The sequence below is a fragment of the Eleutherodactylus coqui genome, chromosome 13 (assembly GCF_035609145.1).
Source record: "Eleutherodactylus coqui strain aEleCoq1 chromosome 13, aEleCoq1.hap1, whole genome shotgun sequence".
Lineage (NCBI taxonomy): Eukaryota > Metazoa > Chordata > Amphibia > Anura > Eleutherodactylidae > Eleutherodactylus > Eleutherodactylus coqui.
The window spans coordinates 4,389,403-4,461,491 of NC_089849.1; the positions used below are offsets into that span (position 1 = coordinate 4,389,403).

The 72,089-nt window shown below is 51.5% G+C and overlaps 1 protein-coding gene across 1 annotated transcript; it reads left to right on the forward strand.

Annotated features, from left to right (window-relative positions):
- The first annotated feature begins 28,605 nt into the window (after positions 1 to 28,605).
- On the forward strand, positions 28,606 to 54,710 carry LOC136588306 (uncharacterized). Its single transcript, XM_066587413.1, has 2 exons — positions 28,606 to 28,915; positions 52,015 to 54,710. The coding sequence occupies exons 1-2, from the start codon at positions 28,606 to 28,608 to the stop codon at positions 54,708 to 54,710; spliced, it is 3,006 nt and encodes a 1,001-aa protein (XP_066443510.1).
- Positions 54,711 to 72,089: the final 17,379 nt, after the last annotated feature.

Here is a 72,089-nt window from a genome sequence, read left to right on the forward strand (position 1 = left end):
TGCCTGTTGCTGAAAGGAAGAATGGAGGAACTACAACTCCCAGAGTGGCTAAGGTGGGCGGAGCTACAAGCACCAAAGTCAGGAGAAATGTTGAGAAGCCAGAGACACTGAATCTGCTGCACTGCATAACCAGCCACCCACCGGAGGTGCCATGGACTTGCCCTCTGGGCATAAAGCAAAGAATAAGGGAAAAAATAATATGGGTCCTGGTCCAGCAGCTAATGGGGAGATGAGTAAGGCAATGGATGTGGCTTTTGGTACCCCTGTTGCCCTTGTGCCTGCTGCCCCTGTTCCTGCAAGGACCCTGGGAACTCCAGGTATCCCTGGCTCCCCGGTTAGTATGCTATCTTGTGTACAGGTGGGTGGGGCTTCAGAGGGTAGTCAGGGGGTGGGTCAGGATCCAGTCGCCCCTCCAGTGGCGACAACATCTGGTAGAAGTTATGCCAGTGTCGCCGCTGGAGGAAGGGGAGAGACATCCTACTTGTCTTTGGGCTCTGGGGACGGCATTTTGCGGCAGCACCTCCTGGATGCCTTGAGGAGGGGGGAGAGCTCGATGAATGTAGGGGGCAGAGTAGTGGATTTGTCTCTATGGATAGAGAGACATGGACTCTGTGCCTTCCGAGAACAAAGGGGGGAGACCGTCTGGTCCCTGCCAACAACCGGGCAGGACATTGGCCGTAGGAGAGGCGATGATCCATGCCCCTCAAGGAGTAAGGTGGTAGAGCTTCTGCTGAGGATGGGGTTCAGGGGTAAGGTGGTGGAGCTTCTGCTGAAGATGGGGTTCAGGGCGAATGACATCTATGCCCTGATCCATCCTTACGGCACGTCTGAGTTCAACATCAGCTTTGTTCACCCAGAGGGCCTCGAGCTCTTTTGGGGGAACTACGAGTTGATGAAGGACGAGCCCGGCTGGCGCGGTTCGCTGCACAAGTGGTAACCTGCCAGACTGGAGTCCAGAGAGTGACCGTTTTGACTCGTAATGAGTCCCTCTCTTGTTACGATATCCTGACATGGCTCAGTCGGTACGGTGAGGTGGTAGACATGCCCAATAAGAACCGGGACGAACATGGCATCTGGTCCGGAGCCTGGACGTTTATGGTGAAACTAAAGCATTCAGGGAACTCGGTGGCCCACATACCATCCGTGGCCTTCCTTGGTCGGGATCGTATCTTGGCCTTTTACCAGGTGCAACCAAAGCTTTGTCACAAGTACGGCGACCCCACACATTTGAGTGTGGCCTGTAATGTCATCAAGTGCGCTCTGTGTGGCGAGGTAGGTCATCTTGCGCAGAGATTAGGTGTCACCTGTGTGGTGACCTCGGTCACCCATTCAGTCGCTGTCCACACTCTTTTGCCAATGCGGTTGTCGCCCCAGCGGAGGAGAGCCATGAGGTTGCCTCTGCGGGAGAGGGGACCAGCTGAGGCGAGGGAGCCCATGAGCCAAGGAGGAATAAGCATGCTGGAGCTGCCAAGCTGAGGCACCAAGAAAAGCGCAGAAGGGGCAGGTAGCTGGTGGAAACTCAGGTGGCAGGTGGGTCAATGCTGGCCCCTGCTCCGGATCAAATCATGTAGCTGAGGCTCCAGGGGACAGGGAATTAAGTCTGATATGGCGAATTTTGCAACCTCAGCCGCGTTGAAGCCGACATTTTGTTTTTGCAAGAGACCAGCCTGCCCAATTTGGCAGCTGTGCATAAGGCAAGGAGGGAATGGAGGTCTGGTCCATCTTATTGGTATCTCGCGGCCGAGCCATATAGCGGAGTGGCGGTCCTTTTTACCGCAGCAGTTGAATGCCGACTGGTTATCGACTTAAAAATAGGGAGGTGCTTGATCCTGGATGTTCTCATGAAGGGACAGGAGCTTCGGCTAATCAACATCTACGGTCCCCAAACCAAGCGGGACCGCAAGGATCTTTTTATGAGGATCAAGCCGTACCTTTTTACCAGTCGGCAGGTGATCTTTGGGGGTGACTTTAACGCAGTCACGAGGACCTGTGACAGGGGACGCTCCCTAGGTAAGCTGACTTATGATAGCGTCGCGCTTAATAGCATAGCTAGCGAAGCTTGCCTGGTGAATGTCCACATCCAGCACACCCCAGGCTACGCGGGGTTCACCTATTATAGAGGCGAGTGCAGGTCTAGAATAGATAGGTTTTATTTAAAGGAGGAAGCCATCTCTTCACCAGTTTCTGTTGTTGAGGTGGAGTTCTCCGACAACTGTCTGATTTTGTTTTCCCTGAATGTTGCAGAGACCCCCCGGATGGGTAGAGGCTTATGGAGGCTGAATTCATCACTCCTAGAGGAAGCAGAGCTAAGACAGTCCTTTGTGAATTTTCTGCAGAGCCAGGTACCATTACTGGATCTTTGTAGCAGTAAGTCAGAGTGGTGGGAGATGTTCAAGATCAGGGTGGTGAGGTTCTTCCACCAGCTCTCTAGCCTCAGGAGCCTGAGTAAGTACCGTCTTTATCAGGGCCTGAGGAGGAAACTCGAACATCTTGTCTCGACTGGAGGTAGCCGAGAGGATATCTCCAGAGTGAAGTCTTTGCTCAAAGGGTGCCAGTATAATAGGCATGCATCTTTGGTTTTGGAGAGGGATTTTGGGAAGTACCACTCACCCGACCCTTACAGAAACTGCAAGATGTCAGTGAATTGTAAAGTTGTCACTGGACTGATCGACGGTACGGGATCTCTGAACAGGTCCAGATCAGGGATTCTGGAAGTCGTCAGATCCTTCTACTCGCACCTTTTGAGAAAGAGGGATCAAGATCGAGATGTGATGTCGGCTTTCCTGGCTGAAGCTGTTTCTGAGCCAGGGTATGACATCTCCCTTAATGTTTTGGCAGAGGAGATCGACATAGAGGAAGTTAAACTGGCGATTGATGGGCTTGCGCTCAAAAAATTGCCAGGACCGGATGGATTAACATCTGAGTACTATAAAACCTTTAAGGACCTCTTGAGTCCCCTCTTGACTGAGGTATTCAATGAGTGTCTTTCCTCGGGCACTCTACCTAGGTCAATGAGGAGGTCAGCTCTAATCCTTCTGTCAAAGGGTAAAGACTCGAGCCGTATTGAGAACTGGCGTCCCATAGCGCTTCTCAATACGGACAGGAAGGTTCTGGCAAAAGTGCTGTTTAATCGGCTGGTCAAGTTTCCACCCCGGCTCCTCTCGGGGGCCCAACGTTGCTCTGTTCCAGGTCGTAGCACCTTTAGCGCTGTTCTTGGTGTCTGGGAGGCGGTGGAGCAGGGTAGGGCTGGTCACTGGGAGGGGTACCTGCTGTCCTTGGATCAGGCCAACGCGTTTGATCGGGTTAACCATGAGTACCTCTGGTCTGTTCTTCTGAGGTATGGCCTGCTGGTGGGGTTTGTTAATTGGCTCAGGACATTGTAAGCGGGGGCTGAGACTTTCCCACTGGTGAACGGTTGGGTCGGCCGCCTATTTGAGGTTCCAGTGCCCCAGGACTCGGCTAAAGTTCTCGGCATTGAATTTGGTCAGGGAGATTACCCCATGCAAAATTGGGTGGTTAGGCTCGATGGTGCCACTCAGAAGGTGGCCCAGTGGAAGGGTTGGTCTTTGACCCTTCAGGAAAGGGTTAATCTGATCAAAATATACTTGCTCCCTGTATTTATCTACCTGGGCAGCGTATACATTTTGCCAGAGCCTCTCTGGACCCGGGTCTACAACCTGTTTTTCCTAATGTTGTGGGAGAATAGGTTGAACCTAATTAGGAGAGATGTCACATACTGAACGAGGAGACTAGGGGGGTTAGCTATGGTCAACCCCGTGGTGTTTCTCATAAACACCTTTGTTAAGATCAATATAGGCAACCTCTGGCAAGAGAGGGCTCCTCCGTGGGTATTCTTGTGTTGGGGATGGCTTCGGCCTTTCTTCCAGGAATGGGAGACAGGAGGGAGAGTGAAGGATCTTCGCATGCCGCACGGGCATCTTCTGGCTTGCGCTACCGTGGTTCTGAAGATGATACGTCGGTGGGGTCTGGGGATGTGGGAGATCAGAACTCTGTCGAGGAAACTTCTCGATAAGAGGGTTCTGTTGACCCATTTCCAGAAGCCCCTGGCGCTCAAGGACTGCCCAAGTCGGGACCTGGTGGAAGGTTACGTTTATTGAATTCTGACAGGATCCCCTTGAAGTTTTGGGACTTGATTTGGCGCTGTTTCCACGGGAGACTGTATGTAAGGGGCAACTTGAAGAGCAGGCCACTGGTGGATAGGGGTTGCCCCCGTCAGGAGTGCAGCAACGTGGTGGAAAACGTGGAGCATTTCCTGCTTCAGTGTCCCTTTAATACAGAGGTATACAATCGGGTGGGAGCCTCCATTGGTTGGCCCAGGTTGGCACACTTCTCGTATGCGGAATGGGTCTATGGGGCATTCAGGGACCTTGGTGGCAGGGACCGGTGCACTTTATTCTTAGTCAGCCTAGTGGTCAGGTTTCACATTTGGAATGCACGGTGTCTAGTTTCGACGGAAGAGAAAATCCTCCCCACCGATGAGGTGAATAGGAACATCCTGGGTGACCTGGTGAAGGTGCGCTCTCTGGATTATGAGAGGTTGGGCACGACTAAGGCCTCTCTCCTATGGAGAGGGTTTGTCTTTCGTTAGGGACAGTCTTCTTATTGTTAGGGTCTTTGTAGGGACAGAATAGGGAGAGGTAGGGACAGTTTTCTCTGAGGGTAAGTTTTAGGGAAGGAGTAGGGACATTGTAGGGACAGATTAACTATAGGGATAGTGTTTCTCTATTTGGTCGGTGCCCGGCTTATCATATCCAGTCCTGGTGGAGGGCTGTGTGTGGCACTAGTAGAGTTTTTGTTTTCGGTCACAGATCAGGTATGTACGGCTGCAGGTAACTGAACCTTAGGCTTTTGGGTATTAATATGTAGTGTTGGGTTGTAGTTGTGTAGTATAAGAGATGTTATATGTTATGTTATGTTTTGTTTTGTATATAGGGCTAGGGGTTATAGATAGGTTGGGTGGAGGTTTATTGGGGGGAGGGGGGGGGATTTATGCCTTAGCCGTAGCTTGACACGTCCCGGACAATGAACACTGGGCACGGACTGTTGGTGCGGGCGTGGCCCTCAGTCTGCGGCGGGCAGGGCTTGTAATACAGTGCAGCTTGGCTCGTCCTGGACATAGACATTGAGCACGGACTTGGGATGCAGGCGTGGCTCCCAGGCTGCACCGTAGGGGGTTGTGTTGGCTGTGTGGTGGTTTGGTCTAGTTATAGGGTAAGTTTGGGATTATGTGAGGTTTTATTCTCTAGGTTGTGGGCATCACAAAAAAAAAAAAAGACAATAAATTTAAAAAAAGGGTATTGGGTTGTTCTTATTATTATTATTATTTTTGTTATTGTTGTTTGCATTATTGTTATTATATCATTGTTTCGGCATGGATTTTCAGTTATTAGTCAAGTTTTCTTTCTTCTTTTTGGGATTTCAGGCTGGATCCTGTGAGTTAGGGATGTTTTCTCACATGTGGGTTTATTGTTATATGTAGTATGTAGTGTATATGTAAATAAGATCTACAAGATGTAACTCAGGATCAGTACAGGATAACTAATGTAAGTACACAGTGACTCCACCAGCAGAATAGTGAGTGCAGCTCTGGGGTATAATACAGGATGTAACTCTGGATCAGTACAGGATAACTAATGTAAGTACACAGTGACTCCACCAGCAGAATAGTGAGTGCAGCTCTGGAGTATTATACAGGATGTAACTCAGGAGCAGTACAGGACAAGTAATGTATGTACACAGGGACTCCACCAGCAGAATAGTGAGTGCATCTCTGGAGAAGGTTGGGTGTGTGAGAGCTCTGCAGGATCCAGGGTGTGGTCACCAGTGAGAGGAATCTTACCCAGCCAAGGCTACAGGTGCTGGGCTTGCTCCAGCCATGGATTCCCGGACCTCCTCCCTCCGGCTTCGGTCGGGGGGAGGGAGGACTGCACCCCAGGAGGGGAGAACACCTGGTCAGAGTGGCAGCAATGTCACCCTGACTCCCCTGGAGGAGCCCAAGAGGACTCGCAGCCAGAGTAAGAGAGTAGAGGATCATGCTGAAAAACAAAATATGCAGGCAAGTTGGGCCGATCGCAAGGAGGGCGAGTCGGTGACTGATGTGGCAACCCATATTGCCAAATACATGAAAGACTTTGGACATGTCGGGAGGCAGCTGACTAAATATAGGCAGGAGCTGCGCATTGCCCGCTATGATGCGGAGAGGGCCAGATCCCGTACCAGAAAACTGGCCATATCACGGCAGATTGAAGCCTGTGAGGACGCTATAGACTTTTATGAGGAGAAGAGGGAAAGGATTCTGGAAAGAAGTGGGCCTTTCAAAGAAAAACTGCTAAATGATCAGAGGTTTAGCAAAATGGCATTGGTGAGCAGCGGTGGCATTAAAGAGCGCTCTGCCAGGCACTCAAGCAGCAGCACGGGCGAATCTGACGGTGCTCAGGATGGGCGAGCTGCGTGCTCTGGTGAGCAGCAATCTTCGCTGCCAGGTGGGACTACTGGGCCCAGCATCCCAGCTGAACAGGTGAGCCTGCCCCTCACGTCGGGTGAATCTGACCTGGAGGACACTGATGATAGCTGCAGCAGCAGTGGAGAGGGGGCGCTGATAATGCGTCAGATTCAGCTGCAAGAGTCCCCAGAGAGGCTGCAGTCCTTCCATTTTGGGAATGATTTGCCCCCGGAGACCTCAAGCAAGAAGAAGAGGAAAAAGGAAAAAAAATATATACAAGAAAAATTTGTTTATGTCACCAAGCACTCTGGTTTGGCCGCAAAGTCAGACCAGGGTGGTAACCCTGAGCTCCTAGTCCCGGGCTCTGCAGTGGGGCCGGTGCAGGGGACTGGGGAAGAGAGGGTTAATGCGGCCCAAAACTCCAAGTCCGCTTGTGCCAGTAGTGGGAATGGAGGAATAAAGGAGGTAGAAAAGAGTGTCGGGAAAGCAAAGGGTCGCGGCCAGTCCAGAGGTGCTGGTGCTGTCGGTCATGTCCCAGTGGGAGGGGGGCGTGATCCGGCGCCAGGTCCCACCTGTGGTGGCCAGGCTGTCCTGCCTGTGTCCCTAAAGCGCCTTTCAGGTGCAGAGGGGGCGCAGTGGGTGGTGGCCGGGTCTACCGATCCTCCCACCCATGGTAAATATGCTCCTGTTCCTGGAAGGGAAGTTGAAGGAACTACAACTCCCAGAGTGGCTAAGGTGGGCGGAGCTACAGCAACTAAAGTAAAGAAAAATGTAAAAAGGCCAGACACTGAATCCGCTGAAGTGCATCTCCAACCACCCACTGGAGGTGCCATGGACTTGCCCTCTGGGCAAAAAGGGAAAAAAGAGGGTAAAAATAATAAGGGTCCTGGTCCAGCAGCTAATGGAGAGGCGATTAAGGTAATGGATGTGGCTGTTGGTACCCCTGCTGCCCCTGTCCCTGTTGCCCCTGTTCCTGCAAGGACCCTGGGAACTCCAGGTGTCCCTGGTTCCCCAGTTAGTATGCCATCTTGTGTACAGGTGGGTGGGGCTTCGGAGGGTAGTCAGGGGGTGGGTCAGGATCCAGTCGCCCCTCCAGCGGCGACAACATCTGGTAGAAGTTATGCCAGTGTCGCCGCTGGAGGGAGGGGGGATGCGTCCTCCTCGTCTTTGGGCTCTGGGGACGGCGTTTTGCAACAGCGCCTCCTGGAGGCCTTGAGGAGAGGGGAGAGCTCGATGAATGTAGGGGGCAGAGTTGTGGATTTGTCTCTCTGGGTGGAGAGACATGGTCTTGGTGCCTTCCGAGAACAAAGGGGGGAGACCGTCTGGTCCTGGCCGACAACCGGGCAGGACATTGGCCGTAGGAATGTGGCTCGTCTTCAGTGGAGAGGCAATGACGCGTGCCCATCCAGGAGTAAGGTGGTGGAGCTTCTGCTGAAGATGGGTTTCAGGGCAAATGACATCTATGCCCTGATCCATCCTTATGGCACGTCTGAGTTCGACATCAGCTTTGCTCGCCCAGAGGGCCTGGAGCTCTTCTGGGGGAATTATGAGCTGATGAAGGACGAGCCCGGCTGGCGCGGTTTCGCTGCACAAGTGGTAACCCGCCAGACTGGAGTCAAGAGAGTGACCGTTTTGACTCGTAACGAGTCCCTCTCTTGTTACGATATCATGACTTGGATAAGTCGGTACGGAGAGGTGGTGGATATGCCCAATAAGAACCGGGACGAACACGGCATCTGGTCCGGAGCCTGGACGTTTATGGTAAAACTTAAGCGTTCAGGGAATTCGGTGGCCCACATACCATCCGCGGCCTTCCTTGGCAGGGATCGTATCTTGGCCTTCTACCAGGGGCAGCCGAAGCTCTGTCACAAGTGCGGCGACCCCACACATTTGAGTGCAGCCTGTAACGTCATCAAGTGCGCTCTGTGTGGCGAGGTAGGTCATCTTGCGGCATCTTGTGCAGAGATTAGGTGTCACCTGTGTGGTGACCTCGGTCACCCATTCAGTCGCTGTCCGCGCTCTTTCGCCAATGCGGTCAGGGCCCCAGCGGAGGAGAGCCGCGAGGTTGCTTCTGCAGGGGAGGGGACCAGCAGAGGCGATGGAGCCCAGGAGCTAATGAAGAACAAACATGCTGGGGCAGCCAAGCTAAGGCGCCAAGAGAAGCGCGGAAGGGGCAGGGAGCTGGTGGAAACCCAGGTGGCAGGTGGGTCAATGCTGGCCCCTGCTCCAGACGCAAATCATGTGGCTGAGGCTCCAGGGGACAGGGAGCTGGATGAGGAGGTCAGGAGGATCCAAAGGGAGGAGGCTGCCACTTATTCAGATTCTTCCCACTATGAAAGTGTGGGTGAGGGCAAGGATGAGTGGCAAAAGAAAAAGCGCAAGCAGGGCTCCAAGAAAATGAAAAAAAGGGAAGGGAAATCTTCCCCTGCAACGGGCCAGGTGCAGGAAGGCAATCCAAACTCTCCTCTTGTTGGGCTCTCCAACAGGTACCAAGCTCTCTCGTCCTCGGAGGAGGCAGAGGTATCCAGGACAAGCGTGGGGCCTACAGGGGGTGCTGAGCCTTCCTCTTGTGGGGGTTTGGTGACCTCCAGGGGGAGGGCTGGCCCAGAGCCCAGTGGCAAGAAGGACGAGGTTGAGGAGCCCCTTGCCATGGACCTTTCAGTGTCCAAGAAACGTGGCAAGGGGTCATCCTCAGACCCTGATGAGAAGGGGGGTGGGAAGAAGAAAGCCATCTAACTCGATCACCAATGATGGCGGCACCCACTCCGTTGACGCTGGCATCCGTTAATGTTGCCAGCATTAAATCTGATATGGCTAGATTTGCGGCCTTTGATTTTCTCGGCCGCGTTGAAGCCGACATTTTGTTTTTGCAAGAGACCAGGCTGCCAAATCTGGCAGCTGTGCATAAGGCAAGGAGGGAATGGAGGTCTGGTCCATCTTACTGGTCTCTTGCGGCCGAGCCATATAGCGGAGTGGCGGTACTTTTTACCGCAGCGGTTGAATGCTGACGGGTTATCGAGTTAGAAATAGGGAGGTGCCTGATCCTGGATGTTCTCATGAAGGGACAAGAGCTTCGGCTAATCAACATCTACGGTCCCCAAACCAAGCGGGACCGCAAGGATCTTTTTATGAGGATCAAGCCGTACCTTTTTACCAGTCGGCAGGTGATCTTTGGGGGTGACTTTAACGCAGTCACGAGGACCCGTGACAGGGGAGGCTCCCTAGGCAAGCTGACTTATGATAGCGTCGCGCTTAATAGCATAGCTAGCGAAGCTCGCCTGGTGGATGTCCACATCCGGCACACCCCAGGCCACGCGGGTTTCACCTATTATAGAGGCGAGTGCAGGTCTAGAATAGATAGGTTTTATTTGAAGGAGGAAGCCATCTCTTCACCAGTTTCTGTTGTTGAGGTGGAATTCTCCGACCACTGTCTGATTTTGTTTTCCCTGAATGTTGCAGAGACCCCCCGGATGGGTAGAGGCTTATGGAGGCTGAATTCATCACTCCTGGAGGAAGCAGAGATAAGACAGTCCTTTGAGGATTTTCTGCAGAGCCAGGTACCATTACTGGATCTTTGTAGCAGTAAGTCAGAGTGGTGGGAGATGTTCAAGATCAGGGCGGCGAGGTTCTTCCGCCAGCTCTCTAGCCTCAGGAGCCTGAGTAAGTACCGTCTTTATCAGGGCCTGAGGAGGAAACTCGAACATCTCGTCTCGACTGGAGGTAGCCGCGAGGAGATCTCCAGAGTGAAGTCTTTGCTCAAAGGGTGCCAGTATAATAGGCACGCATCTTTGGTTTTTGAGAGGGACTTCGGGAAGTACCACTCACCTGACCCTTACAGAAACTGCAAGATGTCAGTGAATCGTAAAGTTGTCACTGGACTGATCGACGGTACGGGATCTCTGAACAGGTCCAGATCAGGGATTCTGGAAGTCATCAGATCCTTCTACTCGCACCTTTTGAGAAAGAGGGATCTAGATCGAGATGTGATGTCGGCTTTCCTGGCTGAAGCTGTTCCTGAGCCAGGGGATGACATCTCCCTTAATGTTTTGACAGAGGAGATCAACATAGAGGAAGTTAAACTGGCGATTGATGGGCTTGCGCTCAAAAAATCGCCAGGACCGGATGGCTTAACATCTGAGTACTATAAGACCTTTAAGGACCTCTTGAGTCCCCTCTTGACTGAGGTTTTCAATGAGTGTCTTTCCTCGGACACTCTCCCAAAGTCAATGAGGAGGTCGGCTTTGATCTTTCTGTCAAAGGGTAAAGACTCGAGCCGTATTGAGAACTGGCGTCCCATAGCACTTCTCAACACGGACAGGAAGGTTCTGGCAAAAGTGCTGTTTAATCGGCTGGTCAAGTTTGCACCCCGGCTCCTCTCGGGCTCCCAGCATTGCTCTGTTCCAGGCCGTAGCACCTTTAGTGCTGTTCTAGGTGTCCGGGAGGCAGTGGAGCAGGGTAGGGCTGGTCACTGGGAGGGGTACCTGCTGTCCTTGGATCAGGCCAAAGCGTTTGATCGGGTTAATCACGAGTACCTCTGGTCTGTTCTTCTGAGGTATGGCCTGCCAGTGGGGTTTGTCAATTGGCTCAAGACATTGTACGCGGGGGCTGAGACTTTCCCGCTAGTGAACAGTTGGGTCGGCCACCCATTTGAGGTTGGGTCTGGCGTCCGTCAGGGTTGTCCTCTGAGCCCCTTGCTGTACGTGTTTGCCATTGATCCTTTCCTTAGGATGATTGATGGTGGGCCTATGGCGGGGGTCGGGATGGATCGGGCGGTGCCGGAAGCCACCCTCAGGGTGGCAGCGTACGCTGATGACGTCACCGTCTTTGTGTCCTCAAGGGGGGAGGCAGAGTACGTGATGGCAGAGGTGGATCGCTACTCGGAAGCATCCGGGTCCGGCATCAACTGGGATAAGTGCGAAAGTCTCTGGTTAGGAAGGGGAGATCCTACATTTAGTCTCCCGGACACCCTTCCAGTGCCCCAGGACTCGGCTAAAGTTCTCAGCATCAAATTTGGCCAGGGAGACTACCCCATGCAAAATTGGGTGGTCAGGCTCGATGGTGCCACTCAGAAGGTGGCCCAGTGGAAGGGTTGGTCTTTGACCCTTCGGGAAAGGGTTAACCTGATCAAAACATACCTGCTCCCTTTATTCATCTACCTGGGCAGCGTATGCATTTTGCCAGAGCCTCTCTGGACCCGGGTCTACAACCTGTTCTTCCTAATGTTGTGGGGGAACAGGTTGAACCTTATTAGGAGAGATGTCACATATCGCACGAGGAGACTAGGGGGGTTATCTATGGTCAACCCCGTGGTGTTTCTCGTAAACACCTTTGTTAAGATCAATATAGGCAACCTCTGGCAAGAGAGGGCTCCTCCGTGGGTATTCTCCTGTTGGGGATGGCTTCGGCCTTTCTTCCAGGAATGGGAGACAGGAGGGCGAGTGAAGGATCTTCGCACGCCGCACGGGCATCTTCCGGCTTACGCTACCGTGGTTCTGAAGATGATACGTCGGTGGGGTCTGGGGATGTGGGAGATCAGAACTCTGTCGAGGAAACTCCTCGATAAGAGGGTTCTGTTGACCCATTTCCAGAAGCCCCTGGCGCTCAAGGACTGCCCAAGTCGGGACCTGGAGGGAGGGTTACGTTTATTGAATTCTGACAGGATCCCCTTAAAGTTTTGGGACTTGACTTGGCGCTGTTTCCACGGGAGACTGTATGTAAGGGGCAACTTGAAGAGCAGGCCACTGGTGGATAGGGGTTGCCCCCGCCAGGAGTGCAGCGACGTACTGGAAAGCATGGAGCATTTCCTGCTTCAGTGTCCCTTTAATACAGAGGTGTACAAACGGGTGGGAGCCTCCATTGGTTGGCCCAGGTTGGCACGCCTCTCGTATGCGGAATGGGTCTATGGGGCATTTGGGGACCTTGGTCGCAGGGACCGGTGCACTTTATTCTTAGTCAGCCTAGTGGTTAGGTTTCACATTTGGAACGCACGGTGTCTAGTTTCGACGGAAGAGAAAATCCTCCCCGTGGATGAGGTGAATAGAAAAATCCTGGGTGACCTGGTGAAGGTGCGCTCTCTGGATTATGAGAGGTTGGGCACGACTAAGGCCTCTCTCCTATGGAGAGGGTTTGTATTTCGTTAGGGACAGTCTTCTTATTGATAGGGTCTTTGTAGGGACAGAATAGGGAGAGGTAGGGACAGTTTCTCTGAGGGTAAGTTTTAGGGAAGGAGTAGGGACATTGTAGGGACAGATTAACTATAGGGATAGTGTTTCTCTATTTGGTCGGTGCCCGGCTTATCATATCCAGTCCTGGTGGAGGGCTGTGTGTGACACTAGTAGAGTTTTTGTTTTCGGTCAAAGATCAGGTATGTACGGCTGCAGGTAACTGAACCTTAGGCTTTCGGGTACTAATATGTAGTGTTGGGTTGTAGTTGTGTAGTATAAGAGATGTTATATGTTATGTTATGTTTTGTTTTGTATATAGGGTTAGGGGTTATAGATAGGTTGGGTGGGGGTTTATTGGGGGGAGGGGGGGGGATTTATGCCTCAGCCGTAGCTTGACACGTCCCGGACAATGAACACTGGGCACGGACTGTTGGTGCGGGCGTGGCCCTCAGGCTGCGGCGGGCAGGGTGTGTGTATGCGGTGCAGCTCGGCTCGTCCTGGACATAGACATTGAGCACGGACTTGGGATGCAGGCGTGGCTCCCAGGCTGCACCGTAGGGGGTTGTTTGGGGTGTGTGGTGGTTTGGTCTGGATATAGGGTTAGTTTAGGATTATGTAAGGTTTTATTTTTTAGGTGGTGGGCATAAAAAATTTAAATATTTATTAAAAAAAAAAAAAAAAAAAAAAAAAGGTATTGGGTTGTTCTTATTGTTACTACTTTTGTTATTTGCATTATTGTTATTATATAATTACTTTGGTTATTAGTCGTTTTCTTTCTTCTTTTTTTGGGATTTCAGGCTGGATTCTGTGAGTTAGGGATGTTTTCTTACATGTGGGTTTAATGTTATATGTAGTATGTAGTGTATATGTATTGGTGAGGATGAGTGAGTGTAGTTTTGGAGTGCAGGTTGGTGTAGTGTGCGGTGTGTATTATTTGGACCAGATGGACCTTTTGCTTTTGTCCCCTTTGTCCTGCAGTAAGGCAAAGTACGGATAACGCAAGTGATGATTTGTTTTGGTTTTATGTTTGTCTTATGCCAAGTGAGCGAGATTTATGTTCTGTTTATTGTTATGTTTTTCACTTTTATAATAAAAAGATCTACAGGATGTAACTCAGGGTCAGTACAGGATAAGTAATGTATGTACACAGTGACTCCACCAGCAGAATAGTGAGTGCAGCTCTGGGGTATAACACAGGATGTAACTCAGGAGCAGTACAGGATAAGTAATGTATGTACACAGTGACTCCACCAGCAGAATAGTGAGTGCAGCTCTGGGGTATAATACAGCATGTAACTCAGGATCAGAATAGGATAAGTAATGTATGTACACAGCGACTCCACCAGCAGAATAGTGAGTACAGCTCTGGGGTATAATACAAGATGTAAATCATTATCAGTACAGGATAAGTAATGTATGTACACAGTGACTCCACCAGCAGAATAGTGAGTGCAGCTTCTGGAGTTGGGTGTGTGCTGGTTAAGCTCTGCAACTTCCAGGGTGTAGTCTGAGAAGGAAGGTTTGCTGAGCTTGGATCCCAGAGAAGGTGCACTTTTCTGGGCTTTGTTGGATATGGAGTCCCGCACCTCCTCTCCCCGGGGCCACTCGGGGGGAGGGAGGGAAGTGAAGGCATTGCTGGCATCAGCAATGCCGAAAGAAAGTTTGCCACTGGTGCCGGAGAAGCCAGCAGCACGCAGGAAAACAGGAGCTTCTGCTGGAGGTAAGAAGAGACTTGGACCTGGTCGTGGCTGCAGCAGCGTGGCACCATTTGTCAGCACGGCGGCTTCTGATAGCGCAGGGAGTGAGATTGTGACCCGCAACCAGACCCGCAGGAGAGCAGGTGAGCCGCAGACCCTGGCAAGTATGGGTAAGTGGAGCGAAAGAAAGAAGGAGGAATCAGTGATTGAGCTGGCCTCCAGGCTGGCTAAGAGTATTAATGACTATAACTTTGCTGGAAAAATGTTGGTCATGCAAAAGGGAAAGGTGCGCGATGCCAAGCTGATCATGGAGCAAAATGCTTCTAAGGACAGAAAGGCAGAAGCCAGAAGGGCAATAAAGAAATGCAAGGACTGCATTAGAATGTGGGAAGCGGTGAGGGAGAAAATACTGGAGGAGAGCGGTCCCTTTAAGGAAAAAATAATAAATGATGACCGGTTTGCAAAGATGGCGGCAAGGTGCAGTGGCCAGGAGCAAAGCGAGTCAAGCAATGATGAAGCCTCAGATGAGGAATTGTTTGAGGATGTGCAGGAGACCCTGGAGGAGCAGCCCGTATGCTCACAAGAGCTAGTACCAACACCCAGTGGCACTACAAGTTCCAGAGAGCTGTTGCCTGAGGAAATTGGACTGCCATCTACCTCAGGGGAATCAGAGGTGGAGGGAAACGCAGGAAGGCTACAAGTGCAGAAGACCCCACAGCCAGAAGCCTCTCTGCATATTGGGGGCTTCATGTTTGGCAATGAGATGCCGGAGGAGGATGTAGAGATAAAGAAAAAGAAAAAGAAACCTGTTAAGCTGCAGGAAAAGCTTGTGTTTGTCAAAAATCCCGTGAGGACTGATCTGGCTGCAAAGTCGGATCAGAGTTCTGACCCCAAAAACCCCCCTGGCTCGGACTCTGTGGTCGGCCTGGAGCAGGGAGTTGGGGAGAAAAGGGCCCAGCTGGTCAGACCCCCTGTCCCTGTGTTAGTTGGTAACAGGAGCAAGGAGGTCAGTAAGAAAGGCGCAGTAAAGGCCAGTACAGATGCAGGTCGCGGTAACAGCAAGGAGGGTGGCAGCGGTGCCACTAATGCAGCACGTGCTGCCTGTGATGCGGAGGGGGCTGCGGACCTAAAATCAGGGGTCTCCCATAATCTGGGAGTAAGTCAGGCCGGATCCCGCGCCTCCAGTGATGCGGAGGCAAAAAAGAAAAAAGGAAAAAGTAAAAACACAAGCAAAAGTCCGGAGGCTTTACCATCTACCTCCGGAGAGGCCAGGACCCATGGACCACATGATCCGAGGATAAAAGTGGTAGATCCGGGTATGGATGTGCGAGAGCGTGTGGTGGATGTGAGGGACAACGCCGAGAGTAAACAATTCTCTGCAGGTTCTGGGCCTTCGGGCACCTCGGGCCCCCCTGGCAGCCGGGGATCTGGAGGCCCAGGGGATAAGGTGGATAGGCCGGGGGGGTCACAGGTTCCAGTCGCCCCTCCGGCGGCGACAACAACTGTCAGGAGTTATGCCAGTGTCGCCGCTGGAGGGGTCCTCCTTGTCTCCAGGCTCTAGGGAGGGCGCTTTGCAACAGCGTCTCCTGGAGGCTTTACGGAAGGGGGAGAGTACAATCACAGTTGGAGGAAGAGAGGTGGATCTATCTCTCTGGAAAGAGAGACATGGCTTGGGTGCCTTCCGAGAGCAAAGGGGGGAGACCGTATGGTCCCTACCGACACCCGGGCAGGACGCAGGTCGTAGGAATGTGGTCCGTCTTCGTTGGAGAGGCAATGATACGTGCCCTCCGAGGGCAAGGGTAGTGGAGCTTCTGCTGAAGATGGGCTTCAGGGCAGTTGACATCTTTGCCCTGATCCATCCTTACGGCACGTCTGAGTTTGACATCAGCTTCGTTCGCCCAGAGGGCTTAGAAATCTTCTGGGGGAATTACGAGCTGGTGAAAAACGAGCCCGGCTGGCGAGACTTTGCCATCCAGGTGGTGTCTCGCCAGAACGGTATCAAGAAGGTGACCGTTTTGACTCGTAACGAGTCCCTTTCTTGCTTTGACATCATGACGTGGCTCAGTAGGTACGGAGAGGTGACGGAGATGCCCAAAAAGAACAGGGATGAGCACGGCATATGGTCCGGGGCCTGGACGTTCATGGTCCAGCTGAAACGTTCAGGTAACTCAGTGGCACACATACCTTCTGCAGCCTTCCTCGGCAGGGATCGTATCTTGGCCTTTTACCAGGGGCAGCCGAAGCTCTGCCACAAGTGCGGCGACCCCTCACACTTGAGCGCCGCTTGTAAGACCTTGAAGTGCGCTCTGTGTGGGGGTCTGGGTCATCTAGCCGCCTCCTGTGCGGAGATTAGGTGTAACCTGTGTGGTGACCTCGGTCACCCATTTAGTCGCTGTCCGCGCTCCTTTGCCAATGCGGTCTCAGCATCTACGGATGGGGGTCATGATGTGGCCTCCGGGGGTGAGGGGACCAGCAGAGGTGGAGGAGCTCAGGAGCCAGGGAAGAACCGGCAAAAGACGCCTGCGGAGCAGAGGCGTCAGGAGAAACGCAGACGGAGCAGGGAGCTGACAGGAGCACCCACAGCAGGTGGGTCGATGGTGGCCCCTGTTCCAGAAGCAAATCTCGCGGCTGAGGCTTTGAGGGACAGCGATTTAGATGAGGAGGACAGGAGGATCCAGAGGGAGGAGACCAACTCTGCAGATTCCTCTCACTGCGAAAGTGTGGATGAGGAAGGCAAGAGGTGGCTAGAGAAACGGCGTAAGCTAGGTGCCACGAGGAGGAAACGAAGGGGGGATTCAAGATCTTCTCCCACCCCGGGCCAAGTACTGGAAGGAAAAGCCTGCTCACCTCCAGTTGGACTCTCCAATGGGTTCCATGCCCTCCGAGACATCTCTTCCTCCTCTTCTGAGGGGGAGGCGGAGGGCAGGGTTCCTAGGGCAAAGGAAGGGTCAACAGGGGGCGCTGAGTCTCCACCTCGTGAAGGCATAGTTCCTTCCGGGGTGGAGGCTACTCTGGAACCTGGAAACAAGGACGACGGGGTCAGGGGATCCCCTGCTATGGACACATCTGTGTCCAAAAAAAGAAGCAAGGGGCTTTCCTCTGACCCCGAGGAAGCGGGTGTGAGGAAGAAAGCCGTCTAATTTAATCACTCATGATGGCGGCACCCACTCCGCTGACTCTGGCATCAATTAACGTTGCCAGCATTAAGTCTGATACGGCTAGATTTGCGGCCTTTGATTTTCTCGGCCGCGTTGAAGCCGACATTTTATTTTTGCAGGAGACCAGGCTGTCTGATTTGGCAGCCATACATAAGGCAAAAAGGGAGTGGAGGTCAGGCCCTTCCTACTGGTCTCTTGCGGCCGAGCCGTATAGTGGAGTGGCGGTACTTTTTACCGCAGCGGTTGAATGCCGACGAGTTATTGAATTAGAAATGGGAAGGTGCCTGATCTTAGATGTCCTCATGAAGGGACAAGAATTAAGACTTGTCAACATCTATGGTCCCCAGTCAAAAAAGGACAGGAAGAGTCTCTTTATGAGGATCAAGCCCTACCTTTTTACCAGCCGCCAAGTTGTCTTTGGAGGTGACTTTAATGCAGTCACAAGAGCCCGCGATAGGGGAGGCTCTGGAGACAGGCGGTTGACTTTTGACAGCGTCGCACTTAATAGTATAGCTAGCGAGGCTCGCCTGGTGGATGTCCACATCCGGCACACCCCAGGCCACGAGGGGTTCACCTATTATAGAGGTCAGAGCAGGTCTAGAATAGACAGGTTTTATTTGAAGGAGGAAGCCATCTCTTCACCAGTGTCCGTTGTTGAGGTGGAATTCTCCGATCACTGTCTAATATTGTTTTCTCTGAATGTTGCAGAGACCCCCCGGATGGGCAGAGGTTTTTGGAGACTGAATTCATCACTCCTGGAGGAAGCAGAGATAAGACAGTCCTTTGAGGATTTTCTGCAGAGCCAGGTACCATTACTGGATCTCTGTAGCAGTAAGTCAGAGTGGTGGGAGATGTTCAAGAGGAGGGCGGCAAGGTTCTTCCGAGAGCTCTCCAACCTCAGATGCCTGGACAGGTACCGCCTGTACAACGGCCTGAGGAGGAAACTCGAACATCTCGTTTCGACTGGAGGTAGCCGCGAGGAGATCTCCAGAGTGAAATCTTTGCTCAAGAAGTGCCAGTACGATAGACATGCATCCTTGGTTTTTGAGAGGGATTTCGGGAAGTACCGCTCGCCCGACCCTTACAGAAACTGTAGGATGTCAGTGAATAGTAAAGTGGTCACTGGACTGATCGATAGTACAGGATCCCTGAATCGATCCAGATCAGGGATTCTGGAGGTCGTCAGATCCTACTACTCGCAACTCTTGGGAAAGAGGGATCTAGATTCGGAAGTGATGTCGGCTTTCCTGGCTGAAACTGTCCCTGAGCCGGGGGTAGACACCTCTCTTGATGTTTTGACAGGAGAGATCAGAATAGAGGAAGTTAAACTGGCGATTGATGGGCTCCGGCTCAAAAAATCACCAGGACCGGATGGACTAACATCCGAGTATTATAAGACCTTCAAGGACCTCTTGAGTCCCCTCTTGACGGAGGTATTAAATGAGTGTCTTTCCTCGGGCACTCTGCCAAAGTCAATGAGGAGGTCAGCTTTGATCCTTCTGTCAAAGGGTAAAGACTCGAGCTATATTGAGAACTGGCGTCCCATAGCACTTCTCAATACGGACAGGAAGGTTCTGGCAAAAGTGCTGTTTAATCGGTTGGTCAAGTTTGCACCCCGGCTCCTCTCGGGGGCCCAGCATTGCTCTGTTCCAGGCCGTAGCACCTTTAGCGCTGTTCTTGGTGTCCGGGAGGCAGTGGAGCAGGGTAGGGTTGGTCACTGGGAGGGGTACTTGCTGTCCTTGGATCAGGCCAAAGCGTTTGATCGGGTTAATCACGAGTACCTCTGGTCAGTCCTTCTGAGATATGGCCTGCCAGTGGGGTTTGTTGATTGGCTGCGAACATTGTATGCAGGGGCTGAGACTTTCCCGCTGGTGAACGGTTGGCTTGGCCGCCCTTTTGAGGTGGGTTCCGGTGTCCGTCAGGGCTGTCCTCTAAGTCCCCTGTTGTATGTGTTTGCGATAGATCCCTTTCTTAGGAGGGTTGATCGTGGACCTATAGCAGGGGTCGGGATGGACCGGGCGGTGCCGGAGGCTACCCTGAGGGCAGTGGCATACGCCGATGATGTCACGCTCTTCGTATCCTCAAGGGATGAGGCGGAGTCTGTGGTGTCGGAGGTGGATGGCTACTCAGAGGCATCCGGGTCCAGAGTCAACTGGGATAAGTGCGAAAGTCTCTGGTTAGGAAGGGGGGATCCTGTGTTTGATCTCCCGGACACTCTTCCGGTGCCCCAGACTTCAGCAAAAGTTCTTGGCATCAAATTTGGCCAGGGGGATTACCCCATGCAAAATTGGGTAGACAGGCTGGATGGTGCCACTCAGAAGGTAAACCAGTGGAAGGGTTGGTCTTTGACCCTTCGGGAAAGAGTTAGCCTGATCAAAACATACCTGCTCCCTTTATTCATCTACCTGGGCAGCGTATGCATTTTGCCAGAGCCTCTCTGGACCCGGGTCTACAACCTGTTCTTCCTAATGTTGTGGGGGAACAGGTTGAACCTGATCAGGAGAGATGTTACATACCGCACGAGGAGACTAGGGGGCTTATCTATGGTCAACCCCGTGGTGTTTCTTGTAGACACCTTTTTTAAGATCAACATAGGCAACCTCTGGCAAGAGAGGGCTCCTCTGTGGGTCTACTCCTGCCGGGGATGGTTTCGGCCCTTCTTCCAGGAATGGGAGACAGGAGGGCGAGTGAAGGACCTTCGCACGCAGCATGGATATCTCCCGGCTTACGCTACCTTGGTTCTGAAGGTGATACGCCGGTGGGGTCTGGGGATGTGGGAGATCAGGACTCTGACGAGGAGGCTCCTCGACGAAAGAGTCCTGTTGACCCGTTTCCAGAAGCCCCTGGCGCTCAAGGACTGCCCAAGTCGGGACCTGGAGGGAGGGTTATGTTTACTGAATTCAACCCGGGTCCCCGTGAAGTTTTGGGACTTGGCTTGGCGCTGCTTTCACGGGAGACTGTATGTAAGGGGTAACTTGAAGAGCAGGCCTCTGATTGACAGGGGTTGCCCCCGTCAGGAGTGCAGCGATGTGCTGGAAAGCATGGAGCATTTCCTGCTTCAGTGCCCCTTTAATACAGAGGTTTACCAACGGGTAGGGGTCTCCATAGGCTGGCGTCAGCTGGCACACCTCTCCTATGCGGAGTGGGCTTATGGAGCCTTCAGAGGCCTTGGTGGCAGGGACCGCTGCACTTTATTCCTAGTTAGCCTAGTGGTCAGGTTCCACATCTGGAGTGCACGGTGTTTAATCTCGACGGAACTGAAAGTCCTCCCCATGGATACGGTATGTAGGAACATCTTGGGTGACCTGGTGAAGGTGCGTTCTTTGGAGTATGAGAGGCTGGGCACATCTAAGGCTTCTCTCCTATGGAGAGGGCTTGTATTTCGTTAGGGACAGTGTCTTCTTAATCTTCTAGGGGCACAGTAGGGAGAGAGGAGGGACAGGATAGGGAGAGAGGAGGGATAGGGCAGGGACAGGTTTCCATGAAGGGTCAGACTGAGGGGCAGACTAAGGACAGTCTAGGGCAAATTAGGGAGAGAATAGGGAGACCTGTTTTTAAATTCAAGGGATAGTACATTGTGATGTCTGTGCCTGGCTTATCACCTCCAATCCTGGTGGGGGGCTGTGAGTGCACCATGAAGCTTTTTGTTTTGATTTGGGCAAAATGAAATGAAGTAGGGCTGCAGGAGAGCCGACCTTAGGCTTTCGGGTTATGTATATAGTATATATTATGTATGTTGATATTGGTGTGTATTATGGTTTTGTATATATTGTATATATTCACGTTTTGGGTGGTAGGTAGGTTGGGTGGGGGAGTTGGGGGGAGTGGGATTCACGCCTTGAGCCGTAGCCTGGCACGTCTCGAACATTGAACTCTGGGCACGGACTGGTGGAGCGGGCATGGCCCCCAGGCTGCGGCGGGCACTGTGTGCTATTTATTTAAAAAAAAAAAAAAAAAACCCTGGTGTGGCTTGGCACGTCCTGAACTAAGAACTCTGGGCACGGACTGATGGAGCAGGCTTGGCCCCCAAGCTGCACTGGGGACCCAAAAAAAAAAAAATTTTTAGTTAGTTTTATGCCAGTTGGCTCGGTCTTTCTGTTTGAATTTGGTTATTTATGTTGCTATTTCAGTTATTTCTGCTGTTTATGTTATTGCTTACATTTGTTCTGTGTGGGTGCAGTGCGGTACGGCTGGACCGGGAGTTATAGTTTACAGGGTTTATGTAGTTATAGTTTCCTTAGTTTTATATCTTAGGTATATACTTGTATATTGTGTTATAGTTGTATATTGTGTTATATGTAGAGTGTGTATGTGTGTGGGTGTGTACGGCGGGGAGGAAACCCGGATATGGACATTTACTTTGTTTATGGATCACGGACTGTGGGGGAAGGGCCTTATATTGCTTTATATGGTTATTATTGTTACAGTTTGTCTTTGTTGTGTTTTTTACTTTTATAATAAAAGATCTACAGGATGTAACTCAGGAGCAGTACAGGATCAGTAATGTATGTACACAGTGACTCCACCAGCAGAATAGTGAGTGCAGCTCTGGGGTATAATACAGGATGTAACTTGGCTTTGGTATAAGTATAGGAATACCTTCTTTGTTCATATCTGCTCATTCTGCCTCTGCTGCTCATTGTTCGATGCGGAGATATTACTTCTCTAAGATGTAGGTTCTCCTCTATAATCTGCGCTCCTTCCAGAATAAGGACTTGTAGTCAGTAAATTGGATTATTGAGACGGATCATTTCATGTGAAGTAAAATGGTTCTTCTTTCCTTCCTTGAAGTGTGTAAATGTCTTTTCTGTCACACAGCCAATATCTCTTCCCAGCGCTCTGCCCTTCATGCCAGTATATAGCGGACCGAGCGGTTCCGTAACAAACGCGGTAGAAGGGGGGGGGGCACGTACTGAAGTGATAGTGAGGCCGCATTACCAGATAAACTAAAACACTGATCCCAATAGGATTTCAGTGGATTCATTTTAACTATCGGGATTCTTGCCCGTGAATACTGCGGCTGAGAACAGATAGGCCCCGCCCACTAGTGAGTACATGGTGCGCGGGGATCAGGCAGCTGCTGGCTTCCAGGCGCTTTCTTCAAACTTCTGCCCTCTGTCACGGACTGTGAACTGCCGGCAACGGAGAAGAAATCTCCCTTGTTCGGGCGCAGCTATGCTCTGCACTGCCGCAGGTAGTTGCGCCCACGGCGGCGTGTTTTCGCCCTAAGAGTTAACTAGAGGCTGTTATATAAGTGGTCGGTGGTGTCCATCCATAAATGTGACGCTGCAGTCAGTGGAAAGCACACAATACAATCCATAGAGATGTCATCAGACTCAGCAAGATGTGCGGCACCCAGATCCTCACAGCAGGCCTGACCGGCCGGACAGGGGGAGCGGCGTTACACATGGAGGGGGGTGCTCATGTTCACACACAGATACATGATAACATTCTGACTGCCGGCAGCCACCACTAGAGGCCGCTCAGGAGCTTGTTGCAAACTGGGAAATCAACAAATTTCTTTTCACTGAACTCCCCCTAGTGGTGGCTGTACATATCTGTATGTAGTGAGCTCCTCCCAGAGGTGTCTGTATATATATCTGTATACAGTGATCTCCCCCTAGTGGTGGCTGTACATATCTGTATGCAGTAAACTCCCTGGTAAAAGTATATATCTGTATACAGAGAGCTCCCCCTGGTGGTGGCTATATATATCTGTATGTAGTGAGCTCCTCCCAGACCATGTTTGGGGCTTCTATGTTCTAGGATATTTCCGTGCCCCTTGGCGCTGGTGACCACCATGTCTCCCATCTCTATATCACTTCAGTGAAGCCTCCATTATATTTTTGCTCTCGCTCTGACATTTTCTGTGTTAATTGGGTTTGTGTCCTTCAAACCATCCAGACTCGCATTTACCTCCATTTGCAAAAATTCAATATTAAGCAATATAATGTCAAATGCATAGTTGTTCAAGATGCTCTCAAACTTGGAGCAAAGAAAGGCATTCCAAGGCAAAAGCGTAGGTGGAAGGTGCGGCCGAGGGTTTCCCTCTACCTTATAATACTCTGTCAATGTGGGCATATGAAGTTTAAGGGAGGTAAGGAGTCTTTGCTCACCTTCCCGTTTCTGCTGCAGCATATCAAAAATGTTCCATCCAATAAAGAACCAGACCGGATCCTCGTTGCATCGGCCTCCGTGTATGAGAATGTAGTGGAAGCTCCTGGAGCACCAAGATCCAGGCTAGGACATAAGACGTCGCCCACTTCGGGTGCCCGCCAGCTGCGATTCAACATGGTAGCAGAACTAATAAACCTGCTGCCAGCAGCACAATCCTCACTGCTGGTTCCAGCGAGGCAACTTGATGCCAAGTCACAGAGGAGACGCCATCACAGGACCCAATCTGAAAGCAAGAGTAGAGAAAAGGCGTTACAGCAGATGCGGGGCAAAAAGCAGAAAAACTCTTTGTTCTTTTATACAAAACAGCAACGTTTCCCCTAAGCAGCCTTCGTCAAGCATGTGAATATATATATATATCGCTGAGTTATAAAGCAGTAACACTCATTTAGGTCCAACGCATAAGGGCAAATCAGCTGGCATCACGGTAGGAGCCCCCTGTAACCGCAGCAGCTCCATCATGGCGCCGCTCAGGCTTAATGGAGACGATCCTGTGATTGCGGCTCCTCTGTGACTCGGCATCAAGAAGCAGCAGTGAGGATTGTGCTGCTGGCAGCAGGTTTATGAGTTCTGCTACCATGAGGGGGATGTAGTGCTGTGGGGTCCTCTGACATTGTATCACACCCGCTCAGCTTAGATACACCAGCTGACATTCTCTCCATTATATTGGTGTCCCTCCACTTCCTGTGTTGTATGACAATGTGTCAGCGGTCCCACTGCGGAGGTAGAGATGACAATGGCCGCCTAATGGCTTCCCATTATCTCCGCTGACCCCTCGTCCGTCCGTTCAAGTCGTGAAATGCTGTATTGGAATTTATTGTTTTTAAATGTCATTTTATGGAAGATGTCCGAACGGCGACCGCTGGGAATGCTGACTGCGGCGACCGTCGCCACGCACCCTCCCCCTCTGAGCGTACATGACATTATCTGACTGCGGCGACCGTCGCCACGCACCCTCCCCCTCTGAGCGTACATGACATTATCTGACTGCGGCGACCGTCGCCACGCACCATCCCCCTCTGAGCGTACATGACATTATCTGACTGCGGCTACCGTCGCCACGCACCCTCCCCCTCTGAGCGTACATGACATTATCTGACTGCGGCTACCGTCGCCACGCACCCTCCCCCTCTGAGCGTACATGACATTATCTGACTGCGGCGACCGTCGCCACGCACCCTCCCCCTCTGAGCGTACATGACATTATCTGACCGCGGCGACCGTCGCCACGCACCATCCCGCTCTGAGCGTACATGACATTATCTGACTGCGGCGACCGTCGCCACGCACCATCCCCCTCTGAGCGTACATGACATTATCTGACTGCGGCGACCATCGCCACGCACCCTCCCCCTCTGAGCGTACATGACATTATCTGACTGCGGCTACCGTCGCCACGCACCCTCCCCCTCTGAGCGTACATGACATTATCTGACTGCGGCGACCGTCGCCACGCACCATCCCCCTCTGAGCGTACATGACATTATCTGACTGCGGCTACCGTCGCCACGCACCCTCCCCCTCTGAGCGTACATGACATTATCTGACTGCGGCTACCGTCGCCACGCACCCTCCCCCTCTGAGCGTACATGACATTATCTGACTGCGGCTACCATCGCCACGCACCCTCCCCCTCTGAGCGTACATGACATTATCTGACCGCGGCTTCATCATTGGGTTTACAAACAAGGAGTGATGCCTGGCATTGGTATTTAGAGGGAAGCTCCAGCCCTCCTCGGCTCCGCTGTGCAGTGCGAACGTATAAAAATATATGTATTTATTAAAGATGGAAAGGTATACATCCAAAAAGAGACACAATAATACACACAAATATAAAAACACATTAAATAAAAAAAATCCCCACTTAGCGATATGAGTCCCTGAGAGCAGAACACAAAACCATAGAGATGTATATCACTAGATATGTGGAGGGCAGCAGCCATCAGTGCAGCTCCAGTACAACCATCCAGGAGGAGAAAGCAAAGTGCCAGGTAATGCAGAGAGTGCTAAATACCTCCGCAGAGTCCCACCATCATGTGCGGACCGGACCCCTGTATTTCTGGGTCTTTAATATATTTTATATATATATCCCGCACTCCAGTTTGCTTTTCTCCTGTTTGGTACTACTGGGATCACTAAAGGGGTCACTATTGCTACTGGGGTCCTCTAATAGGGACATTAGTACTACTGGGATTATTAAGGGACTCACTGTTACTACTAGGGCCATTAATGGGGGTCACTTACTATCGAGGCCACTACTGGGCACTCTTACTTTGTCACTTCAGACAAGTCTCAATGGTTTCAGCATGTGTTGAGCATCTTGTGTGTTGGTGCTTTCAATGCCTGGAAAATGAGTGTTGTTATTTTTTTGTGGAAAAGGGAATTTCACCCTTCGCCTCCAGCGGACGGCGCGATATTTAACAATCACGTCACTTCTTTTTTCTCAGTACGGAGTAAATAGCAATTTAAGCAACTGTCCTTCCAGCAATAAATCCTATTTCACAGCCGTTGTCCTTTAAGCAATTCATCTTTTAACCCCTGTCTATCACAACCCTCTAACTACCAGCACTCTGGGTACCGTAGGTTAACGCTCTGTAATAGTCTCTCGGCCCCAAAGGATACATCTTCCATCGGTTTGACGACTGGAGCATTTTCCAGCTTCATGACTTTTGCTCTCAATATCACTGTCCTGGTTGCAGAGTTCACCTGTAGCACACATAAATAGAGACCGTGCGTGCTACAATTCCACTTGCGTATGGGCGGAGGCCTAGTCCTTGTCACGGTGTTGCCGAGTGCTAACAGCAGGGGGAATTGTTGTAGAGGTATATATATATCACGTCATGACGCCACCGTTCCCACAACATTATTCTATGTGGTGACAACACGGATACTTGTGTATCGTACCTCGGGTCCTCAGGAACGGTTGAGACCCGGTAAAACTCTACTTGAATAAACTTGGAATAACAGGCAGTTACAGGTATCATTCACTTGCATAAAGTTACAGGCAGAAGCTCAGAGGTTGGGAGGAAACACAGGACAATACGGCCCTATAGTCCACGTTATCTATATGTCACCGGTCCTGGACATTAAGGATACTGTGGAGGAGGTAAAAGGTAGGGGTCGCTCCACATACACTCTGGCAGGCAATTAATGAAGAAAGGGTTAGCCTAGATGCACCCCGCACCTCTGTGCGGTGATCCTAATTACGGACGGACGCACAGGAAAAACTATGCCTGTAGTGTGAACGGGTACCTGTTTCCTAGGAAGTTGGGGGTTGTGCGCTTTCTCTCTGGTAGGGACTCACTCCTATATCATTCATTCTCCAGATGCTACGGGATGTCGTTCCTCTTCCTCCAGCTTCACCAACATGGAAGCTGATGGTGCTCCCCTGCGGCTCTGTGTTAGTCCCCAAAGCAGGTAAGATGGAACCCTACTCTAACACAGATTGAAGAAGATAGACCCCCTTCCCGCTCTCAAACACTCACTTTTATAACCTCACTTGTACCACATGACACAGTAGGATACATACATTCAGCAGCAGAGCTGACAGGCAATGATTTTAGGGGAGTTAACCCTTCAGACGCCGCAGCTGTGCAACATACATACTGAAAATGGACATGACAGATTTGCACAGTGCATCCACATGAGACAGACATGTATGACAATTATGGACTGGTCCAGGATGGTGTTCTGGGACACTACACACCCATAGCGCTCTCTACAGATAGTCTCACATTGTCCTTGGTTTCTTTGTATTCTTAACTCAGTGGCCTCTCAGTTGTTGGCTGTTCTCTCTCTCTCCAGTTGCCTTTTCTTTCCCCGCTGCTCTCCTCCTCTGACTGGTTTCCAGTCCTACTTACAGGAGCACTTGTCATCTGGTCCCTGCTGCTCTGCATCTGACTTGTCTGCATCTTGTGTCTTGTGATCCCCGTCTTCCCTCAGTGTCCGGGTGGGCATGCACACACCAACCACTGGCTGTCATGACTCTCTTTGAAACACACAAGTGCACTCACTATCTTAGGGTGGTTTCACATCTGCATCGAAGTCTGGATTTCCTGCTATGTTCAGGGAACAGGAAAAAGGGAATCCCCATGGCCGAATGGTTCCATCTTAGGACTGAAACAAACGGACCCTATTTCCTATCATGGGGTCCGTTCGCTTTCCGCTCAGTTGCCTGGCTTTTAGCCAAAAAAAAAAAGCTCTGCATGCAACGTTTTTTCTTCTGGTATTTTGTGCTGGAGGCTCCAATATAGATGTGAAACCACCATTACTTCTCTTCATCTACATAGCAGTCTCTGGGCAGGACAGGTAGGGAGTCTCCTTCTCCTTCCACATACTGCATACGCCATCTTCAGCCCGGGTCGTCTCGCCTCTTTCAGTTTGCTAGCCTCTGACCACTCAGCCCCTGCTTGTACCTGTTTCCATGGCTGCTCTTCCACAGTCTTTATACCTCCTGCTCTGCTGGGACATCTGGGCTGTTCATAAGTGGCGTACGCTGCATTCTCTTTCCTGCTGCCACCAGTCTCTGCCACCTCTGATGCCTCTCGGTCACAGTACCGAGTCACACTTCATTTTTTAAGATGGCGCCTGTCTGTTGTGTTTTCTCTCTCCTCATTCCAATTCTGGCAGATTGCGAAGGCATCTGGTGTGTAGCGCCCTCTTCGGGTCACCCACAGATCTTCACTGGGATTCAGGTCTGGGCTCTGGTTAGGCCATTCCAAAACTGTGATCTTCCTCGGGTGAAGCCGTTCTCTTGGTGATTTGTCCGTCTGCTTTTGGTCGTTCCTGACAGTTGAAATTCATCTTCAGCCGAGGCCTGAAGGTTTTGGTCCACAATGGACTGATATTTGGGACTGTCCATAATTCCCTCCCCCTTGACTACAGCCCCAGCAGCAGAACAGCCCCCACATAATGCTGCCCCGACCATCTTCACTGGGGGTCTTCTGGTCATGCGTAGTGTTGGCTTTACAGCAAGCATCCCTTCTGGACTTCTGGCCAACAAGTTCTCCCTCGGTCTCATCAGACAGAACACGTCCCCCAGAGACTTCTGGATGTTCCTGTTAGAAAAGTCTTCTGTCTTGCCCTCCTCCACAGCCCAGACAGATGAAGAACACGGAGATGATTGTCACATGACTACACAACCAGCACTTGCCGGAAACTCCTGCAGCTCCTTTAATGTTCCTGTTGGTCTCTTGGCCGCGTCCTGCACCAATGTTCTTCTGGTCTTTCCATCAGTTTCTCAGAGCCGTCCAGTTCTTGGTGATGTCACTGTTGGGCCACATTTATTCCCCTTCTTGCTGACTGTCTCCCCTGTGCCCCATGGCACATGTAATGTCTTGGAGATGTTTTGGTCTCCTTCTCCTGACTGACACCTTCCAACAATCGGACCTCTTTAATGCGTTATAAGATATTTGTAGACTCAGAAAACGTCAGGAAAATCCTCCTAAAAGAGTTGAACTTTATATGGGGGGAATCCCTGAAAATAATGGCTGCGGAGTGCTGACTACTAGTTATCAGGAGTTTAACCCCTTAATGACGCAGCCCTTTTTTCCATTTTCGTTTTTTCCTTCCCCCTTTAAAAAAATCCTAACTCCTTTATTTCTCATCGCCGTCGCTGTCTGAGCGCTTGTTGTTTTTTGTGGGACGAGTTGTATTTTTCAGTGTTACTATTTAATGTACCATATAATGTACTGAAAAACTTTTAAAAAATTCTAAGTGGAGTACAATGAAAAAAAAACGACATTCCGCCATCTTTCAGTGCGTCCTGTTTCTACGGCGCACAAACTGCAACAAAAGCGACATGGTAACTTTATTCTGCGGGTCGGTATGATTACTGCGATACCAAACTTGGATAGTTTTTTTTTTTTACTGTACTACTTTTTTTTTTTTGCAAAGACATTTAATTTTTTTCAATTATTTTCTGCGGTCATCTTGTGCGCGCAATAACTTTTTTATTTTTCCGTCGGCGTAGTTCACTGAGGGCTCATTTTTTGCGGGATGTTGTGTATTTTCAATTAGTGCTAATTCGGAATGCATATGACTTTTTGATCACTTTGTATTGCGTTTTTTTATGGGAGACAGGGTGACTGAAAAAGTGCATTTCTGGTGTTCTTTATTTTTTTTTCGGACGACTTTTACCGTGCAGGAAAAATAATGCACTACTTTGATAGATTGGACTTTTACGGGACGCGGCGATAACAAATATCTATTAACATGGATCAGCTGCCCTCATTGTGCGGTCAACCTCTTTCAGTGAGTGTCTAGTCATAGCCTCATTTTAAGTATCCCTGGCTTCTGCAGTGTGATGCAGGAGATAGCCAAAACAACGTGCGTGTATATCCATTATTCCTTGTTCTAATCTAGTTTTTTCTCGTCACTCCTGTCTTGTTTCTGTGTTTGTCTAATCCAACCTCTTGTTTCCTAGCCTCTGGTTGTCTGCTCATTTCCTGTTTGTATCTGCCTAGTCGTGGTTCATTATTCAGCCTTGTGTGTTTGGCTTCCTGTCTGAGTCCTTGTGCCCTCTTAATCTTAGGGACTGTATTTAGACAGGCTTCACCAATAGTGTTAACTGAGGGTACTTAGGACAGTGGTGTTTGGTGTTGGGGTCAGTGTCAGGAAGAGACCTAGTATTAGGGATAGGATTTCTCTGGTTATTTCTACTGCACGCCATCTGCTCCAGCCTCCTCTGTCAGTATCACCATCTTCATCCTGATCATCTAGTTACCATCACCCCTTGTTCCTGTCATCTAATACAGAGTTCCTAGTTGTATTTGTGTTTTCACTGTGTTGATATGGGCTTCATATCCATATTTCTTGTGAGATCTGATTGTTACACTATTCGACTCCACGGTAAGCCCTGGGAGTATCTGAGTACTGGAAGTCATTGTTCGTACCCACCAAAGTCAACTAGGAAAGGTGAAGTCAAGTTCTGTCATATAGTGTCCAACCGGTGTCATTACAGTTCAGGCCTCTTGATCCAGAGGGCATAGAAGAAGCCGACGTAGAGAAGTGTTCTCCTACCTGCGGGGCTCCAGTCTCATCCTGTCTTTCTCTCTCTCCATCAATTTCTGTTCCTTTTTGACTCCTTTGCCTGAATACAGAGAACAGAAGTGTCACTTATCACTGCGGACGAAAACAACATCTTTAGTGCTTCTCGAGTAACAGCGTGTCTTAAGTAAACATGCGCCCAGAACAGGAGACTACGCCGTGTAATAATTCATGTTCCTCCTCAGGTTATAACTGATGACAAATACTCGTGATTTGTGCCACTGCGGCCATCTGGAGAGGTAGAGCAGAGTCCAACGACGAGCCGCCGGCAGGAGAAAGCAAGGGCTGCGAAGAGGATTTCATCTTCATGAGTTGCCACAGGCCAGCGGCACATGAGGTCCGAGACGAAGACACCAGCTGAGACGCCACATGGAGAACCGTGATTAGAATGGAGTATCATGGTGAAGGAAGGGGGAGCAGCTGCTCGGCGCTTGGTCATCGGGGTCTTTAGCCCCTTACTGTGGATGACTTTTATGTCCATCAATCCCGGCACAATCTGTTTTGAGGATTCCTGCGTCGTCCTCCACACGTTCTGGGGTCTCTGCTCCACACGTTCTGGGGTCTCTGCTCCACACGTTCTGGGGTCTCTGCTCCACACGTTCTGGGGTCTCTGACCTGGTTATAAAGTAAACCTCCTGCACAACGGATCCCATTGTTCATGCTGATAAGCCGCCAGCCCGTCCCTTATCATATCATTTGTACATTTTGGCGCAGTTTCATCCTCGCGCTGTCATTTCTCACACTTTATACTGTCAGGATGCCGATACAATGAAGTGGAAATTGTGAATGATGATGATGATCATCGGTTACTGAGAACGTTATAGATGATCTTGGAGGGAAGCTGTCACCAGACAAATCCTATTACTGCCAGATGATTATACTAATGCTCTGCGGCAGGTGCCTGTCGGCGTTCACGAGGCGCCATAAATAACATGGCTGACATTTTTAAAATTAGCATATTGATACAAGCCAAGTTCAGAAAGTCTATCCTCATCGCCATCAACTCTGGATGCTGGAATGAACCGATGCTCCGGAGTGTAGACTAACCAGAACTTCACTAACCACAGGACGCTTACGGGATCGGGGTCAAGGAAACCAATGTTTAATACCGATTCTCAGAAGGTCCTAAGTACAAAGAAGAAATGTCAAGGCAATAACTGAACGCAGGATGTAATCAAGGAGTCCATTAAACTGCAGAATAGGGGGACATGAACCAGAGAGGAAAGATATCATTCTGGTCATCCAGCTCTGATACTCACTAAATAGCCCTTTATTAGACCCCCTGCCCTCTCACGATTGGCGCTTCCCTGTATAGACATTCTCCCCGTGACCCCGGCGTGTGGCATAAAATCACATGACAAGTTTTCCGTGGATCAGTTTTAGTGTGAATCCACATTAGATGGAAGAGTCCAGCGATCGGAGCGACTTCCAACGAGGCCAATCATCGGTGCTAGACTAGACGGAGTCTCACTGCCAACCGGAACCAGAAGCCGGGAGCGCCGACAGTGGGAATCCTTCCGAAGAGGTGAGGGGGAGCGCCGCATGAAATTAGATGCGACTGATTGCCAGTCAAAATCTGCACCAATGGTACAGATTTTGACTGTTTTTTGGATGTGGAAATACTCAGGACATCCCACTGTGGACATTCTGCAGCATTTCTGCCACATGTAAACATACACTAACTCATCTTGAGGTACGCTGCCACATGCAGAGCGGCCTCAGTAATAATAGTGACCCCCTGAGGCAGATATACTTAACTCCTTCTCAGCTCGGCGCTGCTACAGGTGAAAGTGTGTGCGCCTGGACTCCTTCTCCCCTCCTCCTGCAGAATCAAGAAGGAAAGGTCAGGGAAGGAGGATCCCGGGTGCACACACTGTAGTCCCAGAACACCATCCTGGTCCCCTCCATAAATGTCATGCATGTTTGTCCTATGTAGATGCACTGTGCAGAGCTTGTCAGTGTGTGTGTTGCACAGCTGCGGCGCTTGAGAGGTTGACAGTAATAAAATCATTACCTGCATGTAGATATAACAGTTTGTCCTGTCATGTGGTACAAGTGAGGGTATAAATGGGAGTGTTTGAGAGTTGGGAGTTCTAGTCCATCTTCAGGAGAGAATGCTAACACAGAGCCAGCCACATGGAAGCTCCTTAAGCTTCCATGCAGGTGAAGATGGAGGAAGAAGAGCGACATCCCGTAGCGTTTAGAGTGTGGAAGTTAGAAGAGTGAGAGCCCTACCAAAGTTCCAAACAGGTACCAGTTCACACTACAGGCGTTTCCTGTGTGGCTGCCCATAGTTAGGATCACCGCACAGAGGTACTTTACTGTGTTTATTGGCTAAGCCTTCTTTAGTAATTGTCTGCCAGAGTGTCTGTGGAGTGACCCTACCCCCTTCCTCCTCTGGGGTGCTCCCAGTCCAGGACTGGTGACATACAGATAACGTGGACTGTAGGACCATATTCATCCTGTGTATCCTCCCGACCTCTGCTAATGTTCTGAAGTGAATTGTACCTGCATTACCTGTTTATACAAATTTAATATTTAAGTAAGTTATACCAGGCCCTAACTGTTCCTGGGGACCCAAGGTACTACACAAAGCCTCTGTGTTCATTTCTCCGTCGTGTAGCATACCGGTGTGTAGGAACGGTGGCATCACGAGTGATCAGTACTACTACTCCCCCCTTCCCATTTATTGGCATTCCCTATACTAGGGGTGTCGAAGCTGGCCTGCATTACTGCTCTGGCTTTGGCTGCGTTTCATGCCTTTGGGACCAGAGCCTGATAAGTGCCGCCGTGACAAGCCAGCACTTCACCCTCCCAGCTCTTCACGTTAGTCAGGTGCCCAGGGTCACTCCTCTGGGGTGTTGCACACACTGCCGTCAGTTTGTGCACCTGTAGCAACGCCAGTGAATGATTACCAGCCAGGAAGTCGTGGCACCCCAACTGGTAATCAGTTTAATGGTGACCTAACGTCCGGAAAGACAAAAGTGGGACAAATGGCTGTATCACTTAGGGACTCTGGGAAAGTGGGACACAAGGTCCCAAGGCGGGACAGTCCTGCCTTAATCGGGACATCTGGTGACCTTACTTATACTCTCTGAAACCGTATGACTGCAGAGTTCTCTTTTGGCCCTGCACAAATGGCGCAATCCAGTAATGTATATTGCACCTCCTGCGTCAGGTCACTGATGTCCTACCCGCATATGGGGAGCGGTAGGGCAGGGTGCCCATGGCATCTCGACCTTTTCAACCACAGGTTTCAGCAGGGATCTGGGCCACAACTATACAAGTGTGCTCGGCCCCGCCCCCCCCATGGGCACCTCAGAGATGCCCACACTTCTGCTCTGGCATCTGTAATAATGGGCTGATATTCTTTCCAGAAGGAAGACGTCTTGGAATGTTCTTGAATTGCATTGTTTCTTTCACTCCTGACTGGACGCGATTCTTCGTTTTGTCACGGACAAGTAGAAGTGCTTGTAAAGTGAAGCTTACACCGCCGGGGATGAAGGCAGCCGCCGCACCGCTGCAATTGTATTCAGCGTTCCTTACGCTTGATATATTTTTAAAGCCCTCATTGTGTGCGTCTGGATGATTGAGGTCGGAGTCCCTTTAGCTTCGGTGGCTCCTGTCTGCGGTTGGTTGCAGATAAACTCGGCTCTGCTGCTCCGAGGCGGGGGAATCTAATTAGCTGAATCACTCGCTGTACAATGATACGACGCAGGCGGCGGCCACACCGAGATCCTCCGACTGAATACCATACGAGCGTCTGGGATATTTCATGGGATCTTACGCTTTATTAAAACCTTACCAAACTCTTATAAGTAACCAACACAGACACCAATATTGGATACAGAAGGCCGCGGTGTTTATTAACGGGGTTACAAACATTGGGGAGGAATGTAACCAATAATAACCATAACACTTCCTGTAAACTCTGTCTTTACCACCACCAAACTCTCCCCAAGTTTACCTGCCCCCCCACCTAATGTGGGCGACAATCCCCCATTAACTACACCGCGACAAATCTACGGGAGGGAGGGCGGGATGCTGCTTCCTTTCCAGATGATGATGGCCCATATCTCTGCACCTCCATATCACACTGCTGCTCCTCTCAGCCTGCTCTTCTGGACCAATCACCAGCCACTGTCAGGCGACCAGATTCTGCCTGACTACCACAGGCATTTCCCACCATTTTTCTTCAGCCAATCATCTGCTGCTGCCAACCAGTCCATCACTGGGCAGAACTCACTCTCTGCCATCTCCTCTGACCCAATAATGACCTTTGTAACATATCATGGTTAACCAGAGAACCTCCCCAATAGAGAGTGACATATCATCCATCCATCATGTACATAAAGCTCCCAGATCCCATGAGGCTCCATAGAGGGTGACATATCATCCATCCATCATGTTCATAAAGCTCCCAGATCCCATGAGGCTCCATAGAAGGTGACATATCATCCATCCATCATGTACATTAAGCTCCCAGATCCCATGAGGCTCCATAGAGGGGGACATATCATCCATCATATACATAAAGCTCCCAGATCCCATGAGGCTCCATAGAGAGTGACATATCATCCATCCGTCATGTACATAAAGCTCCCAGATCCCATGAGGCTCCATAGAAGGTGACATATCATCCATCCATCATGTACATAAAGCTCCAAGATCCCATGAGGCTCCATACAAGGTGACATATCATCCATCCATCATGTACATAAAGCTCCAAGATCCCATGAGGCTCCATACAAGGTGACATATCATCCATCCATCATGTACATAAAGCTCCCAGATCCCATGAGGCTCCATAGAAGGTGACATATCATCCATCCATCATGTACATAAAGCTCCCAGATCCTATGAGGCTCCATAGAAGGTGACACATCATCCATCCATCATGTACATAAAGCTCCCAGATCCCATGAGGCTCCATAGAGGGTGACATATCATCCATCCATCATGTACATAAAGCTCCCAGATTCCATGAGGCTCCATAGAAGGTGACATATCATCCATCCATCATGTACATAAAGCTCCCAGATCCCATGAGGCTCCATAGAAGGTGACATATCATCCATCCATCATGTACATAAAGCTCCCAGATCCCATGAGGCTCCATAGAAGGTGACATATCATCCATCCATCATGTACATAAAGCTCCCAGATCCCATGAGGCTCCATAGAAGGTGACATATCATCCATCCATCATGTACATAAAGCTCCCAGATCCCATGAGGCTCCATAGAAGGTGACATATCATCCATCCATCATGTACATAAAGCTCCCAGATCCCCTGAGGCTCCATAGAGGGTGATATATCATCCATCCATCATGTACATAAAGCTCCCAGATCCCATGAGGCTCCATAGAAGGTGACATATCATCCATCCATCATGTACATAAAGCTCCCAGATCCCATGAGGCTCCATAGAGGGTGACATATCATCCATCCATCATGTACATAAAGCTCCCAGATACCATGAGGCTCCATAGAAGGTGACATATCATCCATCCATCATGTACATAAAGCTCCCAGATCCCCTGAGGCTCCATAGAGGGTGACATATCATCCATCCATCATGTACATAAAGCTCCCAGATCCCCTGAGGCTCCATAGAGGGTGACATATCATCCATCCATCATGTACATAAAGCTCCCAGATCCCATGAGGCTCCATAGAGGGTGACATATCATCCATCCATCATGTACATAAAGCTCCCAGATCCCATGAGGCTTTCCCTCCTAACTGTCCCTCAAACCTTACATGGGAGCTGCGCAAACATCAGCCTCTCTGCAAGGTCATTCTGGGCGAGGAATAGCACGGAGCTTCATGTTGGGCCACAAATGGAGGCTTAGGCTAGAATAAAGGGTCGGCCATACTGACTGCACTCACTTACGGATCGTGTAAAGTCAGATGTCGCACTGGATAGCCAGATGGCGAAAACAAATCAGCGAATCAGGGAGGATTTGCTGGTACAGTAATGGGGTCTCTGTATAATGGTATATAGACAATCTCCCGCAGTGAATGGCAATCCAAGGGCAGAGTTCATTGTGCAGGAAAGGGGAGGATGTTAGCTGTGAATATCACATATAAAATGAGAAGCATTGAGGGCCTGTAATCTGTACAGGGAGAAAAAGGAGGTGAACTGTGACCACCAACTATAGACGTCTACGGAAGAGTGTTGCAGGCATGGTCTGTGACCTGTGCAGGGAGGGGAAGTGGTGAGCTGTGACCATCATGCCTTGGCTTCTATGGGAGAGTGCTGTGGACATGCCCTGTGCAGAAAAGGGAAGTAGGTGAGCTGTGGTATCATCAAAAGACTCCTATGGGGGATTATTGTGGGCATGCTCTATGCAGAAATAGAGAGGAGATAAGCTGGGATATCAGTAGTAGGCCTCTATGGAAGAGTACTTTGTAACATGTGCAGGACGGGTGAGGAGGTGATCTGTGATGACCACCTATAGACTTCTATGGGGGAATGGGCATGCTCTGTGAGCTGTGCAGGGAGGTGGAGGAGGTAAGCTGTGACATCACCTATTATGAATGGTGGATCCTGTGTTATTTATATAGAGGTGTTTCAGTGTAATCCTGCCTGTGATGATAATGAGAATACAGCTGAGAACCTTTCTGTACAGAACGGGATGTGTAAGACTATTATTAGTCCTAGTGGTCAGTGTGCAGGGAGGGGAGGAGGTGGGCTGTGTCAGACTATTACTAGTCCTAGTGGTCAATGTGAGAACTGCAAGATTTCCTCTACAAATATTGCAGTTGACGGAGCCCCAAAGGAGTATTGCACTATGCAGACATAAATGAAGGTAACTGCAGAGTGTTCATCCTTCTGGCCCCCAGTCTGCTCCTGCGCCTTTAAGAAGGCGTTGTCACATTTTACACGCGTGGAGCTTTTAAATCTGAGAACAGCCTTGTCAGAGCTGCGGGATCTCCAGGCGTGGAGAGGAAAACACACAAAACAGTCCTTAAAGAAATCCTCCGCTGCGAAACGCCGTTCAGGAACGGTCACATGACCAAGCAAGACATTTAGTAGCAGGGCGGGAAGCAGGGACGTAACTATAGAGGATGTAGGGGATGCGGTTGCACCCGGGCCCAGGAGCCTTGGGGGCCCATAAGGCTTCTCTTCTCCATATAGGGAGCCCAGTACTATAAGTAAAGCATTATAGTTCAGGGCCCTGTTCCAAGTTTTGCATCGGGGCCCGGGAGCTTCAAGTTACGCTTCTGGTGGGAAGCACAGCTTTCTGCCAGCGACAACTCAGCAGGAGCCAAGATGGTGAAATGCTGCAGAATACGATGTTTACAGACGGGCGCCGCTGCTCCTCCGCGGCAGCTGTTTTTACAAGTTTATCTTTCCTGTTGCACATTGATTCCCTCGTCCTGAGAGCAGACGACTCTACGGCGTTCGCGCCTCCGTTCCTCCTTGCGCGGCTACCTGAGCTTCCCCATGAATACAGTCAGGATGGAAAACTTGTTGCTGAGGCGAATATTCCGTGGGCGAATATACAGCGGGCGCTAAACATCTCTGCGCCAACTTCTTGGAAGCTTTTCTACTGCGATCCCCTTGTACCGGATCCTTGACCCCTCCCCCCGTCTTTCACACGGAGAACTGCGGAGCTAAAACGGCGCGGACTATTTATTGTGTTGGCTTCTCAGGGCGTATTACGGAGTTTGTTTCCATTTTGACCACAGGATGTCGCAACCAGTTTGTTTCATTCGCTCCTTCCAAGAACCAGAACTCTTTTTATTTCTTTGTCGCACATTAACTTTTTTGTAAGACCCTCAGGTGGCGGTCTGTAAGAGCCTCAGGCGGCGATCTGTAGGACCTCAGGCAGCGGTCTGTAAGACCCTCAGACAGCGGTCTGTAAAACCCTCAGGCGGCGGTCTATAAAACCCTCAGGCAGCGGTCTGTAAGACCCTCAGACAGCGGTCTGTAAGACCCCCAGGCAGCGGTCCATAAAACCCTCATGCGGCGGTCTGTAAGAGCCTCAGGCGGAGGTCTGTAGGACCCTCAGGTAGCGGTCTGTAGGACCCTCAGGCGGCGGTCTGTAGGACCTCAGGCGGCAGCAGCAGCAGGTTGCCACTCAGACAGTATTTATTTTTGCCTGGCCATATTAATGGCTGCTCAGAAATAACTACCAGCTGTGAGCCGGCCGGGTAGCAAGCCGACAGGTATTTACCTCAGTCGGTCTCAAGCTCCAGTTTGATGGCGCTACTGCAGTAATCAGACTGTGACCCCTGACTTCTCGGAGAGGTGAGGTGTCACATACTGTGATGGCAGTGGCGACCAATTGTGTTAAATACCTGATGCTGTCAGGTTCCTGTAGGCTGGAGGCTCACTACTGGAGCCACTATTGGGGGGCCCTATTACTACTGGAGCCACTATTGGGGGGCCCTATTACTACTGATGCCACTATTGGGGGGCCCTATTACTACTGGAGCCGCTATGGGGGGGCGCAATTACTACTGGAGCCACTTTGGGGGGGGGGGCACTATTACCACTGGAGCCACTATGGGGGGGGCACTATTACTACTGAAGCTACTATGAGGGGGCACTATTACTACTGGAGCCACTCTGGGGGGGGGGGCACTATTGCTATTGGAGACACTCTGGGGGGAGGGCACTGTTACTACTGGAGCCACTATGGGGTGGGGGGTCACTATTACTACTGGAGCCACTATGGGGGGGCACTCTTACTACTGGAGCCACTATGGGGGGCACTATTACTACTGGAGCCAACTATGGGGGGGCACAATTACTACTGGAGCAACTATGGGGGCACTATTACTACTGGAGCCGCTATGGGGGGGGGCGCAATTACTACTGGAGCCACTTTGGGGGGGGGGGCACTATTACCACTGGAGCCACTATGGGGGGGGGGCACTATTACTACTGAAGCTACCATGAGGGGGCACTATTACTACTGGAGCCACTCTGGGGGGGGGGCACTACTACTATTGGAGACACTCTGGGGGGACACTCTTACTACTGGAGCCACTATGGGGGGTACTATTACTACTGGAGCCAACTATGGGGGGGGCACAATTACTACTGGAGCAACTATGGGGGCACTATTACTACTGGAGCCACTATGGGGGGAGCACTTATTATGGAGCCACTATGGGGGGCAATATTACTACTGGAGCCAACTATGGTCGGGCACTATTACTACTGGAGCCACTATGGGGGGGGGGCATTCTTACTACTGGAGCCACTATGGGGGGCACTATTACTACTGGAGCCAACTATGGGGGGGCACAATTACTACTGGAGCCACTATGGCGGGGGGGCATTCTTACTACTGGAGCCACTATGGGGGGCACTATTACTACTGGAGCCAACTATGGGGGGGCACAATTACTACTGGAGCAACTATAGGGGGCACTACTATTACTGGGGCTAGTGCATGTGTTTAACCAATAATTTCCGGGCTGCACCTGCATGTGACGCCCAGTGATTGGCGGTATTACAGGAGAGCTAGTGGGTACCGTAGTACCGAAGGGAGCAGCGCTGCCCATTCTTTAGAAGCACTAGGCTGCAGCAGCCTCACAAATACCGCACACGGGCAGCTGAAAATGGGTTTTCAAATTGATAATAACGGCCCAATGATCCTGCAGGTAATCAGCACTCTTTGGTCTATTCACACAGCAAGCAGTTTTACTGCAGTGGTTTGGATGAGCCTCCCCTGTGGTGGCTGTAGAACTGCTGCAGTTTGTGGATAGTTTATGCTACAGTGTAAAATGTGTGTAGATATAAGCATTAGTCAGCGACCGATCGGGTTACAGAATAAGATCATTCGCCTTCCGCAGTGAGGTGTGTGTCGGCGGCCGGCGCGGTACGATTAAGAGGTTTTCTGCTTGCTGTGATTTGTGCCCCCGGGGTGTCGTGTGTTTCTGCGTCGCTCTCTGTATCGATCGCTCAGCGGGTGACGTTTTGGATTCTCGATCGCTCGCCTTCTTTTATCCATTTCTCTAAAAATAGCCAAGAAATTTAGTAAAATCGTGACCTTTCGCCGCCGCGCGCTCTCTGCATTAGCAGCTCTTCAGCTGTATGACAAGTGGTTGGTAGGAAGCAAGGAGGCTCAGTCAGACCAATCAGCCCGCGGTTTTAATTGGGAGGCTGCGTAAAATGGCGAAAACAAAGCCAGCACCCATGACAGCTCCGGTAATTGGACGATGGCTGAAGATGTCTCCAAATTGGAACAGGAAAGCGAAGTGTGAAGCTCATTATCCTAATGAGGACATGGGCTCCGGGCGCTGACTGTTCCAGGGGCGACTAGCACCTCTGAGGAGCAGATAGGCTGCGACCCCCAAAACAGCCTGCGGCGTTCTGAGCGACTCCGGGCGACTTGTGTTGTTTGTAAGGCTGCAGTGATGGGGGCTCCAGAGGTTACTGTGATGGGACATCGCATCATAGACTTCAACCTATTACCCCCAATGTTGATCCAGAGGAAGAAAAAAAACAATGAGGTAGAAACCAATTTTCCCCATTTAAGGGAAAAAAATTCCTTCCCGACTCCAATCTGGCAATCAGAATAATCCCCGATCACCGACCCTCCGGAGTGATCAGCGATATGATATGTAACATTGTAACACGACTGACACCCAGAACCTCTTATCCTCTTATGGCCGCCTGCAGACGGCCGGGCCGGATCCAACCCGTGTCGCTGCAGCTCTGTGATGTGCCAGCTGCCGGCCAGCTGGCGCATGTGCACAGTGGAGTTGGCCCGTCACAACTGACATAGAACATGCCGCGATTTGTTTTCCGCGCGTGTTTTCACGCAGACAAATCGCGTCCGTCTGCGTAGGATTGCATTTTCTAATGCAATCCTATGGCAGCGGCCACGGGCGGAAATTCTGCGGAAATCCCGCAGCGGAATTTCCGCCCGTGTGGAGGGGGCCTAAATCGTATCACCATCATTGCGTCCTCAGGAGAGAGTTCCATAGTCTCACTGCTCTTACAGTAAAGAACCCTCTTCTATGTTGTAGAAACCTTCTATCCTCCAGACGTAGAGAGCGCCCCCTTGTTACAGTCCTGGGTATATTAGATGATGGGAGACATGGGAAAATTCAGTGATCTGAGCCACTTCCAACGAGGCCAGTCATCGGTGCTAGACTAGCCGGTGATTCACTGCCAACCACAGGGGGCTTCTCATGTAACGGTGTGGAGAGTATACCAAGAATGGCGCAATCGAGGAAAACATCCAGCGAGAGGAGATCCTGTGGACAGAAACAACTCATCACTGAAAGGGGTCGGAGGAGGATGTCAGGAATTGCTCTGACCAACAGGCTGCTCAGTCAGCGGAATACAACGCTAGAGCTCCAACTAACGTGTCCGAACGCACAACTCGCCGTTCCTCCGCACGGATGGTATAACAGCGGACGACCAGTTCCAGACGTGATTTTCTAGTGTCACAATATCGCAGGCTACAAGACATCACTGGTGTGGAGGAACCCGTAGGAAAGCATGGGCTCTACATACATGTGATACATTACAGAAAGTCACCCGTGTGGATGCAGCCTGAGGGTGGTTTCACGCGGGCGAGAGAAGTCACGTGATTTTTGCGTGATGCGAGAGTCAGTAATAAAGCAGAATATGAGACCAATGGTTTTCAAGGGTTTCCTCCCCATCTGCGATGTTTTCACTCATGCGGCGGCCTCTGTCTTTCTACGATGTGCGACCTTTTTCTTTTTTGTATATCCCCCCTGTTGGAGCCTCTTTTTTAATGTAAATCATTTATTTTCATAATCTGCTTTTTTATGGACTCTCACATCATGCGAAAATCACGCCATTTTTTCGCCCCTGTGAACCACCCTTTGGCTGCATCCACGCGGGCGACTTTCTCGCAGTGTATTGCATGTATGTAGAGCCCGTGCTTTCTTCCACATGAGTGATGACTTGTAGCCTGCGATATTGCGAGACTACAAAATCATGTGTGAAACCGCCTGAACTGATATAAGGGTGCAGGTGTGAACCCCACATCCCAAACATGCAGACGGCCGAACTGCTATAGGGAGGTGAAGGTGCTGATGAGCCGCCACTCACACACCTTCCTTAGGGCTCCTTCACCCGAGCGTATGCATTTTAGCGGTCCGCCGCCCGCGCCGTTAAATTGCGTTAATGAAGAAAAGACGCAATACACCTTTATTGGTGTATATCCCCTAAAACAAGTACTATAGGGGGTCGTTGTGCTTACACTAATGATACACCGAATAACATCTGATAACTCGTTAGGGGGTGATTTGACCCGAGGAAGGACCCATTGCCCCCTACGATTGTTGGTTGATGGATGTGGACTGACCCCACTATAGTATCTCATCCCACCGACAGCCCGGACCCCTCACTGTCTATGTATCTTACAGAGTTCCAATAAACAGCTTAGTTTTAGGACGTCTTCTGCTTATTTTCTGTGAATTCTTGCTTTCTAGACACCCATTTACTTCCCCTCCGCCAGGTAACGTGGTGACGGCAGTGTGCCCTCTGTGAAGGTCACAGGGACTGTCTGTCAGGCAGGCTCTCCGGCCTCGGCTCTCTGATGGTCCTATTTATTATCGTCTCTGCTCCTTTATGTCCCCTGTTAATTAGGTGGGGGATCATCCTGTTCGCGCCTCTCAGATCCCGACCAGTCCTCCTCTGATCGCTGCGGCGTGCATCTTGCTTTGTGCGGTGATGAAGCCAGACGGACAGCGAGCAGTTCCAATCTAATTAGAATTAATCTACCAGCGAGATTCTATTTCTGACACTCGAGGGCCGCGTCATCGCTGGATGAAGGTCGGGTTTACTGCTTGCAAGAGCTCAGAGAATGAGATTTCTGGCCCCCAGAGGTGTGCCCGGCCGGGGGCTGACATTAACCCATCATATCCTGGATTGTTTTTAGCTGCAAGCATATGGATCCTACAAAAGAAATGTTGCAGGTGTAATAAGGGGCGATTCCCCCATTATATCATATTCATTGTAGGGATCACAATTCCCAATATCTGCCATTTACCTGCATCCAGTGCAGAGTGCTAACATTTACTTCCAGAGAACAACGCCCCCCAGTGTTCAGTACATAGCAATGTGCAGGTCCATCTAATGATCCCCCTCTAACACCCAGGAGAGGGAAGGGATTCGGCCTCTGCACTGAGTTACAATGAAGGTTCTGCTGTTGACCAGGGAAGGAGAGAGAAGACACAGAGGGGGTTCTATAATCTTGGGGGGCACAGTAGCTTTCAGAAGCACATAGGGGGCCACTAAGAGGGTCATTAGGGGCAATGGGAGCGTGTGCAGTGATGAATCATGGCCAGTAAAAGTCCTCATTGGCAGGTAGACGTATTCATGGTTGTCTGGCTCCAAATTCATTAAAAAAACAACAAAAATTGACAACTACTATTAGAAAAGATGGCACCTGTGATTGCTGGAGGTAACTGCACTGTAATCACTATCACTGGGTAGTGCTGCAATCGGACTATTACAGTGTGTTATAGTAGAACTGAGCCTCAGTATCTGAGCTCTGCTGTCTGTGCCCCATGTGTTATAGAGGCTATTTTTTGGGAAGCTGGGGGGACAATCCTAAGTTTATATATATACACTCATTGTCAGCATTACCCCCCCCCCCCCTAGAAGTTGTGTGTATATATATATATATATATTTTTTTTTTAAATGTCATTGTCAGTAACATTCCCCCCTTAAAGGAATACATATATATATACTCATTGTCAGTGACATCCCTCCCCTAGAGCTTTCACTGTGTGATTGTAACATTGTTATAAGTTGATTACAATATCAGAGCAAAAGGATCATTTATTGTGGAGGGAGGCTCTAGTACCCTATTGTACCGCCTCTAGCTTGGATACACGATGTGATACAGGGGCATGGAGGCTCTAGTACCCTATTGTACCGCCTCTAGCTTGGATACAAGATGTGATACAGGCAGGCATGGAGGCTCTAGTACCCTGTTGTACCGCCTCTAGCTTGGATACAAGATGTGATACAGGCAGGCATGGAGGCTCTAGTACCCTGTTGTACCGCCTCTAGCTTGGATACAAGATGTGATACAGGCAGGCATGGAGGCTCTAGTACCCTGTTGTACCGCCTCTAGCTTGGATACAAGATGTGATACAGGCAGGCATGGAGGCTCTAGTACCCTGTTGTACCGCCTCTAGCTTGGATACAAGATGTGATACAGGCAGGCATGGAGGCTCTAGTACCCTGTTGTACCGCCTCTAGCTTGGATACAAGATGTGATACGGGCGGGCATGGAGGCTCTAGTACCCTGTTGGGCCGCATCTAGCTTGGATACAAGATGTGATACGGTTGGGCATGGAGGCTGTAGTACCCTATTGTACCGCCTCTAGCTTGGATACAAGATGTGATACTGGCGAGCATGGAGGCTCTAGTACCCTATTGTACCGCCTCTAGCTTGGATACAAGATGTGATACTGGCGAGCATGGAGGCTCTAGTACCCTATTGTACCGCCTCTAGCTTGGATACAAGATGTGATACTGGCGAGCATGGAGGCTCTAGTACCCTATTGTACCGCCTCTAGCTTGGATACACGATGTGATACAGGGGCATGGAGGCTCTAGTACCCTGTTGTACCGCCTCTAGCTTTGATACAAGATGTGATACAGGCAGGCATGGAGGCTCTAGTACCCTGTTGTACCGCCTCTAGCTTGGATACAAGATGTGATACGGGCGGGCATGGAGGCTCTAGTACCCTGTTGGGCCGCCTCTAGCTTGGATACAAGATGTGATACGGTTGGGCATGGAGGCTCTAGTACGCTGTTGTACTGCCTGTAGCCTAGATACAAGATGTGATACGGACAGGCATGGAGGCTCTAGTACCCTGTTGTACCGCCTCTAGCTTGGATACAAGATGTGATACTGGCGAGCATGGAGGCTCTAGTACCCTATTGTACTGCCTCTAGCTTGGATACACGATGTGATACAGGGGCATGGAGGCTCTAGTACCCTGTTGTACCGCCTCTAGCTTGGATACAAGATGTGATACAGGCAGGCATGGAGGCTCTAGTACCCTATTGTACCGCCTCTAGCTTGGATACAAGATGTGATACAGGTGGGCATGGAGGCTCTAGTACCCTATTGTACCGCCTCTAGCTTAGATACAAGATGTGATACTGGCGAGCATGGAGGCTCTAGTACCCTATTGTACCGCCTCTAGCTTGGATACAAGATGTGATACAGGGGGGGCATGGAGGCTCTAGTACCCTGTTGCACCGCCTCTAGCTTGGATACAAGATGTGATACAGGGGCATGGAGGCTCTAGTACCCTGTTGTACCGCCTCTAGCTTGGATACAAGATGTGATACTGGTAGGCATGGAGGCTCTAGTACCCTGTTGTACCGCCTCTAGCTTGGATACAAGATGTGATACAGGGGGGGCATGGAGGCTCTAGTACCCTGTTGTACTGCCTCTAGCTTGGATACAAGATGTGATACAGGGGGGCATGGAGGCTCTAGTACTCTGTTGTACCGCCTCTAGCTTGGATACAAGATGTGATACAGGGGGGGCATGGAGGCTCTAGTACCCTGTTGTACCGCCTCTAGCTTGGATACAAGATGTGATATAGAAGGGCATGGAGGCTCTAGTACCCTGTTGTACTGCCTCTAGCTTGGATACAAGATGTGATACAGGGGGGCATGGAGGCTCTAGTACCCTATTGTACCGCCTCTAGCTTTGATACAAGATGTGATACAGGGGCAGGGAGGCTCTAGTACCCTGTTGTACTGCCTCTAGCTTGGATACAAGATGTGATACTGGTGGGCATGGAGGCTCTAGTACCCTGTTGTACCGCCTCTAGCTTGGATACAAGATGTGATACCGGTGGGCATGGAGGCTCTAGTACCCTGTTGTACCGCCTCTAGCTTGGATACAAGATGTGATACAGGGGGGACATGGAGGCTTTAGTACCCTGTTGTACCGCCTCTAGCTTGGATACAAGATGTGATACAGGGGGGACATGGAGGCTTTAGTACCTTGTTGTACTGCCTCTAGCTTGGATACAAGATGTGATACAGGGGGGGCGGGCATGGAGGCTCTAGTACTCTGTTGTACCGCCTCTAGCTTGGATACACGATGTGATACAGGGGCATGGAGGCTCTAGTACCCTGTTGTACCGCCTCTAGCTTGGATACAAGATGTGATACAGGCAGGCATGGAGGCTCTAGCACCCTATTGTACCGCCTCTAGCTTGGATACAAGATGTGATACAGGTGGGCATGGAGGCTCCAGTACCCTATTGTACCGCCTCTAGCTTGGATACAAGATGTGATACTGGCGAGCATGGAGGCTCTAGTACCCTATTGTACCGCCTCTAGCTTGGATACACGATGTGATACAGGGGGGGCATGGAGGCACTAGTACCCTGTTGTACCGCCTCTAGCTTGGATACAAGATGTGATACAGGCAGGCATGGAGGCTCTAGTACCCTATTGTACCGCCTCTAGCTTGGATACAAGATGTGATACAGGTGGGCATGGAGGCTCTAGTACCCTATTGTACCGCCTCTAGCTTGGATACAAGATGTGATACTGGCGAGCATGGAGGCTCTAGTACCCTATTGTACCGCCTCTAGCTTGGATACAAGATGTGATACAGGGGCATGGAGGCTCTAGTACCCTGTTGTACCGCCTCTAGCTTGGATACAAGATGTGATACTGGTGGGCATGGAGGCTCTAGTACCCTGTTGTACCGCCTCTAGCTTGGATACAAGATGTGATACGGGTGTGCATGGAGGCTCTAGTACCCTGTTGTACCGCCTCTAGCTTGGATACAAGATGTGATACAGGGGGGGGGGGCATGGAGGCTTTAGTACCCTGTTGTACTGCCTCTAGCTTGGATACAAGATGTGATACAGGGGGGGCATGGAGGCTCTAGTACCCTGTGGTACTGCCTCTAGCTTGGATACAAGATGTGATACAGGGGGGCATGGAGGCTCTAGTACGCTGTTGTACCGCCTCTAGCTTGGATACAAGATGTGATACAGGCAAGCATGGAGGCTCTAGTACCCTGTTGTACTGCCTCTAGCTTGGATACAAGATGTGATACAGGGGGGCATGGAGGCTCTAGTACCCTGTTGTACCGCCTCTAGCTTGGATACATGATGTGATACAGGGGGCATGGGGGCTCTAGTACCCTGTTGTACCGCCTCTAGCTTGGATACAAGATGTGATACGGGGGGCATGGAGGCTCTAGTACCCTGTTGTACTGCCTCCAGCTTGGATACAAGATGTGATACAGGGGCATGGAGGCTCTAGTACCATGTTGTACCGCCTCTAGCTTGGATACAAGATGTGATACTGGTGGGCATGGAGGCTCTAGTACCCTGTTGTACCGCCTCTAGCTTGGATACAAGATGTGATACCGGTGGGCATGGAGGCTCTAGTACCCTGTTGCACTGCCTCTAGCTTGGATACAAGATGTGATACAGGGGGGACATGGAGGCTTTAGTACCCTGTTGTACCGCCTCTAGCTTGGATACAAGATGTGATACAGGGGGGACATGGAGGCTTTAGTACCCTGTTGTACTGCCTCTAGCTTGGATACAAGATGTGATACAGGCAGGCATGGAGGCTCTAGTACCCTGTTGTACCACCTCTAGCTTGGATACAAGATGTGATATAGGAGGGCATGGAGGCTCTAGTACCCTGTTGTACTGCCTCTAGCTTGGATACAAGATGTGTTACAGGAAGGCATGGAGGCTCTAGTACCCTGTTGTACCGCCTCTAGCTTGGATACAAGATGTGATACAGGGGGGACATGAAGGCTTTAGTACCCTGTTGTACCGCCTCTAGCTTGGATACAAGATGTGATACAGGGGGGCATGGAGGCTCTAGTACTCTGTTGTACCGCTTCTAGCTTGGATACAAGATGTGATACAGGGGGGCATGGAGGCTCTAGTACTCTGTTGTACCGCCTCTAGCTTGGATACAAGATGTGATATAGAAGGGCATGGAGGCTCTAGTGCCCTGCTGGGCTGCCTCTAGCTTGGATACAAGATGTGATACAGGCGGGCATGGAGGCTCTAGTACCCTGTTGTACCACCTCTAGCTTGGATACAAGATGTGATGCGGGCGGGCATGGAGGTATACTGGTTCTGTCTGGTACCCTGCGCCATATCGCTCCACATTGGCTGTAACTGAGCCTCTAGATCCTACAAACTCACAGGCTGTTGCAGTTGGCGTCCCAGATGGTCCCATACATGTTCTATTGGTGATAAATCTGGTGACCAGGCAGCCACGGCAGTGTGACAATGTTGTGGGGTCTCCTGTGGCCCCCTTGTGTGTGCGGCCGAGCATTATCCTGCTGAAAGCCGCCATGAGAGGAACGCATGTGGCTGCAGGATGTCCTGAACATATCGCTGAGCTGTCATTGTCCCTCGTGCCACCACTAGGGGGGACCGACTGTCGTATGTGATGGCCACCCAGACCATCACACCAGTAGGGGGCAGTGTGCCGCTGCACAGCCAAGGCAGGATTGAGGCGCTCACCCCGAGGTCTCCAGACACGAATACGGCGGATCATCACTAAAGACAACCCAGTTCCCCTCCGTAGCGTCCAGTCTCATCGTTCACAACATAATTGCAAATTGAGGTAACACCTCCTAACAGTCTGGTCAGAACGGCCGGTGGGGGACAATTCATCGATATGACCATCCAGCTTCTCACATCCCAATAATGCGCCCCCTCTGGTAACGGAGTGAAATCTCTTCTCTGCGTCATAGAGGCGTCTAGTGGCCAACAAGCTCTACAAGCAGAAGAAGAGGTCACTACACACAAGGGGCCTCCGAGAGCCTCTTATAGGCCAAGGGGGGAACCACTTTTTGGGTCTCTGGTGACAAGACCGTCCATCTAATCACCACAACTCTCATCACTTGTATATCTACCTGAGATGGGACCGCAGGACGGGGTCTGCAGCAGAACGGCAACTTCTTCTGGGGGGCGGAGTGGTTTTTCCATTGGAGTCTATCAGCTGTCAGAAGACAGAATTTTGTCCGGTACCAGGAGGGTCGCGGTAACCCGGGGAGTTTGGATTGAGTTCTTGTTTATGAGTCGGACGGTGCGGATGTCGGTGTGATGATCAGTTCTTCCAGACGTTCTCACAAAGGGTAATAAGTAACGCCGTTGGGTGATGACAGATGCCTTCAGTTCCCACATGCAGATAATCATTTATATTCTTCCGTCGCTCAATCGTTGGTTGTTCCGGGCGCCGTACCCGTGAATGTGACCTCACCAATCGCTGCTTACATGTAACAACTTGCAAATGACTGAATGTGGATTTCTGTCTGTATAAAATGGATGACGAACGGATTCTCATTCGCCGTTCAATCACTGGCTGCGTTCACACTGAACAATTATCGTCCAAACTCGCACAATCCAACTATATTGTGAACAGTAATCGTGCCCTTACTAGGATCACATACTGCAGTCAGCCTGCTTACTGGTGGTTTCCGTTTTCAGGGTGCGTTCACACGCTGCGGTTCTTCTGCAGTCAGCCTGCTTACTGGTGGTTTCCTCTTTCAGGGTGCGTTCACACGCTGCAGTTATCCTGCAGTCAGCCTGCTTACTGATGGTTTCCGTTTTCAGGGAGCATTCACACGCTGCGGTTCTTCTGCAGTCAGCCTGCTTACTGGTGGTTTCCTCTTTCAGAGTGCGTTCACACGCTGCAGTTCTCCTGCAGTCAGCCTGCTTACTGATGGTTTCCGTTTTCAGGGTGCGTTCACACGCTGCGGTTCTCCTGCAGTCAGCCTGCTTACTGATGGTTTCCGTTTTCAGGGTGCGTTCACACGCTGCAGTTATCCTGCAGTCAGCCTGCTTACTGATGGTTTCCGTTTTCAGGGAGCGTTCACACGCTGCGGTTCTCCTGCAGTAGAAGTGTTCGTTATTAAAGTGAAGGGGAAGCAAATCCTGGTGACATGTAGAGACAAGACGCTGCGGATTCTCTGTGACCGTCCTGTAAGTCTAACCTGTAGTTTTACTGAGGATCCGATGCAGAAAAAAAAAACCAAACAGCTGTGATGGTAGATCGCAGGGATTCTCTTCTTCTGAGGAGGGCATGGCTTTATCAGGCGGCCGGACCCGGTTCGCCCTCATTCGCTCCTGTGTGTCGGGGGTCGCTTTATATTCAGGCCCTGGATCCCTCAGTTAGCGCCTCGCATCTCTCATCTCCCCGTCAGACTCAGCTGTGACATTCGCATCCATTGTGCGTAAAAGAGCCGGTAGAACTTCGCGTTTAGCTGTGAGCCGCACGTAGCATGCGGGAATGTAAGCGCGGCGTGGTAACAATGTATCAGCGACATGTTGCATTGTGATCACTGCTGTCATATAACAGGGGCTGACAGGCGACGGAGAGCGTAGAGCTGAACGTGTCCTCACCGACAGAGCGGCACGGGGAGTATTGATCTACCTAGAAGGTCTGATCTTCCATAGATTAGCGCGGCTTTTCATGAGACGAGTCCGGAACGTTCTGTACTTGGATACTGCAATTAGACCCAGATGAAGGAGACACTTCTGATTAGTTTCCTAATTGGAGCTGCTGCCTGGCATTGAGCAGACTTCAGCACGAAGGAAAGTGAGGAGAGTGCGGGACTATGAAGGTAATAAAGGGGATCAGGAGCCGGACCCCCTCTCCGCCAGAGCAGGGAACTGCGACAAAGAGAGGCTGCGGCTATGGAGAAGCCATTGTTGCCAATTCAATATATACAGTGATGGCCCCTTTATTAGAGACCCCCATCTAGTAGCTTCGGACTACTGAACCGCAGCGATTCCTCATGCTGTAGATTCCACTAGGAGATGAAATCCTCCTGCAGGAATATCGGCCCCTGCGGACAGGAAGCTGATTGTAGTCCCTGCAGATTAGATGGCGGTGCCGACATGTGTGTGTGTGTGTGTGTGTGTGTGGGGGGGGCTTTAATAAAGGGGCGTTCAGTGTATATTCTCATTTACTGCTGCTGGAGATGTCGCCCCCTTATATCGAGCAGCACTCGGCCGCCGGCTCCCGGGTTGCAGGACGCTCAGTGATTTGTCCTCTTCGGAGTGAAGAAGGAAGGAAGAAGAGCCGCGATGTAACGGCGTGACCTTTCTGGACAGACATACGGAGGCTTGAAGATTAGAGGGAAATTTTATTTTCTTTACATGAAAGCCAGCAAGTAAATGCCCGGCGTTCTGCGGTGAACGCGCCTCTTCCTAAGCCTCGCGGGAGACACAGCCGGGAGTCTGGATGAAGATTTGGCGTGTGTGTAGGTATGCAATAGTCTTCATTGTCACCCACTGGAATCTACCCCCGACTATCCTCCACACCAGATCCTCACAGAGTGGCTCCACTTCCTTCCTCCACACCAGATCCTCACAGAGTGGCTCCACCTCCTTCCTCCACCCCGGATCCTCACAGAGGGGCTCCACTTCCTTCCTCCACACCGACTCCTCACAGAGTGGCTCCACCTTCTTCCTCCACACCGGCTCCTCACAGAGTGGCTCCACCTCCTTCCTCCACACCGGCTCCTCACAGAGTGGCTCCACCTCCTTCCTCCACACCGGCTCCTCACAGAGGGGCTCCACCTCCTTCCTTCACACCAGATCCTCACAGAGTGGCTCCACCTCCTTCCTCCACACCGGCTCCTCACAGAGTGACTCCACCTCCTTCCTCCACACCGATTCCTAACAGAGTGGCTCCACCTCCTTCCTTCACACCAGATCCCCACAGAGTGGCTCCAGCTCCTTCCTCCACACCAGATCCTCACAGAGTGGCTCCACCTCCTTCCTCCACACCGGATCCTCACAGAGTGGCTCCACTTCCTTCCTCCACACCAGATCCTCACAGAGTAGCTCCAACTCCTTCCTCCACACTGGATCCTCACAGAGGGGCTCCACCTCCTTCCTCCACACCGGATCCTCACAGAGTGGCTCCACTTCCTTCCTCCACACCGGATCCTCACAGAGTGGCTCCACCTTCTTCCTCCACACCGGATCCTCACAGAGTGGCTCCACCTCCTTTCTTCACACCAGATCCTCACAGAGTGGCTCCATCTCCTTCCTCCACACCGGCTCCTCACAGAGTGACTCCACCTCCTTCCTCCACACCGGTCCCTAACAGAGTGGCTCCACCTCCTTCCTTCACACCGCATCCTCACAGAGTGGCTCCACCTTCTTCCTCCACACCGGATCCTCACAGAGTGGCTCCACCTCCTTCCTCCACACCGGATCCTCACAGAGTGGCTCCACCTCCTTCCTTCACACCGCATCCTCACAGAGTGGCTCCACCTCCTTCCTCCACACCGGATCCTCACAGAGTGGCTCCACCTCCTTCCTCCACACCGGATCCTCTCAGAGTGGCTCCACCTCCTTCCTCCACACTGGATCCTCATAGAGGGGCTCCACCTCCTTCCTCCACACCGGATCCTCACAGAGGGGCTCCACTTCCTTCCTCCACACCGACTCCTCACAGAGTGGCTCCACCTTCTTCCTCCACACCGGCTCCTCACAGAGTGTCTCCACCTCCTTCCTCCACACCGGCTCCTCACAGAGTGGCTCCACCTCCTTCCTCCACACCGGCTCCTCACAGAGGGGCTCCACCTCCTTCCTTCACACCAGATCCTCACAGAGTGGCTCCACCTCCTTCCTCCACACCGCCTCCTCACAGAGTGACTCCACCTCCTTCCTCCACACCGATTCCTAACAGAGTGGCTCCACCTCCTTCCTTCACACCAGATCCCCACAGAGTGGCTCCAGCTCCTTCCTCCACACCGGATCCTCACAGAGTGGCTCCACCTCCTTCCTCCACACCGGATCCTCACAGAGTGGCTCCACTTCCTTCCTCCACACCAGATCCTCACAGAGTAGCTCCAACTCCTTCCTCCACACTGGATCCTCACAGAGGGGCTCCACCTCCTTCCTCCACACCGGATCCTCACAGAGTGGCTCCACTTCCTTCCTCCACACCGGATCCTCACAGAGTGGCTCCACCTTCTTCCTCCACACCGGATCCTCACAGAGTGGCTCCACCTCCTTTCTTCACACCAGATCCTCACAGAGTGGCTCCACCTCCTTCCTCCACACCGGCTCCTCACAGAGTGACTCCACCTCCTTCCTCCACACCGGTCCCTAACAGAGTGGCTCCACCTCCTTCCTTCACACCGCATCCTCACAGAGTGGCTCCACCTTCTTCCTCCACACCGGATCCTCACAGAGTGGCTCCACCTCCTTCCTCCACACCGGATCCTCACAGAGTGGCTCCACCTCCTTCCTCCACACCGGATCCTCACAGAGTGGCTCCACCTCCTTCCTTCACACCGCATCCTCACAGAGTGGCTCCACCTCCTTCCTCCACACCGGATCCTCACAGAGTGGCTCCACCTCCTTCCTCCACACCGGATCCTCACAGAGTGGCTCCACCTCCTTCCTCCACACCGGATCCTCACAGAGTGGCTCCACCTCCTTCCTCCACACCAGCTCCTCTCAGAGTGGCTCCACCTCCTTCCTTCACACCGCATCCTCACAGAGTGGCTCCACCTTCTTCCTCCACACCGAATCCTCACAGAGTAGCTCCAACTCCTTCCTCCACACCGGATCTTCACAGAGTGGCTCCACCTCCTTCCTCCACACCGGATCCTCACACAGTGGCTCCACCTCCTTCCTCCACACCGGACCCTCACAGAGTGGCTCCACCTCTTTCCTCCACACGGGATCCTCACAGAGTAGCTCCACCTCCTTCCTTCACACCGCATCCTCACAGAGGGACTCCACCTCCTGCCTTCACACCGCATCCTCACAGAGTGGCTCCACCTTCTTCCTCCACACCAGCTCCTCACAGAGTGGCTCCACCTCCTTCCTCCACACCGCATCCTCACAGAGTGGCTCCACCTCCTTCCTCCACACCGGCTCCTCACAGAGTGGCTCCACCTCCTTCCTCCACACCGGATCCTCACAGAGTGGCTCCACCTCCTTCCTCCACACCGGCTCCTCACAGAGTGGCCCCACCACCTTCCTTTTTCTACCACTGAGTTTGTCCTCTTTGGAGTAAGGTTTCCGCCGGTTATTCACGCCGGGGATGGAGGAGAAGCATCGCTGACCTCGGATGTATATAGGCTGCGCCGTCGCATTGGTAGGCTGGTGGACGCAGACGGTCTGACTTTCCTGGTGACTCACTCTCAGTTGGAGGCTGACATGAGTGGATCAAAATAGTTGAAAGCGACAAGTAAATTTGCGTATCTTCTACGGTCGCAGGAAGGACGGTTACTTACAACTTCATTCCCTCCTATGTATCGCTGGAGCCGGCTCTCCGTCATTGGCACCAATATACATCCTGCTGTGTGCCAGCGAGGGAGGAACGTGCCGCTAATGAATGGAAGACGTGATATTATATGGCGCGACCGTGGCGTCACCTTTAGTTGGAATACATATTGTAAGCAGGACGGCAGCAACCGAGAACAGCTGATACTTGGGGGACGGGATATTGACACGATGACACTTGGGGGACGGGATATTGACACGCTGACACTTGGGGGGGACGGGATAATGACACGCTGACACTTGGGGGACGGGATAATGACACACTGACACTTGGGGGACGGGATAATGACACGCTGACACTTTGGGGACAGGATAATGACACGCTGACACTTGGGGGACGAGATAATGACACACTGATACTGGGGGACAGGATAATGACACGCTGACACTTTGGGGACAGGATAATGACACGCTGACACTTGGGGGACGGGATAATGACACATTGATACTTTGGGGACAGGATAATGACATGCTGACACTTGGGGGACGGGATAATGACACATTGATACTTTGGGGACAGGATAATGAAACACTGATACTTGGGGGATGGGATAATGACACCCTGACACTGGGGGGACGGGATAATGACAGGCTGACACTTGGGGGCCGGGATAATGACACCCTGACACTGGGGGGACGGGATAATGACAGGCTGACACTTGGGGGGCGGGATAATGACAGGCTGACACTTGGGGGACGGGATAATGACACGCTGATACTTGGGGGGCGGGATAATGACAGGCTGACACTTGGGGGACGGGATAATGACACGCTGACACTTGGGGGACGGGATAATGACACGCTGATACTTTGGGGACAGGATAATGACACGCTGACACTTAGGGGACGGGATAATGACACGCTGACACTTGGGGGACGGGATAATGACACGCTGATACTTTGGGGACAGGATAATGACACACTGATACTTGGGGGGACTGGATAATGACACGCTGACACTTGGAGGATGGGATTATGACACGCTGACACTTGGGGGACGGGATATTGACAGGCTGATACTTGGGGGATGGGATAATGACACGCTGACACTTGGGGGACGGGATAATGACACGCTGATACTTTGGGGACAGGATAATGACACACTGATACTTGGGGGGACTGGATAATGACACGCTGACACTTGGGGGGACGGGATAATGACACGCTGACACTTGGGGGACGGGATATTGACAGGCTGATACTTGGGGGATGGGATAATGACACGCTGACACTTGGGGGACAGGATAATGACACGCTGACACTTGGGGGACGGGATAATGACACGCTGATACTTGGGGGACAGGATAATGACACGCTGACACTGGGGGGACGGGATAATGACACGCTGACACTGGGGGGATGGGATAATGACACGCTGATACTTGGGGGACAGGATAATGGCACGCTGACATTTGGGGGACGGGATAATGACACGCTGATACTTGGGGGACAGGATAATGACACGCTGACACTTGGGGGACAGGATAATGACATGCTGACACTTGGGGGACAGGATAATGACATGCTGACACTTGGGGGACGGGATAATGACACGCTGACACTTGGGGGACGGGTTAATGACATGGGGACACTTGGGAGACGGGATAATGACAGGCTGACACTTGGGGGACGGGATAATGACACGCTGACACTTGGGGGACAGGATAATGAAACGCTGACACTTGGGGGACGGGATAATGACACGCTGACACTTGGGGGATGGGATAATGACACGCTGACACTGGGGGTACGGGATAATGAGACGCTGATACGCGGAACCCACCGTCGGCTGCGTCATCCCACACTGCCGGCGCGTCATGTGCTGTACTGCACATGCGCACCAGCTTGAGGGACGGGAATAGGGCGGCGGAGCAGAGTGGAATAGGGCGCCGCAGCTGAGTGGTTTTATCCCCATAGCGGCTTCGGCTTCTATCCACAAGTATCGCCACATGGAGAGAAGATGGCGTCCGTGAAGCTCAGTGTGAGACGATCAGCAACGCCACATTTTAATAAACCGCATTCACATAGAAGCAGAATAAACAGCTTTTCGGATATTCTGCAGATTTTTCTGTGTTGCAGATCTGCTCAGATTCATGTAATAGAAGGGAAAGGGTTAAATCTGCCGCACCAAATGCAGAAAATGAAGATCCCGATGAGCGGAGGATCTGTGGGCGGAGACTCATTTCAATTCATTGAGAGCAAGTGGAGATCTTACAAACTGTGACATATAGGCTGCTGCCTGGAGACGGTGGAGCTCAGATCCTCGGCCCGCTTGGCCAGACAAGTAGAAGGAAGAGCAGAAATAACCCCTCAGGTAATGCTGGGCATTGTAGTGCTGCAATCGTGATGTGATTGCGAGGAAAGGTCCCGACAGGTCTCTAGCTACATATCATCTGCCTCTATGCCTGCAAAACTGGAGCAGACAGCCTGGAAGGAGACATATCACCTATAGGGGGCGGCCATCCTGCCTGTATTGCTTATAGCAGCATATAGAGAGATGCTTTACAGCAGTCTCATTGGTCACAGACACAGTGGACAAGCCAGGACCCATTGACTTCTATAGGGGAGTATTGCTGGCTGGCTCTGCAATCTGTACAGAGAGGGGTGGAGGTGAGCGGTGAGTTGTACCTTTAGACTTGAGTATTATGAGCATGCTCTGTGACCTGTGCAGGAAGGGGAGGAGGTGAGCTGTGACTTGTACCTTTAGGCTTGAGTATTATGAGCATGCTCTGTGACCTGTGCAGGGAGGGGAGGTGAGCCATGACCATCATCTATTGTATTCTGTGGGAGAGTGTTGTGAACATGCTTTCCAACTTCTGTAAGGAGGGGAGGAGGTGAGCTGTGACAATACAGTGCATGTTGGCTCTCTATATAGGTGTCTCCTCTCAGTGTAATCCTGCCTGTGATGATAATGAGATGACAACTGAGAAGTTTCCTCTACAGAGTATAAGAAGCTGATTTCTACAAGAGGTCGTTTTGTGATCACAGATCCCCTCAGACCGGCGGAGAGCGTCAGTAGATGCAAGGACTCTGTAGACATCTGGGACCATTACATGCAGTACTTTTTTAGGGAGTTACTATAGATGGCGGAGGGCGGCGCTCGCCCGCTCTGTGGCTGCAATGACTTTCTTATTGAGTTTTAGGCGGTGAGCGGCGCCGGACGCACAACTGTTCATTTGTTACCTGAAACGTGGCGGGGTGGACATCACAGGCGTCATTGTCTCTGCCGGACGATGCATCTCCTTTGTCTCCGGGCCGCGGTGGTTTGGAGGAGCTATTTGTGATACGGAGAGTAGAGAGGAGTCTACGACACTTGTGAGGGGTTTCCCTGTACGTTGCTGTTGCCATAGTGAAGCACTCCGCTCGTGTCCTGTAGGACCCTAATGGAGGCTTTGTGCCTTTCAATCACATATCCTGTGATTACTCCAGAGAAAATTGCACCAAACATCTCAGGCCTTCATCACGCTGAGCGCTAACAATGTCCTCCGTGTTACAATGTATCTTTTCATGTTCTGTTTTTATCCTGCTCCTTCTGCCACCGCCGCGGTTATTACACCCATCATTTTGTCCTTGTAGAGCAGACCTGGGCAAAGCACGGCCCGCGGGCCACATCCGGCCCGCTGAATAGCTCGGACCGGCCCGCAAAGAGTGTCCTGGTGACTCACCAATGAGTCCGGTGCTCATGTCCACGGGGAAAATCGGGCCCGCTACGGATTCTACATGTAGAATCTGCAGCGGGTCCCTCCTGCCCCGCGGACATGAGCGCTGAAAATACAAATAAATGACAATAAACTCACCTCCCATCCGCTCCGTTTCTTCTCTTCGCGGCGGCGTCATCTTCTCTCGTCGCGGACGGATCTTCATTCTTCGGCTCGGCGGATGTGCACGATGACGTCGGTGACGTGCCCCACGCATGCGCCGGGCCGAAGCAAAATGATCCGGCCGCGGCTGAGAGAGGATGGCGCGGCGCCGAAGAGAAGAACCGGAGCGGATAAGTAAAATGTGATTTTTGTGTCCCGCGGATCCGGACGGCTTCCATAGGCTTCAATAGAAGCCCGCGGGAGCCGTCCCCGCGGGAGACCCGCATGAAAATGGAGCATGGTCCAGATTTTTTCATGCTCCATTTTTTTTTAAATCATTTTTATTGACGATCCGCGGGTATTTATCTACCCGCGGGTGGTCAATGCATCCCTATGGGGTGCGGATCCGCGCGCGGGAGAAGAGTTAAAATCCGCTGCGGATTTTAATTCTTCTTTTCCCCGTGGACATGAGCCCTAAGGGCTCATGTCCACGGACAAAATGAGATTTAAAATCCGCAGCGGATCTCCCGCGCGCGGATCCGCACCCCATAGGGATGCATTGACCACCCGCGGGTAGATAAATACCCGCGGATCGTCAATAAAAGGGATTTTTAAAAAAATGGAGCATGAAAAAATCTGGACCATGCTCCATTTTCGTGCGAGTCTCCCGCGGGGACGGCCCCCGCGGGCTTCTATTGAAGCCTATGGAAGCCGTCCGGATCCGCGGGAGACCTAAAATAGGAATTTCAAGAATTTACTCACCCGCAGCGGGCCGCGAAGCTCTTCTCTTCCTCACGGCCGCATCTCCCTTGCTTCGGCTCGGCGGATGTGCCCGGCACATGCACGCGGCACGTCGACGACGTGCCGGCGACGTGCCGCCGGCGTAAGGAATTCATCCGCCGGCCGAAAAAGAAGATCCGGCCGTGAGGAAGAGCAGAGCTTCGCCGCCCGCTACGGATAGGTAAATTCCTTTTTATTTGTATTTTCAGCGCTCACGTCCGCGGGGCAGGAGGGACCCGCTGCAGATTCTACATGTAGAATCCGTAGCGGGCCCGATTTTCCCCGTGGACATGAGGCCTAAGTGATGCCACTGTAACTTCTGAGTGGAGATGGGAGTGCTCCTTACCGCTCCCCTCTCCATTGGCAGACACGGGGTCCGCGCCGTAAAACGGGGTGAAACACCGGGTGTTCACCGCGCCGTATTACAGCGCCATTCATTTTCAATGGCGGCCGTATTCTGGCCGCAAATCGGGCGGCTGGAATACGGCCCCATTAAGGCAATGTGCATGGAGCCTTCGTATGTTGGTCTGGCCCTCTAAAACCATTCCAATTTCTCATGTGGCCCCATGGGAAAGTTAATTGCCCACCCCTGTTGTAGAGTCTCTTGGAGCGTCGACACCTCGGACTGGCTTCACTTCAGGTGGGGAACATGGACTATACGTAGGCCGGATGGCATGGCATCTATGAGGTGTCCCTTGGGACCTCGTGCAGAAGCTCCGAAGAGATGAACATCTCCTCTCTGCCGCCTGAGCACTCGGAGGGAAGGGCGTTTGGGTTATCGGGAGGAGACAATGGAAAGCGCGATCAGATCTTGATTCTCTGCAACATTAACAAACGCCTCGCGAGGAAAAGGGGCAAGTAGGTTTGGCGTGCAAGTTACGCACATGTAGCCGAGGCAAGGCAAGGTGATTCTACAAACTGGTAGTGACATAGTGGTCACAGATGCCGCGGCACACACATCGTATACAAGCAGGGGTGCCCCGAGCCCTTATGCTGCCTGAGGCAAAGTGTGGAACGGCGCCCCTGCACCCTCCTCCTGGCAACAAAAACCTTTGGAAGCGCCAATACACAAGATACCCAGTTAAACCATTGAGACTTGTCAAAAGTGACAGAGTAATAGTGTTACAGTAACAGTTTGATGTGGGATCTGCAGTCGGCACACATCCAGGCTGTTGAGCAGGAGTTCAGGTTGCACTGTTTGTTACAATGTTTCCCATGCACTGCAAGGAGACGTGAGCGGTCAGCTCTGCGTAGGGGCATTTCTGAATGCAGAGGAGTCCCATTGAATGAGGTTAAGCCACGGATCCACGACAGCTTTCAATGCAAATCCACAACAGAAACCTGCACTTTTACGGATGGCTTCTACTCCACTTTTCCCTTGAAATCTGCATCATATTTTTCCAACATGCATTCCCTGTCTGAACACAACGCTGCAGCAGGTCAGCTGATGCTGCGGATTTTCGGAGGGGGTTTCAGCTTTTCAAATGAAGGGCGAAATCTGTGTCAAAATCTGCATATAATACACAATGATTTTGTCGCAGTCACGCACCAAAACACTCAGCGGATTTCCCCCTGCAGTAATTCCACTAGTGTGGGCATAGTCTTGTACGGCTCTACTGTGAGACTGTGCCAGTCCGGTATGACAGTAACCACTAAGGCTCTGTCCACAGATCCGGGATGCAATGCCACCGCATTCTGCACAATTTTGTCCGGTAAAATGCCAGAGGGCGAGACAGAGGCCAGAAGAACCCAATGCTAACCAATAGGGTTCATCCGATGCCGTTCGGTTCTATCATAGGTCAGATTCCATTTCTTGCTCCAATGACGGAATAGGAAATCCATGAACGCAGGTGTGAACCGAAACTAATCTGTGTGCCCCATCTAGAGACTGTAATCATCACTCTTGGTGACAGTAACCACCAAGACACCTGTGCCTCTTGGTGAGAAGACAAGCTATCTTGTTGGTACCCCTTCATTCTTGTCCTACCTACATGGAGCGGACACAAAATCTATTAACTAAGCTCCGTGGGAATGCTGAGGGTGCTAAGAAGGGACCGATTGTGTCTCTGGCATTCGATGGAGTTGTCTCCTTTGTACAAATTCTTCCTCTCATTGTGCGATGCAGCACGTTCCTGAGCTGTCCCAATACCTGTACTGTAATGTATCTGCACCTCTTCCTACTTCTCCCATGATGGAACAGGAAAACAGAATTTATGAACACAGATGTAAACAGAACCTAAGGTGTGTACCCAATGTAAGCTCCACAACAGGTACGTTTCCGCTGTAGGCAGTCCGGTGGCAGCAGAGGCCGGTGATGGTAAAGCCAAACTGTCAGTCCTAAACAAACACCGGCTTTCTCCAGCCATATAATGTCCATAAGGCACCCAAATAACAGTCCTTGTAATCTGATGCCGGGATTCTCACCCAACCCTTTCCTCACGGTTTAGCTTCCCTCAGCTCTCCAGGTTCTCTTCATCCGGCTTTCCAGGGACTCTGCACACGTCTGTCCTCTCTCTGGTCTGGCTGAACACTCTGCCACAATCTCTCTCTTACTGAGCTTTTCCTGCTCCTTTTCCAGTTATGTTTCAGCTGGGTTCCAGGTTCAGGTACTTCCTGGACTGGGATATATGTGTGACCCGGACAGCCCCTGTCTCATGCACACTCCGGAGTTATATCCTGGAGTTTAGTAATCTCCGTGGTATATACACACCATCCGGGACTTTACCCCTTACTTCACTACACCATCTAGAGACTGTAACTATCCCACTTGTGTGCCACTTAGTGGTAGTAACCACCAAGATTCCTGTGCTTCTTTGTGAGAAGAAAAGCAATCCTGCCCGCACAATGTCGTGTCCGTATGGCGCTCGAGCACCACGCCCAGCACGGGCGCAGGGCAGCATTCACACTGAAATGCAAAAGCACATAAAATACTAATACTGAGACAGACTATACCATTCCAGGCAACAGAAGATGGAGAATCCTGCCCCTTACTAATCAGGGAGATGGGAAACCCTTGCCTACACGTGGAGTAAGTGTTCTGGTACGGACGGTCTCATGGTCTTCCCCTAGGAACTGACTATTCCTGAGAAGGCACCTGGAGAGATGCACTAAACGCCACAAAGCAACTGTAAAAACTAACAAAGTGAAAAGGAAGGAAAACCAACACTTAACTGAATGTAGGTAGCTTTCACCCTGGGTAGAGGCTCCAACCACCCCCAACTACTACCTCCAACTTGAACTGAATAAACAGCAAGAGAGAAGGGAAGGGGTAGGAATATAAAGTCCTCCACACCTGCTGATAAGTAGCACGGATAAGGAATCTCACCCCAAACCCTCTCTCACAGGCAGGACTCTCAGGTAGCATACCAGTATGCAGCATCCAGGTAGGTAGCAGCAGCGCCCGCACATGTGTGTTAACCAGTGTCCTGCATAGTGGCCAACATGCCGTCACAACAGACAAGCTGCGACACACCCCTTCAGTCTTGTCCTACATGGCCTCTTCTTGAGTCCCCCCAAGTCACTCAACATTTAAGTCCTGTGGGAATGCTGAGGGGGCTGAGAAGGGTTGAGTGTATGTATTTTCGATTAAGTCGTCTCCTTAGCACAAATTCTTCTTTTTATTGTGCGATGCTCCAGATCTTGAGCTGTCCCATAACCTGTAATGTATCTGCGTGACAGAACAGGAAAACTGAATCCATGAATGCAGATGTGAGCAGACCCCAAGCTATGCACACCAGCTAGAGACTGTAACCATCACACCATTTAGTGACAGTAACCACCAAGACTCCTGTGCCTCTTTCTGAGAAAAAAAAACAGTCTTCTTTACAGAGAAGAATTAACCCCTTCATCCAGGGTAGTAGCTAAAGGCTCATGGGCCCGGGTGCAAAAGTTTATCTTGGGGGTCCCCCAACTTCTCCTAACCCTTTAATGCAGAGGCGTAACTTAAAGGGGTTGTCTCGCGGCAGCAAGTGGGGTCATACACTTCTGTATGGCCATATTAATGCACTTTGTAATATACATCGTGCATTAATTATGAGCCATACAGAAGTTATTCACTTACCTGTTCTGTTGCTAGCGTCCCCGTCTCCATGGATCCGTCTAAATTCGCTGTCTTCTGGCGTTTTTAGACGCGCTTGCGCAGTCCGGTCTTCTGCCTGGTGAATGGGGCCGCTCGTGCCGGAGAGCTGGTCCCGCGTCGTCATCGTAGCTCCGCCCCGTCATGTGTGCCGATTCCAGCCAATCAGGAGGCTGGAATCGGCAATAGACCGTACAGAGCCCACAGTGCACCATGGGAGAAGACCCGCGGTGCATCGTGGGTGAAGATCCCGGCGGCCATCTTGGAGAAGGAAGAAAAAAGTCGTCGCAGAGCGGGGATTCGGGTAAGTAATATATATATTTTTTTCTTAACCCATCCCTTGGGTTTGTCTCGCGCCGAACGGGGGGCCTATTGGAAAAAAACAAAAACGTTTCGGCGCGAGACAACCCCTTTAAAGCTCCTGGGCCCCAATGCAAAACCTGTAACGGGCCCCCAACTATAATGCTTTATTCATAGTACTGGGCTCCCTATATGGAAAAGAGAGGCCTTATGGGCCCCCTAAGGCTCCTGGGCCCGGGTGCAATCACATCCCCTATAGTTACACCAATGCCTTCACCCTTAGATGGCCTCTTCTCTAGTGTCCCCCCAGTCAGTGCTCACATGGAGCACATAAAAAATGTTATATCTATGTCCTGTGGGAACGCGGAAGGGGCTAAGAAAGGTTGGGTCTCTGAAATCCGATGAACCTGTCTCCTCTGTAAAAATCCTTCCTGTCATTGTTTGCCGCTCCAGATCCTGCGCTGTCCGGTAATATGTCTCCACCTCTTCCTCCTGCTCCCAGAGCGAACCAGCCTTACATCATGGGACATTCAACGCTCCCTCCAAGAAGTGACGCCATCAACTCCCACCGAGGATGAATTATTAAATGGGGTGAGCTGAATTGGTACACACATCTCCGCTCCTCGGGTCGCTTGTCATTACTTCTTACACACATCACAAACACATCCTCGCCGCTTTCTTCGCAGCAGATTGTTGTGACATTTGCAAACAAACTTTGAGCAAACAAGCAAAGAGCCGTCTCCGAGTGCCATCACCGACGGCCATGGCTCCTGGGAGCGGCTGAGTCGGGGCACTCCAGATGTTTAACGCTGCTCCAAAACATGAAGTCTTAATTAAAGCGGGAAGTACGTTCCTGGCGTCTCCCCGGGCGCCGGCAGCAGACATTTACTAACCGCCCTCTAACACGATTCCATTACGATGACAGTATCAATTAAATGATGGCTGATTGCCAGCACAAACGAGGAGCCCTTCATGGAGATCTGATTAAATGGCGCAGATTCCGATCAGCGTGCAGCGGCCCGTTGGGGGATCCGGGGAATGTGTTTGATGATGCTCTGCATAACTTACTGCACCACATCGCGGCTTGCAGGAGGATTTGCACTTCAGGGGTTTTTTCACCTTGACATACAAGAAACATCAATACCCGGTAGGTGGCGAAGACATCAAAGGCTCCCGACTTCAGAGAAGAGGCTCTTCAGTGGAGGGAGCCTATTATTCGCATTCGTGTGGCTGGTAAGGAGTCCGGGGACTGAAGACTGCAGTCGGCGCTCGCTACCAGCCGGCAAATATTGAGACTGTGAAGACTGAACCTGAAATCCGCTCATCAACGTCCTCTCCATCCAGAGGCAATCAGCAGACATCCTTCACTTCTACTGATCTGCAGTCACATCACGGCTTCTAGTCCGCATCCATCCTACGTTCAGTCCTCATTCTAGCTGCCTTGAACCTGTCAGCACTGCCAGAGTGGCCTTCAGTCTGCTGCTCTGCATTCTGGGAGATGTAGTCACTTATCAGTACAAAATACAAGTACTACATCTTCTACAATGCAATTCAGCATACCGATGTAGCAAACGTTAACTTTCCACTTAACATCTTATGATAACTTTTTAAATACTGTGCTTCCCCAAAAATAAGCCCTACCTCGAAAATAAGCCCTAACTGCATTACATAAAAAAGCAAAACATTCCCTAGCAGACTCGGTCCGTGTCCTCCCGCTGCTCTCTGGAGCTCTAATGCACTTCCTGCAGTCCTTGGCCTGAATCTTTAGCTTTTTTTTTACTTTCTCTTGACTTTTATATGATCGCCGGCATTCAGTAAATGCCGGTGATCATGTGACCGGGGGAGGGGTCCCGCGGCCCAGAATGGCAGCTCAAGGTTGCCAGCTACCTCCGGGAGCTGGCAGCATGAAACTGTCACGTCCTCAGCTTGCAGGATCTTAATTCCTGCAGGAAACATGTTTTTACGTCCTCAGGGATTAAGGCCCAGCGAGCTAGAATGTAAAAAGGCAATGGGCTGGTCACTAAGGGGTTAAATAAAAGAGCTATGATTTTTTGCAATTTTTTGGAAGGAAAAAACGAAAATTGAAAAAAAAGGGTCAATGGACCTTGTGGGGTTAAAGCAAAGCATGTGAGCCGTGTGGTCAGCCACAGCAGCATGTAGTGCCTTGACTACTGATACATACTAACACTCAGTGTGCATCAGGTAGTCAGAGAAGCGGTGCGGCCATCTTTATTTGTCTGGTACCGGAGGGTCGCTTTAAGATTCAGGCAGCAAACGGGTTCTATCGAGGACTACGTGATATTAATGGAGCGAAGACGGTGAGATCTGCACAATGAATGTGGACAAAGTGATTGAAAGCCATCTAAGGACTCGCTCACATAAGCGTATTCAGGCTGTGTGTCACACGGTGCCAAAAGACCATTGATTTATATTAGGCCATTCAGACTTGCATCTTTCAGGTGGATGTGTGAGGGCACACGAGGTGACCGGACTCAGGATGCCCCCTACAGACCACCAGTAGAGGGGAGCGTCTGACCAGATTGTAGGAGGTGTTGGGACCAGTGGATGGGGGCACACAAGGTTACCGGGCTCAGGACGCCCCCTACAGACCACCAGTAGAGAGGAGCGTCTGACCAGACTGTTAGGAGGTGTTGGGACCAGTGGATGGGGGCACACAAGGTGACCGGGCTCAGGACGCTCCCTACAGACCACCAGAAGAAAGGAGTGTCTGACCAGACTGTTAGGAGGTGTTGGGACCAGTGGATGGGGGCACACAAGGTGACCGGGCTCAGGACGCCCCTACAGACCACCAGTAGAGAGGAGCGTCTGACCAGATTGTTAGGAGGTGTTGGGACCAGTGGATGTGTGAGGGCACACAAGGTGACCGGGCTCAGGACGCCCCCTACAGACCACCAGTAGAGAGGAGTGTCTGATCAGACTGTAGGAGGTGTTTGGACCAGTGGATGGGGGCACACAAGGTGACCGGGCTCAGGACGCCCCCTACAGACCACCAGTAGAGCGGAGCGTCTGACCAGGCTGTTAGGAGGTGTTGGGACCAGTGGATGGGTGAGGGCACACAAGGTGACCGGGCTCAGGACGCCCCCTACAGACCACCAGTAGAGAGGAGTGTCTGATCAGACTGTAGGAGGTGTTTGGACCAGTGGATGGGGGCACACAAAGTGACCAGGCTCAGGACGCCCCCTACAGACCACCAGTAGAGAGGAGCATCTGACCAGACTGTTAGGAGGTGTTGGGACCAGTGGATGTGTGAGGGCACACAAGATGACCAGACTCAGGACGCCGCATACAGACCACCAGTAGAGAAGAGCATCTGACCAGACTGTTAGGGGGTGTTGGGACCAGTGGATGGAGGCACACAAGGTGACCGGGCTCAGGGCGCCCCCTACAGACCACCAGTAGAGAGGAGCGTCTGACCAGTCTGTTAGGGGGTGTTGAGACCAGTGGATGGGGGCACAAAAGGCAACTTGGCTCAGGACGCCCCCGACAGACCACCAGTAGAGAGGAGTGTCTGACCAGACTGTTAGGAGGTGTTGGGACCAGTGGATGGGGGCACACAAGGTGACCGGGCTCAGGACGCCCCCTACAGACCACCAGTAGAGAGGAGCGTCCGACCAGACTGTTAGGAGGTGTTGGGACCAGTGGATGGGGGCACACAAGGTGACCGGGCTCAGGACGCCCCCTACAGACCACCAGTAGAGAGGAGTGTCTGATCAGACTGTAGGAGGTGTTTGGACCAGTGGATGGGGACACACAAAGTGACCAGGCTCAGGACGCCCCCTACAGACCACCAGTAGAGAGGAGCATCTGACCAGACTGTTAGGAGGTGTTGGGACCAGTGGATGTGTGAGGGCACACAAGATGACCAGGCTCAGGACGCCCCATACAGACCACCAGTAGAGAAGAGCATCTGACCAGACTGTTAGGGGGTGTTGGGACCAGTGGATGGAGGCACACAAGGTGACCGGGCTCAGGGCGCCCCCTACAGACCACCAGTAGAGAGGAGCGTCTGACTAGTCTGTTAGGGGGTGTTGAGACCAGTGGATGGGGGCACAGAAGGCAACTTGGCTCAGGACGCCCCCGACAGACCACCAGTAGAGAGGAGTGTCTGACCAGACTGTTAGGAGGTGTTGGGACCAGTGGATGGGGGCACAAAAGGTGACCGGGCTCAGGACGCCCCCTACAGACCACCAGTAGAGAGGAGCGTCCGAACAGACTGTTAGGAGGTGTTGGGACCAGTGGATGGGGGCACACAAGGTGACCGGGCTCAGGACGCCCCCTACAGACCATCAGTAGAGAGGAGCGTCTGACCAGACTGTTAGGAGGTGTTGGGACCAGTGGATGGGGGCACACAAGGTGACCGGGCTCAGGACGCTCCCTACAGACCACCAGAAGAAAGGAGTGTCTGACCAGACTGTTAGGAGGTGTTGGGACCAGTGGATGGGGGCACACAAGGTGACCGGGCTCAGGACGCCCCCTACAGACCTCCAGTAGAGAGGAGCGTCTGACCAGACTGTTAGGGGGTGTTGGGACCAGTGGATGTGTGAGGGCACACAAGGTGACCGGGCTCAGGACGCCCCCTACAGACCACCAGTAGAGAGGAGCGTCCGACCAGACTGTTAGGAGGTGTTGGGACCAGTGGATGGGGGCACACAAGGTGACCGGGCTCAGGACGCTCCCTACAGACCACCAGAAGAAAGGAGTGTCTGACCAGACTGTTAGGAGGTGTTGGGACCAGTGGATGTGTGAGGGCACACAAGGTGACCGGGCTCAGGACGCCCCCTACAGACCACCAGTAGAGAGGAGTGTCTGATCAGACTGTAGGAGGTGTTTGGACCAGTGGATGGGGGCACACAAGGTGACCGGGCTCAGGACGCCCCCTACAGACCACCAGTAGAGCGGAGCGTCTGACCAGGCTGTTAGGAGGTGTTGGGACCAGTGGATGTGTGAGGGCACACAAGGTGACCGGGCTCAGGACGCCCCCTACAGACCACCAGTAGAGAGGAGTGTCTGATCAGACTGTAGGAGGTGTTTTGACCAGTGGATGGGGGCACACAAAGTGACCAGGCTCAGGACGCCCCCTACAGACCACCAGTAGAGAGGAGCATCTGACCAGACTGTTAGGAGGTGTTGGGACCAGTGGATGTGTGAGGGCACACAAGATGACCAGGCTCAGGACGCCCCATACAGACCACCAGTAGAGAAGAGCATCTGACCAGACTGTTAGGGGGTGTTGGGACCAGTGGATGGAGGCACACAAGGTGACCGGGCTCAGGGCGCCCCCCTACAGACCACCAGTAGAGAGGAGCGTCTGACCAGTCTGTTAGGGGGTGTTGAGACCAGTGGATGGGGGCACAGAAGGCAACTTGGCTCAGGACGCCCCCGACAGACCACCAGTAGAGAGGAGTGTCTGACCAGACTGTTAGGAGGTGTTGGGACCAGTGGATGGGGGCACACAAGGTGACCGGGCTCAGGACGCCCCCTACAGACCACCAGTAGAGAGGAGCGTCCGACCAGACTGTTAGGAGGTGTTGGGACCAGTGGATGGGGGCACACAAGGTGACCGGGCTCAGGACGCTCCCTACAGACCACCAGAAGAAAGGAGTGTCTGATCAGACTGTTAGGAGGTGTTGGGACCAGTGGATGGGGGCACACAAGGTGACCAGGCTCAGGACGCCCCTACAGACCACCAGTAGAGAGGAGCGTCTGACCAGACTGTTAGGGGGTGTTGGGACCAGTGGATGTGTGAGGGCACACAAGGTGACCGGGCTCAGGACGCCCCCTACAGACCACCAGTAGAGAGGAGTGTCTGATCAGACTGTAGGAGGTGTTTGGACCAGTGGATGGGGGCACACAAGGTGACCGGGCTCAGGACGCCCCCTACAGACCACCAGTAGACAGGAGCGTCTGACCAGGCTGTTAGGAGGTGTTGGGACCAGTGGATGGGGGCACACAAAGTGACCAGGCTCAGGACGCCCCCTACAGACCACCAGTAGAGAGGAGCATCTGACCAGACTGTTAGGAGGTGTTGGGACCAGTGGATGTGTGAGGGCACACAAGGTGACCGGGCTCAGGACGCCCCATACAGACCACCAGTAGAGAGGAGCATCTGACCAGACTGTTAGGAGGTGTTGAGACCAGTGGGTGGGGGCACACAAAGTGATTGGGCTTAGGATGCCCTGACAGACCACTAATAGAGAGGAGCATCTGAACAGACTGTTAGAAGGTGTTGGGACCAGTGGATGGGGGCACACAAGGCAACTGGGCTCAGGACCCCCCAACAGACCAGCAGAAGAGAGGACCGTCTGAATCGTCCAACAAGTACCACCAGCTGTTTTGTTGTCCACCATCTCGAGACTGGGGCGCCATTGTTACACCCCTGTGTCTAGAGGCTTAGTTACAGCAATTGTGGAGCCTTATGTGATGGGATACCATACAGAACCTGTATGCCTTTATGTCTGCCAGTATCACACACAATATACAAGCTAGAAGTGGGCTAACAGGGTGCTAGAGCCTGCATGCCTACTAATATCACATCATGGGGGGATGGAAACAAGCTGAACTTGATGGACATTTGTCTTTTTTCAACCTAGCACACTATGTGTATCCAAGCTACAGGCGGCCCAGCAGGCTACTAGAGCTTCCATGCTCGCTGGTATCACATCTTGTATCCAAGCTGCAGGTGGCCCAACAGGGTACTAGAGCTTCCATGCTCGCTGGTATCACATCTTGTATCCAAGCTAGATGCGGCTTAACAAGGTACTAGAGCTTCCATGCCCGTTCATATCACATCGTGTATCCAAGCTAGAGGCGGTACAACAGGGTACTAGAGCCTCCATGCCCACCAGTATCACATCGTGTATCCAAGCTAGAGATGGTACAACAGAGTACTAGAGCTCCATGCCCACCCATATCACATCTTGTATCCAAGCTAGAGGCAGTAAAACAGGGTACTGGAGCCTCCATGCCCACCTGTGTCACATCTTGTATCCAAGCTAGAGGCGACACAACAGGGTACTGGAGCCTCCATGCCCACCTGTGTCACATCTTGTATCCAAGCTAGAGACGGTACAACAGGGTACTAGAGCCTCCATGCCCCCCGTATCACATCTTGTATCCAAGCTAGAGGTGGTACAACAGGATACTAGAGCCTCCATGCCAGCTTGTATCACATAATAGTATAGATCTGAAGATGCATACATATATATACATACATATAAAAGGCACAGACATGGGGGGATTCATTTGCACTTAAAACAATACCAGAACAGGATGGGTAGAGGAGTAAATACTTAATAAGTCCACTGATAAGGATGTGAGAGTTTTGTGGTCTCTAGACGGGTGTTAGGGGGTCACCAGGCCAGCGTGTTATCTCTACTACAGATCTCCCACTTGGTCCGCTCTACCATAAAACCCTGAGAGATCTTCAGTCCTGAGTGTCAAGGATGGTCATAAACGTGTCCCCACCATTCTTCTGTGTCTGGGGGCGCCACACACTGGCCTTTGTTTAACGCTATTGTCAGTGGAACTTTTTGATGTTAAAAACGCATCGCACAAAAATCGCCACCAACTTGCGATGCGTTTGTAACATTAGAACGTCCCATTGACATTTACGTTAAAAAAAGGCAGCGTTAACAAAACGCGAGCGTGTGGCGCCCTCACTGAGATGTGGTGGCCTTTTAGTAATAACCTTTGTGTGTTGTATGTTGTGTCGGTGACTGGACAACGCTCGGCCGCAGGGAATGCCGTCTTTCTCTCTGTGATCGTCTGGCGATGACATCTCACTCTCCCTCTCAGTTTTTGTCCTGTTTCTCCAACATAAAAACCCCCAACGGGACATTCAGCTACACATCAGACGTGGAACATGTGATTGCCCCAGATCTTAGGGTCCTGCTCTGTGTGCTGTGGATCTGTATACGCATCTGTTCACTACAAGCAAGCAGAGATCTTGGAAAATTATGAATCATAACATCAAGTCTGTTAGAAAGTTGCAGAACTTTTCATTACACAAAATCAGAAAGTCATCGAATCATCATTAGCAAACGGCACACCTCCTTCTAATCTGCTCCACGGTGAGTGGGTTCTGAACGTGTCGCGCTGCCCGCTCTCTCCATCCG

Coding starts and splice junctions, on each gene's coding strand:
- LOC136588306 (XM_066587413.1), top strand. CDS start 28,606: ATGCGTAGTGTTGGCTTTACAGCAAGCATCCCTTCTGGACTTCTGGCC. Junction 28,916..52,014: donor TCAGAGCCGTCCAGTTCTTG/GTGATGTCACTG, acceptor CCTCCACACCAG/ATCCTCACAGAGTGGCTCCA.